This window comes from Vigna unguiculata, chromosome 3 (assembly GCF_037176805.1).
Source record: "Vigna unguiculata cultivar grain cowpea cultivar isolate G323 ecotype 2 chromosome 3, ASM3717680v1, whole genome shotgun sequence".
Classification (NCBI taxonomy): domain Eukaryota; kingdom Viridiplantae; phylum Streptophyta; class Magnoliopsida; order Fabales; family Fabaceae; genus Vigna; species Vigna unguiculata.
This window is the reverse complement of record NC_140794.1, coordinates 54,559,982-54,632,070: the sequence shown is the minus strand read 5'-3', so window position 1 is coordinate 54,632,070 and position 72,089 is coordinate 54,559,982. Positions and strand designations below refer to the sequence as shown.

The window sequence follows — 72,089 nt, the reverse complement described above, 5'->3', positions numbered from 1 at the left end:
ACGACTATTTTCGATTCATTCACTCGATTGACCATTTTATAAAATCTCACAAAGGGTAAAGACCCTTAATTTGATTTAATTGGTGATAAATAAGAAGAATCTTTCAACTCATGTTTATAAAATCTCACGAAGGGTAAAGACCCTTAATTTGATTTAATTGGTGATAAATAAGAAGAATCTTTCAACTCACTCATTGACATTAAGATAGATAACACTATTTAATGATTTGAAGATAACATCGCGTTGGTCAACTCCAACTTCGTCCAGACCAATTACTTATATTTTATATTTTTTATATATAGAAATAGTATATGAATAAAATAAAATAAAATAGTAAGTTCGTCTGGTAACATATCGTTTATATCTATCATATTTCTCATCTTTTCACAATCCCTACAAATTTCCAACATCCAAAATATTCCATATCATAAGTATATGACCTGTAATATTTCATATTATAATATGACTCTTAAAATTTCATAAGTTCACATCTTAATTAAATCTGCATCAAATTTTTAAGATCAAAATACAGAGTTAAACGAATGTTTATTGTAATATTCACTACTCTCTCTAACTAAATTGATATAAGTTTGGATAATATCTATTTTATATTAATTTAGATGATTTGAATGTACTCATAGGAATAAGTTTTTTTGTCATTTTTACTTAAGATATACTTTAAAAACAATTCTTTTTAAATCTATAAAATTAAAGAATATAGTATATGTAAGATAAAGGAATTTTAATTAAAATAATTCTAAAAAATTAATTTAATCACATAAAATTATTTGAATTCAAATTATTATTGATTTAATTGTAATTTTGGTCCTTACATTTTATAAAGTTCACATTTTTTATTTTTGATTTTTATTTCTACAATTTTGAATCATTACTTTTTAATTATTTGTAATTTTGATTCCTAAATTTGTAAGGACTTATAGTTTTATGTGATAACGTAGGTGAATGAAATAATTTAGAAACATAATAATTAAATTTAACTACATGTTTACAATTTGATGAAATTGGGATAGTAGTTGTAGATTTTACTGAAGGGTGAGAATAGTATCATGGAAAGTGTAAATATTAAATAGAATTGGGCTTTAATTGTATTGGACTTTGAGCTTCAGCTACGACAAGTTAATAGACTTGAAGCAAATACCATGAGACTGAACTTAATCCATTTTTGCATGCATATCCTTCTATTCCAACCTCTTTTTTTTTCTTCTCCTAGACACAACACAATGTAAAGTTTCAATTTAAAGACTAATTATGAAGGAATTTATAGTATCAAAGTGAGAGTATTATCTTAAATAAGTCTCTTCTTCTAAACACAATGTAAAGTTTCCTTCTTTTCCTTGAAATTTTCAATCAAGAGACTACTTAGGAAGAATTTTACAACTTCAAGGTAAGAGTATTATCTTAGATAAGTTCTCCTCCTCTTCACTTCCATCAAAGTAATTTCTTTTTATTATAGTAGGCCTCAATTTTGTTAACATTTGAGTTTGATGGTTTTATGAAATGTACTAACTTAAAGAAAAGAAAGTAAAATTATGTAATGGTCACCGACGGAAATTATATATTCAAAATTTATATATTTATTATTGTCACTCACAATAAAAATAAATATGTATTTTAATATAATTATAACTATAAAAAGTTAACATATATCTAATTAATATATAAACTTTTAGTTTTTAAAAAATTAATATTAAATTTTATGCAAATATTACTTATGATTTATATACTTATCCGGTCTAATAGGTGTATCTTATTATACTTATTTCAGATAATATATCGTATTATAGTTATTATATTTATTTTATATAAGTTGTTATATTGTTAATATTACTCTTTTATTATATGAGTTAAAAGTGCAGAAAGACTTTATAAATATACATAGTATTTTTATTTTTTGTGGAATACTCATTTTAAAAACAATCACTTAAACTAATCATCTCTAAAAAAATTCTTACTCTACTTAAATATCAAAAAGTTTGAAACGATTCAATTTTAACTATCAGAAATATTTTAAATCACGACTAAAATCTTATCACCTATACAAATGTTCACGCTTCAGATCGGATAAGAACAATCGGAGACTATGATTTGATTATGGATTCCTCTTATGATCCCTTGTATTTACTTATAAATGATATATTGAAAAGGAAAGGCATAGAATGTTTGGAGGAATGAGAAAGCATATATGTAATTTCACCGACTTTACAGAAACTTGTTGAAGTTAGAAACAGCTGGCCACAAAGACCACGTGATTGTCGGCTTCAATAATCAGTGACATTCTGGATTTCTGATACGAAACTTCATCATCTCAGTGCCAATTCCAATGTAAGATAAGTTCGTAATGAAAATGTTTGATAAAGATAACAAACAAACAAAACAACAATGGACCTTCAACTACATTGGAACATGTACACATCAACGTGTTCCACAAACTACAACCTTCTCTAAGTCAACATGGGTTGGGCCACACCTAACAATTGGACCTGTAGTGGCCTTTCTCAAATGAATTTGAGTTCAGAAAATCTTAAAAATGTTTGAAGAAAAACTGTAGAAACAAAACAACCACATTTGCGTGGAACACAAATTACATTCCACCAACTAAATTAAACCACCATTTTCATATTGATTTGTTTTACATTTATAAAGTTTACTAATTCAATAGAAAAAAAAATTGGTTTGTTTTGTTGTTTTGAGAGTAAATGAAGATATGGTGCATTTATCATTGAAAGTTTGGGGAAGAGTGCATAGTAGAATACCAGAAATAGTTGGAATCCTCTCCATTAGAAGGACATTTTTATTCCTTATTCAAACAGACTACCCCTGCCATCTTCTGGTCAACTCTGCTATTTGGGATAAATAATGTGAATGATGAATAAAAATAAGATTTTTTAAAGTATTTATTTAATAAATAAATAAACATATAAAAGTTAAAGTAAGAAATTGGATAGAATTTACTTTTTTTAATTGTCAATTAATGTGAAGACTAGTTAAGAATAGAAGTAGTTTAACTAAAATCAACTATTAATATTTTATTATTTAAATAGAAGAGTTTATAAATACAAAAATATAATTATTTAAATTTCATCTTACAAAAAAAATTCTTTGATCTATTTCTAGAATTTTGAATAATTTATTCTTTCCTCTTATATTAAAACACACCATAGTGATATTGATGGAGGTAGAACACTATTCTATTATCAAAAGTAGTTTTTTGAGTAAGTTTCTCTTAGAGTGTGTTGCTTTGGAGGGATGGATATAGGGGAGAGTGTGAAGATGAATTTGTATAGATTTGGGTGGATGAATTTTTGTGTTTTTTTTAGTTGATTTAGAGGGTAAAGTGAGTGGATCTGGAGATAAGTTTTATGAAAGTTAGTGAAAGATTTGATTGATGTGATAGATAAAATAAATTATAAAAATGGATAGAATTAGAAAGTTACCAAAATACCATTGATGAAAAAAGAGAATGATTTTGTAATTTGATGTTATAAAAATAATTATAATTAATTATTACAAATAAAAAAAATATTAAAATTATATAAAATTTTAAAATAAAAAAAAAATTATGAATGTAAAAAAAAGTATACAATTAAATTTTAAAAGAAATTTAAACAATTAAATTTTAAACAAAATTTATATAAAATTTAAAAAAAAAAGTTAAAAAAAAAATTAAAACCATCGACACCGGTGTGGTAACCGGTGTCGTCCTTCACAAAACAAGGCACCGGTTACGTAACCGGTGCCATCCCCCTCTCATAACACCATAGCACACCGGTGTCATCCCGCAACATGGTTTGGGAAACAGAAACAAAAATCGAAGAGTAATTTGGTAAAGAACTGATTATACTTGCTTATCCTCTCATTTTTTAGGGGATGAAATAATACATTCATCCCTCAAATCTTCGCTCCCATATCCCTTCGAATGACTGAAACCGAACACGCTCCAAAACCAAATACGCGCTCTCAAATTGACTGAAACAGTGAAACACCCTCAAACGAACAAGACGTTAGTCTTCTTTTCTTGTATTAGAATTAGTTACATGTGTAAGTTGTAATGCTTCCATGTGTTGCTTTTGTATTAAGATGAATTTTTCTTAATTAGAGCACATGATAGTATATTTAGATTGTTTATTGAATATATATATATATATATATATATATATATATATATATATATATATATATATTTGCAATCGAAATCATTACGAGACGATTATCCAAAAGAAAAAAACAGAGTTTGAAATCGTCATCATAGTTTATTCTGATGAAAAAAACAGAAAGATAAAACAAGGTCCGTAAAAAAACAAATTTTGGGTCCCTACAACACCTGAATGTTGTAAGACAGTACATTTAATTAGATGTGCAAAAATCATGTGGTTTTCAAAATGTTTATTTTTCCCAAAAATATTGAGGAAAGATGGTATAAAAGAAACAAAAATAATTTTTTGATTTATTGGACCTAACAAAGATTAATCATTGCTCATTCATATCTCCATCTGAACACACAATCAAATATAGAATTTTAAATTTGAATAATCAAGAATTTTTCTTCTAATATTAAACTAACTTTGATCCTATTTTTTAAACCAATTTTAACCCTATTTTGTAGGTTTAGCAAAAATCAAACATAAATCTAGTAATTATATTATAATAATATAGTTAGAGTTGATTTAAAAATAATTTCAAAAATATTTAATAAAAATGTAAATTTTAATAAAATATCAGTATAATATTTATATACAAATTAAATTTGATCTTAATTTGAAACGATACAAAATTATTCCATTTAAAAAAAATGGGATAAGATCGAATCAAAATAACAAAAAATAAAAACTTAATTCAATATAAGATAATAACACATGACATTGTTACTCTAATATTATTGTCACACACTAACTTAAAACCTGAACTTTTTTTTTTAAATTAAAGAAATAAAAATAAAAATAAAAATAAATCACAAATTAAGACATAGCATACGTGTTCATATGTTATTTAAATGGCATTATTAAAAATGTTAAATTGATAAAAAAATATTTAAGCCTAAATAAATAAAGAGGAATATATTTCGATAAGTTTCTTAATTTAGGTCTTCTAAATATCTTTGACCTCGTTCTAACACAATACATAATTGAACGGATTATAGAAATTTTTTCATGATAACAATTTATTAGATCATATAATAATAATTAACAATTTATTGGATAGTTGTTTGATAAATCACCACATCATTGAGGAGTTTCATCACGGACTTTTAACTTAAATGCCTACATTTATACCAGCATATTCCTCACTTAATTTCCATTTTTTTAGAATGTATAGTGTCACATTCAACTCATTACTGCTGCAATGAATGATAATAGACAAGAAAAGTAATCACGTTCAACTGATTAGTACTACATAGACTTTATAGATCAGTCATGATAAAGTTCAAATATGTAAACTGTTTTTTGCCTCCTAACTTAATCCTGCTCTTAAAATATTGTTTTGACAATTAACAAGTGTCAATCCAAACATGTTAGGCCAGTCCCAAAACCAAATGTTGCATATATCGTGTGCATTATTGCACCAGTGAACCCCACTGAACTGTATTCAACCGGAAGCAACCCCACTGAACTTGTATCCATCAGCAAGCAACCAAACCAAGGGTTGCACATCAGTTTATGAACTACATGTGGGCATTTACTTCAAGCTCATAAACCGAACTTCCAAACATTATTATAATTTTTCAATTACATCCCGTCAGAGGAAGCCTATTTCATATTTCTGAATTTACAACTCATTGGCGAAGGAACATTCTGAAGGACATGAACCAAAACCAAAATGTTTGAATTCCAGAACATGACAATAGAATAAATTCCTCCAGCGGCCGATTTCTAACACAATCACAAATCGTAAAACTCCATTCTACTAAACTTCAACCTAAAGCTAACCAAAGACATCTATTTTACCACCACGAGATTTATGTCTGCAGGTGTTTTGGTGGTTCCAAAGAGTCAACAAAACATTCTGAAACCACCTAGAGGAAACTTCGGTCTCTTTCAGTCAGATTTACTCTGCTGTGTCTTGTATGATCCTCCGTTCTGTTGCTCACCATATGCCAAATCTTCCTTCAACTAAGTCAAAGCAACAGAGGAAGAAAAAAAGAGTTGATCATTGCAATATTGTACACCCAACAAAACTAGGCCCAAAACAAAAAGGTTAAGTGTCCACACAGTAAAACAAAAAATTCGTAGTAGTAACTAAAGTTTCAGGATGCAATCACATTTTTTCAACCACAAAGCCTTATAAATTTACCTTCTGAAGTATTTTCTTCTGATACCTATATCCCTGTGACAAACAAAGTATAGCAAATCAATATGACATTTGGAAAGACCATTCATGTATTTATGCAGCAAAAAGTAATTCCAGAGTGATGATATAACCTTGTCAGTTCCATAGATGTAATCACAGTATGTGAAAACTGAAGCAAAATTGCTATTACTTTGTCTTCCAACATAATGATGGTAATCATGATATTCAGCGCCACCGTAAAACGGAATATATTTTGTGATACTCCAGGGAAAGTCATACCTGAGACATGATAAAAGTAGGCAATATGATATAAAACCCCACATCTAAAAATTACAATACAGGAACTAAAGAATGAAGCGTTAACTTCTCATAAAGTGGGCAAAGGAAAAGGAAGGGAGGGGAGTATGCTAGTGTTTATCAATGACAAAGAAGGAGTGGCTACTGGTAAATTCTTAAAGACAATAATTAGAAAATTCAAGTTCGGCACCCCACAAGGATATTCCATCTCAACAAAATTAACCATAATCCTAACTTTATTGGATGTTTATCAGAGCAAAAGTTGGCAAATGTTTGTCCTAAACAAATAACTTGATCAGCAAATTGTTGAGACAGCAAACACCAGAAAGATCCACTTGTCACCATGATTAAGAACATTAAAAAGTACTTGCACAATTTCAAATCCAACTTCTGGTCGTCAGATTAATGACAACAAACTAAAGCTTCCCAACAACAGTAACCTTCAATAAAATTTTGCTTACTGTTAAACTGCAGAGGTCCCACAAGTTAATGACCAAGTTTCTTCTTCAGCAGTGAAGTGTCAGCCAACGTAATAATTTCACATTATTAAATTATTACCAACAAATATAATGCTCATCAACCTTCTCCCAGACTGCTCGTATATCACTATGTTTAATCCATATTATTATTCATGTTTGCTTTATCATCCATGATGCACATCCAGTACAAACTCAACTCCATACCAAAAACAACTGATAGTGCATGTTTGGAAACACATTCTGAGGTCAAAATACATGTCTACACGGTGAAAAATGCAAAAACTAGAACTGGTGGCATTCACTTTGATGCTAAAAAACCACATATGAACTGTTTCCAAACAAACTAAGTTGTATTTGCATATTCCCACCCACCACAAATTCACATCCGAGCCAACCCAAAACCAAGTAATAGACTAACCCAAAAACAACTAATGGTCCGTGTTTGGAAACACGTTCTGAGACAAAAAAAAAAAAAGAAAAAAAAATCCATTTCTAAAATGTGAAAAGTGCAAAAGTTAGAAAACTAGTAACATTCACTTCTATGTGAAAGACCACATCCATGATCCATTTCTAAACATACTTGGTCATTGGTACAGACGTGCATGATAATAAGACAAGGTCTGCCAGACACACATCTGTGATCCGTTTCTAAACACGCACAAAGACGCATTTGCATATCCACGTCCAAATGGAACAAAATGTGTTACCAAACATGTAGATTATAGGATATAGTTGGATTAGCATATCCACATCCAATGGTACAAAATGAGTTACTAAACAAGTGTGTTATAAGATAGGGTGTGGTAGATACAAATCCACAATCCGTTTCTAAATACACATTTATAGCGTGTTTGTTTTTCTCATCAAATCAATTATTATTCAGGTCCAATTTTCACATCCGCATAGAAACTACTCTGTTCAGTTTCATGTTTTCACGTACCTCTTTTGGTTTCATATAAGGTTTAAAAAAATAAACAAAACATTTTTTTTAACCAAGGAGAAAATATCAGATTGTCTTTCAGCAGAAAGACAAGATTCTCTCCATTTCTTCAATTACTAAGGCATCCGGAAAATAAATGAAATGGACAGGATCTTTTATTGTGTGGAAAATGCTGCCTAAACAAAATCTCTTCTCCACGTAATTACTGTCTTTTAGGGACACCCTAAAATGCAGCACGAGCAACATATATAAATGTGGTAAGTGCAACGAAATTGAAAGAGAAAAAGAAAAAACTATCCTCCTGAAACTTTTGTAATCTTCTTAGAGAAAGAAATAAAGTGAGACGGGTTAAAATAAAGCAAAAAAAAAAAAAAAAACGAAGGATGCGAAACAGATGCTAGGATCCATATAGGATAACAATCAAAGGAAAAGCAAGACTCTATCAGTGAGCGAAAATAAATTAAGGTGAGTGAGGGGGCGGTACCCGCTGTGCGTATCAATGGCCTCAATCTGGCGCAAGGCTATCCACAACCAAAAGGTAATAATGTGGCCAGGAACCATGGCAGGACCGAGAAAAGAGGGAATCCCGAGGATCAAGATCTCAGCCCAGTGGGCATAGGGCGCCGCGAATCCAATGGGAGCAGCGTATTCATGGTGAACGCGGTGAATCTTCTCGTAACCCCAACCGTTGTGCAGAAATCTGTGGATCCAGTAATTGGTGTAATCCTCCACTAGAAAGTACACCAGCAGCTGAGCCAGGATCTCCCACCCCGACGGCAATGGCAACCCAGTCCTGATCCCAATCATCTGAAAAAGTAAATTAAAAAAACAATAAATTAAGTAATAGATAAGTAAACAAATCAGGTGATTTAACTGGTGAGGGGTGAGGATGAGTGAAACCTTGATGGAAGGATAAGAGACGAGCTGGAGGGGACCGACAACGAGGAAGAACATGCGCATGACGTCCTTGTAACATCTGAACATTTCGTCGAGGGACAAGCGAACCTTGGGCTGGATCTTGTAGGAGTCGAAAAAGGAGAGACGCTTGAGTTCAAGAAAGACGAGGGGGAGGGGGACGAGGGAGAAGATGAGGAAGAGGAAGAGAATGTTGTGGCAGTAGAGGAAGTAATCGGACTTGGTGGCGGAGTAGTTGAACCAGAGGGTCTCGGCGAAGGTGAGGTTGCGCCCCAGCGCCGCCTCGACCTCCGGAACGGAAGCGTAGGGAAGCATTGTGACGGGAACCCTAGGGCTGCCGGCGGCGGTGGTATGTTTGTGTTTGTGATAGGGATTGGGAAGGTGAGTGGAAGAGGTGAGAGGAGGTGAGAAAGGGCAGAGTGGCGTGATTTGGTTTGGGGACGTGGTGGATGCTGCGCTGGACGTTTGTCTGTTGCAGATATTTGCGGGAATTTTCAAAATGCAGACCACCCCTATTTATACACTCCAACTCTCTTCTTCTCTATGTCGTATCCTTGTATATATATATATATATACATCAATGAATCACACACACACACACACCATGATGCCACCGTTTTCTCTCCCAGCATTGTTTATCTACTACAACATTATAACCTAAAAATTATATATATTTTAATAATCAAATCAATTATTTTTTTATCTATAAACACCATAATCTTCAATTCGGTCCAGCTTACACTTTTTTTCCTTCCATTGCTTTTGTTAAACCTGTGTCATTCCATGAAATCTGAAAATTTTATAATGAGGTTAATTTCCTGCAATTTTTTTATATTCAACATTTTCTTGTGGTGACCGTTCGAATATTCATTTTGACTAATAATAATATATAGACAATTTACTTCGTCATCTACACAAAGATTTAGTCCTACCACTCGTTTTCTTAATATCTTCTCCTTTTGTTTTTCTTTTTTCCTTTGAACAAAAACATTTTTTTCCTATTTGGCATTATTGTTTTGTTCTCTTTTCTGTGGGCCTGTAGCCATATGTATGTAATAAACTAATTATTATGGGTCTTAAAATATATGTTCTGTCCTAATTGGATTATTTGGTGCATGTCTACAAAAAAATATTGTAACTTTGTACCATCCAATTAATTAGCTGCATTGGAGAAGATATATATTATATATCAATGTATTTTTTATTTAAGAAAATAATGAAATATTTATGATTATTGCTAGGATTTTTTTCTTGAATATTTACAGAAGTATATATTTTTTTAAATTATGAAGAAAATGATTACGAGCTTAAAAATTAAACCTTTTAATAAAACACAAACTCATGAAAATATAATTACTGTAAAAGAACTTGCATGGAACAGCTAGTATGGACCAAAAAGTATAATTATAACAGTAGGGATTTTTTCTTGTTGTTACTAACAATGTAATAGGACAAATGATACGCTTTGATAAGAAAAAATGAAAAGTGTATTATTTAATGTGTTTGAAATTTATCTTTTGAATCTTTAATACTATTAAATGATTATAATTAATTTCATTCAATGTTTTTTTACAGTCTCTTGATAAGTTTTTATCACAAAAAGAAATTAAAAAAAATGTAAAAATTTTACTATGAGATAGTAATATTAAAAGATATGGCATTAATAAATGTAAATATTGATATAATAAATTAAAATGGAAAGAAAGCAAAAGTCATAATGAGAAGACAAAATGTTGCTTTAAACTAATATTAACAAATTAATTGTGTGTGCATGTATACGTATCTGTATGTGTGAATGAGTGGATATGCATATGTATATGTATGTGGTTGGGTGTGTCTGCACGCGTATGTGTGTGTGAAATGTGGGTGTGAGTGTGTGTAAATATGACCTCTCATCAAAAATTACACTTCATCTGTTATAAATATTTATTCAAAAATTAATTTCAAATAGATTTGTAGCATGATGTGCAAATCTCCTTTTTTTCACTTATCTTGATTTACATGATCTAAATTATCAATGAAACTAATAATTTTTTTAAAAAAGTTTTTGTTCTTTATATTATGATCATCGAGCGTTCGATTATGGTCTAAAAACTATTATGCTCTCTTATTGATGAAGTGTTGTATAAATGTTTGAGTGATCATATAATCCAACAAATTATATAGATTATATTCACTTGGATGCTTAATATCCACTTGTTTGATTAAGGATGTTTATTCTACCATCATCATTAAGTGATCACTTACCATTTGACCAATAAGATTCTAAAAGAGAGAATAGTTTTGACTATCATTCAAGCTTTAAGTCATAACTTAAGTTGTATATTATGTTTCCTGTGCATTCATGTTGACACTCGAGTGACATTGCTTAAATAATAATGTACAACTTAAACAATATACCTTCAAAATCACATAACTCTGTGATTTATCATATTTATAATATTATTACTATAAATGTATACCTCCTTTTAAATATTCATAACAATTATTATAGTTCCTTTTCAAACTTTATATTAATTTTCAATTTCCCACAACAACTTTCAATAAATATATACAATTATACTATAATTTTTTTTTTCACCATATCCAAGTGTATACAATATTTTTCAAACAACCACATTACTTCATGAACATTATATTTTATCCATATGATTTAACACAATGATCAATAGAATAGACGTACTCAAGCACTATAAGAATTTTATTTATTTATGGTGTAATATTACCAAATGACTTGGACAGGTGGTGATGACGTAGTGACTGGATGCCAACAAAAAGGTAGAAGAGGAAAAAAGAGGAAGGACACCTTATCACACATTTTATCGACATATTTAAGGTCGTTGGTAATTACTAAAGATGGCAAATAAACCTGGTCCCGTGGGTATTATCCGAACCTGTCCCCATTTTGACAGAGAATCCCCGCATCGACTGGGTATGACTATGAGTATGGAGAATCCTCGACTTTTTCAATTAGGTATGAGGATGTACATATCCTCGCCATAATACTCGTTCCCACCATATCTCCATTCTCGTTTAAATTATTACAATATTCACAATTAAGTAACCCTATATATATATATATATATATAAATACTTTCTATTTTTTATTGCTCTTAATTATTTGGTTTGTCATGAAACTCATTTGCATCTCCAATATATTTTCCATCTTATCATAACATTTATGTAATTATGTTAAAATGATGTATATCAATTAAAAAAATTATATCACGCATTTCAATATTTCTATTATTTTTTAATATTTTTTTTATTGTATATTTTCCTTTCACATGAAAATGTTTAATACTCTCAATTTAAGTGTTTAATAGCATAAACCTTTCATCTACTAGGTAATATAAAAAAAATCTTTACTTATTATTATTATTATTATTATTATTATTTGTTTCATTTCAAAAACTCTTTTGTGTTGCTAAAATAATTTTTGTTATTTCTCAACCATTGAGTATATGTGTTGATATTAGAAAAGTTTTCTTAGATCTTTAAGGTATTTTTCATCTTATCATACTCTTAATTATACATTTGTTTTTCTTTGTGCGATTTCTTTCAATAGTCTATCAAATTGTTTATAAGACCCACATTTGTTAATTTTTTAATTTTTTTATTTGTTGTTTATTTTCATCATGTAGAATACTATTTTGATATATTTCATCTAATTGTTTGTTATTTTGTAACTCATTATCAACCATACTGTAATTTTTTCACTATAATTGTATAAATAACTTTTATTTACTACAATATAAAAATTTAATGTAATTTTCATGAATATTTTTCTATCACCATCCAACATACATTGAGTTCAAAAGATACAAGATCTATTTTAACATTTTATTATTATGTTTATTATTTGTTCTTTGCGTCATTTTGATCAAGCGATATGTTATAACTTTTATTAGTGTATAAAAAAGAAATTCATTAGAATTTTAAAAATTGAAGTAAACAAATATTAAAAATATATTTTAATTTGAATATTTGTTTTCCTTTTATATTTTTTTAAAAATATTTTTAAATTTCGCCAACTAGGTTTCATTAATATTTGCAAATTTAATAAATGTTTTGGTTCTCATGAAATTTTATTTGGTATTCTAATCTAAAATGTAAACAATTATAATTTATTTCAAAGTATTTGATATCGAATAAACAACCATCATCCTAATATTGAATATTTGATAATATTATGTTTCTTTTACCGTAATTTTTTATTATTTTATAAAGATTAATTAAAATTAATATTGAAAACGGGTACGGGTGGGTACGAGATTATACTTGTTACCCGATAGGATGAGGATGGGACAAAAGTTTGATATCCGTTGGGTTTGGGTATGGAGATGAGGATGAATTTTTTCTACGGGAATGAGTATGGAATAGCGAAACTCGTCTCCACTTCGCCCCGTTGCCATCCTTAGTAATTACCAACGTATTTGAGAATGTTAGCAATTACCGATGGATGTTTATATCCATTGGTAAACTTTACTGACGAATTTCTGTCCATCGATAATCAGTCAGTAAACACGATTTATCGACAAATATATGTTATTACCAACTAGTAATGATTCTCAATAATATACAATTTTCATGTAGTAAAGAAAATTCCTCTTTTACTTATACATAGTTTGCCTACAAGCAAAATCATTAATGCACACCTTCAAAATCAAAATTGCACTAATGAAATGTTTAACTTTATATCATCAATCGTTTTCCTTGATAAGAATAAAAAGGAAAAAAAAAACAATAACAAGTGTTTACTCCGATCAATAATTTGATAGAACCATGTTGATTTACCATTTACTATATCTTCAAAAGATATAATTTAGAGCTGTTAAAACGGGTAACCCGACCTGACCTGCCTCGACCCACCACGGGTTGATGATTTAGTGAGCCAACCCAATCCGGCTCACTTTTTAGCGAGCTAAAAAAATTTGAACCCGGCCTGGCCCACCACAGGTTGGCGGGTTAAACGGGTTGGCTCACAAGTTCACTTAATTAAGAAAATATTATTTTTTTTTATTTTTTTTTCAATCAAAACTAAATTGTGATTCTAATTAAAATCTAAATAAACTTTAATAAATTCCAAATACAAACAAAAATAAAAAAATACAAATTATTTATATGTTGGATAAAAAAAAAACCTAACATGACCCAAATGTAAAGTCTAACTTAATAAAAAATAAATAAAAAATACTTGTGTGACCCTTTTATCTGCGGATTGGTGAGCCAACCCGGCTCACCACGGGTTCAACCCGGATGAGTCAGGTTCTAAGTGAGTCGGGTCAAAAATCAACCCATATTGAAATTTGTAAAAAAATTTTAACCCAACCCGGCCCGAACCCGTGGTGAGCTGAGTTGGCTCGCGGATTTCAACCCATTTTGACAGTTCTAATATAATTTATATAAAGAAGATATAACTTTTGAATTTAGAAATAAATATAATTTTAGAAATATTAAGTTCTAATGAAATAACGAATGAAATTGTTGTAATATTTATAAACCATTCTTATCTTTATTCTACTAAAAATAATATTTCTAAAAAGTTAATTTCCTACAAAGATAAGAATTTTACTTTTTTTATTAAATATTAAAATTGTTTGATATTTCACCAAAAAATTTAATATCATATAATACGTTTGTTTATATATGTTAATTAAGGGTGACAATGCAAATCTCGTTGGTGGACTAGCACGCAATGAAAAGTACGAGGCAAGTTGAGATCCCGAGCCTGTTGGCCCACACAAGTTTGACTCGTGCAGACTTATGATGGACCGGATCGGACATGCCCATTTGCCCATAATAAATTTTCCCTAAATGAAAACCTAATTTTCAAAATGTGTAAGCCATTTAAATAGGGTTTTTTTTTTCGCTCCAATTTCTAAAGTTGTATTTTAAAAACACATTGTCATTTGATTCATGGTAGAGTAGATAGAAAAGGTTTTAAATTGAGCCATTTGATTCATGTTGCAGTAAATAAAAAAATTGTTGAGCCACAGTTAAATGCATGGTGCAGTAGAAATTTTTTTAAATTCATGATACAACAGAAACATAATTGTGAGCCAGCTCGCGAGCTTGCGAGCCCACAGACCATAACGAATGTGGGGAAACCCACAATTTTTGGCCAATTTTTGTACAACAAGGCGAGCTAGCCTGACTTGTATTTTGTAGACCTAATTTAGGATGTTGCCTAAACAGACTATATTGTCTCACATTATCACCCCTAATGTAAATATTGATTATAAGATTGCTTAATTTAGAGATTACATAAATATTTAGTAAGCTTAATATTGAATTAATATCAAAGTATTTCTTAGGTAAAATAATAAAATGTAATATCTATATAAATAGTTGCAAATACATATTTAATAAGAAATACGTTTAAATAATTTGATTTTTTCTTTTAAGTTATCAGTAGAATAAAATAAAATAATTTCAATTCATGTAATTAAATGATTGTATATAATAAAATTTATGAGAAGCTATTTCAATGGAAAAAAGACGATGACTTAGGACCTTTTCGTTTTTGAGGATTTTCTGTTTCAATGGAAATCAAAGGATGGATTAGCAAGAAAGTAAGGTGTTCATTTTGGATGATATATGGACGAGTGTTTACAATGATTTTGAGGATGAATGTTTTTTTTTATCTTGCGTGTGCAGAACGGATTTGAAGGATTGCTTCAGCAAATAACCCTTTTACCCATTGTGTGGACATTGGAATGAAGTTGAATCCCAATAATGTTGGATCCAATCCAATGCAACTGGATCGATCCCAATGATGTTGGATCCAAACCAATGCAACTAGATCGATCCCAATGATGTTGGATCCAATCCCATGATGTTTAGATTCGATTCCAAGTTTATATATGTATACATATATATATATATATATATATATATATATAATATTAATAACAATATTAAATAATAATGATAAAAATAATATTAATAGTTATTGTTATATTAATAATAATAATAATAATATATTAATTTTAACTTTAAGGGCAAAATTATGATCTTACATTTTAATACATTAAAACTTTATTTTTTATCTATCACATCATTCAATCACTCACAAAATTTCATAAACTTTACTTCTAAATCTACTCACTTTCACCTTCAAATTCATTAAAAAAAAAAAATACACGTTTCACCTTTTAATCCCTCAATTTCATCCTCTCACTCTCCCTCAAATTCATCTTTTGAAGTGAATACCTTAGGGTGTGTTTGCTTCCAATGATAGATTTGAGAGGAGTGAGTAGATGAATTTGAGAGGATGGAGAGAGGAAAGTGAAGTTGTTTGTTTCAAGGGATGGAGAGATGAAAGTGAAGATATTTGAAAATAAAATTTGTGAAAGTTTATGAATGATTTGATGAATGTGATAAATATAAATTAATGTTTTAATAGATAAAATTGTTAAATTACAGTTTTACCACTATAGTTAAAATGAGTATAAATAAAATATAATAATTATTGGTTTAAATATTATTATTATAATAATAATAATTAATATTACTATTATTATTATTATTATTATTATTAATTATCCACAAGGTTTAATAATAAATGAAAATAGAAGAGTTAAGGGTTTAACGAAACACTTATTTAAATTTTTCTCAATTTGTGTATTTAATAAATTGTAAAATTTTAATTTAAGTTCTACAACAAGTATTTATTTAGTTTCTAGCTTTATTTGAATATTACTTTGTTAGTCGGTGTTTGACATATTATTAATTTTTCAACTTGGTTTTTATCATAATAATTAATATATCTTTTATTATTATAAAAAATTATATATTACTCTTCAATAATTTCAATTATAAAAAAATGTTATTATATATGTTATATTGTATTTTATCTTTTTATTAATAAAAAAATATTTTGCAATTATATGTAAATGTTATAAATAAAAATGTCAAAGTTCATGTGATAATATGTCTTTCTTTTCTCATCTCTTCAACATGAAATGATTGGAATCTCGAGATTTACTTCAATTTTATTTCTCAAGTCAGCTCAAATTTCTTAAAATAAATATTAAGATCATTTTCATATTCATCCTTACAAACAAATCTGCAGAAGAAAACACAACTTTAAAATTAAACTTTATCTGTTTATCATAAACGATTTAATAAATGAAGTTATTAATTCATAATTCATTAACAGGATAAATTTACTTAAAACAAAAGCCAGTGAATAAGAAAGTGGGGATGTTTAATTACAATTTAATTAATATTGTCTACTGTCCTTTGGTAACGGCACTTCTTTTCTTGGACATGTACACACAATTTAATTTATCAAAGAAGTTATAGAGTTGCAATGTTATGATGCCGACAAAATGCCCCAAGTTAGATGCTTTAATGCACTATTATAATAAAATATCCAAGTGTTTTCACTGCATTGTGTCAATGTCATTGAGATGTGCAATATATTATTATTATTATTATTATTATTATTATTATTATTATTATTATTATTATTCAATATAAGCACGTAAACTTCAGCCAAACATTGTTAATAAAATAAAATGCCATAACTAGTAGAGGAAAATGAGAATGAAATTTTGACAATATAATTTTACCTGCAAATAGAAATAGATGGATAAAATAAATTAAATTTGATTAACAAAATATCTTAAACTCATTTTGAAGCTTTTGTTTTGGAATAGTAAAAATGTCTACTCAGTGCTCGAATATCACATTTCTAGTTTGGTTTCTAATTTTGGTTATAATTTCATAAATTGAATTGGATAAGCCGTTAAAACTAGATAAGGACTAACACAGCAGAATTAGTTTGAAGTACATTTTTATACGATTTTTTCGTTTATATTCAACAAAATTATTTTATTATTATTTACTTATTAATGAATTTGATATATAAATATGTAATATGATCTTTTTATATTTAAGTTATTCTTAACTTCATTATTAAATATGGTTGTAGTCGTTAAATTTAAATACGAAATTGAAATTTATTTATATTTTAAATTTTGATATATTTTAATTTTTAAACATTAAAAATAAATAGGTATAATATTTTTAACTTGATAATATTAATTTAATTTTATTTGTTAAATGATATTTAAGATATATTCGAGTGGAACATATCAAATATTTTAAACAATTTAAATATTAATATGTAAAAGAAGTAGGAATTTTGTGTTGGGTTTAACTTTTTTTATCATTAATAAAAACAATTTGTATAAGGGTTGAGACTCATGTATATATTATATATATTGAACCTATCAAAAAGAAAAATGTGAATTGTTTGATAAAAAAAAATTAACACAGTTAGCTTATAAAAAATATATTTATTTATTTTTAAGTTTAAAACCAAATTATATTAAAATTTGATATATAAACGAATTTCAATTTTATTTTAAAATTTAGAAAATAAAATCATATTTAACCTTTTAATATATTATATAACGTAGAAAAGATATATCAATATTGTTTGTTCGAATCTTATTTAACTAAATTGAATGTGAACTAAAATTCAGGTTGATTGATGGATTAAATTTTAAAAATAATAAAATAAATTGATTGATTAAACGTTAAAAAAATATGTTTTTAAATTGGATAATAAGTAATTAAATATGTATAAGTTTGAACGCTCAACCTATGCTTTAATAGTTTGTATTATCTCATATGTTGTGCTCCATTCCATTTTTATACAGTTGTTCTTCCTTCCTTTCTTTGGACCAATCCCGTCTTCCCTTGCGACAATAAATATATAGTATACATTTTGTAAATTTTTAATTCAATATATACATGCGAGTTATTTTAATCCAATTTTATGCATATAATATACTCTTAATTTTTACAAGAACCAAAATAAGAATTCAAAATTTGAGTTTTGTGATATGTGGCAAATGTACACCAACACATATATAAAAAGATTACATCAAATAAGTTTTATATAAAGTAGAAAGAAAACTTGTGAAATATATAAAATTAAACCCAAACGTGGATTTGTCTTATCTCCTGTACTCTCACAGGATTATTTCACATGGAAATGTACTTTTTTTAATGTATCATACAAGTTTAAACAATGAAAAACAACGGCGATCTGGTAAAAGTGAATTGCAACAATTGAGGTCACCGGTGCTCCATGATGGCCATTGGTAAAGTACAATTCCTGTGCCTCTTTTTGACTCCTACCTATTGGTCATATAGGATCGATACATAGCAAGATGAGAGTGTGAAAAGCTGGTTCCTGTTGCTGCTCACACTTTCGAAAGGTGAAAACTAATGTTTCTCATGCCAATCCAAAATGCTGGGACTCGTCAATTATATATTTTTGGCTCCTTCTTACAGTTAAGAATCTAAACGATATTCTCTAAGTTTCAATTAGTTAGAAATGAAAAAATAGAACATTATATAATTATATAAAAATAAATATTCATTTATTATCTTAAGATTTTTAGTTAAAAGTAGTGTCAAATCCTTATATAATTGAACTGAGGTCTCATTGATATTATATCTTTAAACTTTCAAATTATGTTAGACAATTAACCGCACAACAGAGTTGTGAGATTACCTTTTGTCATGAGAGAGGAGGTACCTCTAGTCCTTCCCAAACCCAACCGGGAGCATGACTTAACATCCATCATTATCTTCCATCTTCTCTTTGCAAACCCTATCTTTTAATCATTTGCTCCCTTCACGCTCTTACTTCCTGTTCTTCCTATAATTTTCACTCTCATTTTTTCATCTCATCATATCCTTCTGATTATCACTCTGATATATACACTTTCACACTTAACTTCATCATAATCTATATGCCTATGCCGTAGATATCATATATACTTAATTAGTCATCAAACAAATTCACTCTTATTATTATTATTATTATTATTATTATTTCTCAATCATATGTATTAACATCTACATAATAACTCATGAAGCATTATTAATAAAAATACCACTACACCAAATTTCTTTTTCTTCTACACTTCTTTGTTTGACTGTAATTACTTACAATCAATTCCTTCCTCCTTTTCTGTAACTTTTGGCAAACTCCAAAGTGAAAGCAGGTCGTCTTCCTTGAACTGATAACTCCCCAGCTACTGCATGCTATCAATATTTCAACCCCACTTTTATTACGCGACCCTAAGTGCCATAATTGTAATATCAGAGCTGCAATTAATATATTTCATCATCAAATACAATGATAGATATAGATATTGGTATGCGTATTTCCAACCTTTAATTTCCCAGATCAAGCCAACTATACTTTAACCTAATATTAGATGTCTGAGTAGTTTCTTTGTAGCAGAAAATTAAAGATTAATATCTGAAAATAACTGGTGCATGAGAAAGACGCAATTAGAGAGAATTTTGAATAGTAGGGCTAATAAGTGTGAAAAAAAATGATGGGGTGGGACAGGGAAAGGATACTTTGAGAGTGAGATGATGATTGGATGCGGTGATGAGTCCCCACAAAAGAATTGGATGAGTGGTGTTTGCAGTGGCGATGATGTGATGGGTGCAAATGATTTGGTGGGTGGACTAAAATGACCACTGCAAAAGATTCTCCAACTGTTGCTGTAAAATGTTGACAAAATATATGTTACATCACAAAGGATATATGTAGAGAACTGATTTGCATGCGGAGTTTAAGCATTCATCGAGTACCATGTAATGGTGACTGTTGATGGCCATGCTGGCTTTCTCAAAAAGGAGCTTTAAACAATGGCGGACCCATTCATTGCAAACTACAATGTGGGTCTTCTTGCTCAAAAATTTCCATCGCCGTGAAATCAATTGAATTGAATTGAATGCAGATGGAGCTTTTGGTTTATTCACCAAGTTGATCAAACTCGCACTATGACATCTACTCATTGTTTTTTTGAAGCTGGTCAACATTTCCAATCGATTTGCTTTGCCAGTTACCTGAGCAAAAGAGCACGCAGAGTTAGAATTGTAAGTGCGTTCAAATCTAGAGGGATTATGTGTCCTTGACTACAACGCATCAATCATATGAATTAGCCCCTGAAAGAGAGGACAAAGCCATGGAAATGTGTGCTACATGCATCCACTTATTTACACAATTTTATTCTTTCCATTAAGGATACACTATCATACAAATTAAACTTTTCAAGTATAAAGGTAAAAACTGAAAAAAAAAATACAAGGATATAAAAACCTTAATTCATAAAAGTTTCTAAGAACAAAAAGCAACCTTTTAAAATACATAGTGAAAACTAGAAGGGAAAATTAAATACTTATTCAACCTTTTCAATTTTTATATCTATCTACTTTTTCTTTTATTTTGTTATGTCAAGTAAATGTCAGAAAAGGAAATATAAATAAATAGTGGATAAAATTTCAAAATAACACGTGAACATGAAAAGAAATATAAATAAATAGTTCAAATATAAACAAATGGTGATAAAATTTCAATGAAAAATGACTGCATGAAACATTCGTTTAAGTCCATATATTGATTTGGGAAGTTTGATGTGGATTTAATTAGGATGCAGACTTGTGAAATTTTAAAGTCATATAGTTATAATATGAAATATTAAGGGCCATATAATAAAATATGAAATTATATATCTGGGTGTTGTAAACTTTTAGAGGTTATGAAAATATGATATATATGGTAGATAAAAGATAGATCTTATATGGATGAACTTATAATTTTATTTTATTCATATACTATATTGAGCAAACTATGAATGAGGTCTCTTTACAGTAGTTTGATATTGAATCTGATGATAGTGAATTTGAAACTTGTATAGACGAAGTTGAAGTTGAAGTTGACTAACGCAATGTTATCTTCAAATCATTAGAAAGCGTTATCATCCTTTATGTCAATATGAGAGTTATGAATATCCCTCATTTATCCTCAGATCAATTAACTCAAGTTCAAGGTGCGCTCTTTACCCTTCATCACATTTTACAAAATGGTCAATTAGCAATCACACATGAAAGAATAAAAAATAGTCGTCTGATGACTTTACATGATTTTTTGTGAAAATAAAGTTACAAAATTATTGATCCGAAGATTTTTCCTTTCCAAATGCGGATTTAGGAAGGGACGCAAACATAAGCGAATGTTTACTATAATCGAGTCTTGATTGTAGCAATTTGAGTCACTATTTTCGTTGTATTTACTTTATAAGTTCTTGCTACCCTTAGTAATTTCTTTTAGCCTTAATTATATGCTTTGCATCCATAATAATTTGGAAACTTTCAGTTGAGTTCCTATTAAATTTTTGTGATCTATGGAGTCCTTAAAATTTAAAATTTATTCAATTGAGTCCCTCCATTAGATTTTTCTTTTAATTAGTTATATGACGTGACAATTATCATGCACCGTCACCTTGCTTAAACATTAGGGATGGCAACGGGGCGGGGCGGGGACGAGTTTCACTATCCCATATCCATCCCCGTAAAAAAAGTTCATCCACATCCCCATACCCAAATCCAACGGGTATCAAACTTTTATCTCATCCCCACCGGGTAACGGGTGTAATCTTGTACTCATACCCGTACCCGTTTTCTTACTACTTTAATATTAATTTTAATTAATTTTTATAAAATAATAAAAAATTACAGTAAAGGAAACATAATATTATCAAGTATTCAATATTAGGAGTATGGTTATTTTTTCGATATCAAATACTTTGAAATAAATTATAATTGTTTACATTTTATATTAGAATACCAAATAAAATTTAATGAGAACCAAAACATTTATTAAATTTGCAAACATTAATGAAACCTAGTTGATAAATTTTAAAAATATTTTTAAAAAAATATAAAAGGAAAAAAAATTCTTAAAAAAATATAAAAGGAAAAAAATATTTAAATTAAAATATATTTTAAATGTTTGTTTACTTCAGTTTTTTAAATTATAATGAATCTATTTTTTATACACTAATAAAAGTTATAATACATCACTTGATTAAAATAACGCAAAGAACAAATAATAAATATAATAATAAAATTTTAACATAAATCTTGTATCTTTTAAACCACAATATATGTTGGATGGTGGTAAAAAAATATTCATGGCAATTACATTAAATTTTTATATTGTAGTAAATAAAAATTATTTATACAATTATAGTGAAAAAATTAAAGTATGATTGTAATGAGTTAGAAAATAAAAAATAATTAGATAAAATTTATCGAAATAGTATTCTACATGATGATAAATAAACAAAAAATAAAAATATAAAAAATTAACAAATGTGTGTCTTATAAACAATTTGGAAACTATTGGAAGGAATCACACAAATGAAAACAAATATATAATTAAAGGTATGATAAGATGAAAAATATCTTAGAGATCTAAGAAAACTTTTCAAATATCAACATATATACTCAATGTTTGATAAAAAATGACGCAAAAAACAAATAATAAACATAATAAAATTTTATCATAGATCTGGTATTTTTTAAACTCCAATATATGTTGGATGGTGATAAAAAAATATTCATGACAATTACATTAAATTTTTATATTGTAATAAATAAAAATTATTTATACAATTATATTGAAAATATTAAAGTATGATTGTAATGAGTTAGAAAATAAAAAACAATTAGATAAAATTTATCGAAATAGTATTCTATATGATGAAAATAAACAAAAATAAAAATATTAAAAAATTAACAAATGTGTGTCTTATAAATAATTTGGAGATTATTGGAAGGAATTGCACAAAGAAAAACAAATGTATAATTAAGGGTATGATAAGACGAAAAACATCTTAGAGATCTAATAAAACTTTTCAAATATCAACATATATACTCAATGGTCGAGAAATAACAAAAATTATTTTAGTGAAACAAAAGAGTTCTTCAAATGAAACAAAAATTAATAATAATAAGTAAAGAATTTTTTTTTTATATTACCTAGTAAATGAAATGTTTATGCTATTAAACGCTTAAATTGAGAGTATTAAATATTCTCATGTGAAAGGAAAATATACAATAAAAAAATATTAAAAAATAATAGAAATATTCAAATGTTAGACATAATTTTTTTTTTAATTGACATACATCATTTTAACATAATTACATAAATGTTGTGATAAAATAAAAAATATATTGGAGATCCGAAATGAGTTTCATGACAAACCAAATATTTAGAAGAAATAAAAAATAAAAATCATCCTCAATTAAATTATTAAAATATTTACAATTAATTAAGTAACCATATATATATATATATGGTTACTTAATTAATTGTAAATATTTTAATAATTTAAATGAGGATGAGGATATGGCGGGGACGGGTATTATGGCGGGGATATATTCATCCCCATCCTCATCCTCATACCCAATTGAAAAAATCGGGGATTCCCCATACCCATACCCACACCCAGTCAATGCGGGGATTCTCCGTCAAAACGGGGACGGGTTCGGATAATACCCACGGGGACGAGTTTGTTTGCCATCTCTATTAAACATCCACCGCCACATAATATTTTGTTGCAAAAGACTATAATGACAGACCTTTCTTAAGGATTTGCTACTCTCTTTACCTAAAATTATTCTTAAAGCTAATAAAAATAATAAATTTATAAAACAAAAAATAAAAATTATAAATTTATAAAATTATAAAATTATGAAATTATGAAATATAAAACAAAAATATATACTGTCATAATAATAAAAATTTATAATTTTTTAATTTTTTAATTTTATAAAATTTATGATTTTATAATTTTATAATTTTATATATTTTTAATTTTTAAATTTATAATTTTATAATTTGATGATTTTATAATTTATATTTTTGTAATTTTTGTAATTTTAATTTTATAAATTTATAAGTTTTATTAGCTTTAAGAATAATTCTAAAATTCTAAAATGATATAAATTTAGAAAATTATAAAATTATAAAATTACTAGATTATAAATAATAAAATTAGAAATTTATTAAATTGTAAAATTATAAAATTATAAAATTACATATTTTTATTTTATATTTAAGAATTTTATAAATTCTTAATTTATATTTTTATTTTGTATTACTATATATTTTTATTTTTAAAATTTAAAATTTTATAAATTTAAAATTTTTATTATTTTTAAGAATAATTTTAAGTAAATATAACAGGAAACCCTTGACAGAGATTCTTGAGGACTCAAAATACCGCAAAAATCTAATAAAAAGTCAAATAAAACTTCCTAAATTTATCCCAATCCAAAACATAATTAATCATTTATTTTATTTCAATTTACAATTTTGCAAAACTTTCATCTCCCATGTCTTCTTTATCTATCATTCTTCATCTTATTTTTATTTGATTCATCCACCATCCCACCTCTTTAGACAAAAATACAAAAAAAAAAATATATATATATATATATATATAATTGTGGAAAAAAAAGGTGTACCAATTGTTGATTGAAATATATATTAAGAGAAAATTCTATCATTTGAAGATATTTTTAATTTTTTCATTAATTTATTTTGACAATGAATGCATAAACATTCAAACACAAGTCAGACTAAAAAACATAAAAATTTGCTAATAACTACAAAATGTCTACTTCAAGTAGATTTGGTTCATCAATTAACATTAAAAGTTACATCAAACCAAAATCCTCTAATAACAATAATATACAAGTAATAATAAGAACAAAATATATACTATGAGTGGATTGATGGTGAATTTCTTACTTCCGAATCAATTAACAAACATGAGGATCGATATATGTAATCATGTAACGTGTTCATTAAACAAAATAAGTGATTTAAAATTTGTTACAGATTAGAGCAAATAAGCAAATGGTTTTTTAATCATGGAATACGATCCTTGACCTATAGTGACAATCTAAAATATCATTGCGAAACATGATTTTAATAATCATTATAACAATTGTTATCCTTAAAAAATACAACTTCTTTTAGTAATTAATTAACTTACACGTGTTGACATTGGATTTTAATTAAAATTAATTATATTGGAAATGCAAAAGTTTCGTATTATTACCCAATCGTGGATTTGTTTAGAAAAAAAAAAGAAAAAAGCGAGATTGTATAGTATAAAGTTATGGATTTTTAAACAACGATTCCAAAAGAATATATTTAGGGTTATTAAAGTCGATTTTTTTTTCAAATTAATATTATATCATAGTTAAACTTTAATACATTGTTAACGTTACTTTGCATAATTATATTTAAAATTTTCTTAAGTTATCAAATTCAAGTTTTTTTAGTTGAAATGAGAAACTCCACAAAATGATAAATCTGATTTTTCGTTGAAGAATAGTATTTAATAAAGTTTTTTTTTAATATAATTATACAAAAATTACGTTTGTTATATATATATATATATATATATATATATATATATATATAACAAACGTTTCTCGAAATTTCTACGACCTAAAAATACAAGAGTGTTTTGTACATTTTATATAGAAAATAATTTTCTTTAAATTCTGAAATGAACATTGGAAGATGTATTTTTGTTGGGAAAGATCCAAGTGAGTTAAAATTTTACATTGAATAAAAAAAAACAAAATTAAAATTAAACACTATAAGATGAAAAAGATCCATAATCCATTAATTTTGCATTAAAAAATATATTAAATGTCTTATATATATAATTACAATTTCTCGATTACTAAAATTTATATTATTAAACCTTCAAATTTATCATTCATTAGTAAACTATTGGTATTTTTGGCGAACTTATGAATAGAATAAAAGGCCATAAAGAAGTGGCCCAGTAGGGGCAGGTCAAGACAAAGCCAACCCTCACCAAACAACACTCACGTTCTTGTTCTATTTAAATCATTCAGTTTTCTATAAAAAAAATCTTTAACATGTTGATGTTTATTTAAAATTTAAGAAAATAATAGAATAAAGGAAATAACTATAACTTTCTTCAAATATGTATCGGTATAAAACAAGGAAATTCTGAGGGTAGGAAGGAAACCTACTGAGCCTAACAAGACGGGCTAAGCCCAATAAGTATCCAATAATTCATGTACTAAAACAAAAGCTCAAGAAAATTACAATATTAAATTTAGGGTTATATATATAATGATTTTTATCTTGTTTCTAAATTGAATATATATTTATTTTTTATTATACTTTTTGAAAATAATGTAAAATATTTTCTTTAGCAATTAATTATAGTATAATGTATTATAATGAAATGAATATATATTTAATTTAAGAATGAAACATTTTTTTTTTAAATAGATCGAAATCGAAACCTATATTTAATCATTATATTTATGTTTTTTTTTGTATAAATAATTGTTTATATAAATAATGAAATATGAAAAGTTCACATTCAATAATGTGAAATGCTTTCATTTCAATATTTTCATACAAATAAAGTATTTATGCGTATTAAACTATTAATTTATTATTTTGAATTTAACTTTCGTAGTTTTATTTGTTTTGAAATTTGATTTTCTGAACATTTTTTTAAATTCTAAAGAGGTTATTTTCTAAAAACAAATTGCGAAACATTCATTTTGTTTTACATAGAAAACAAATTCATTACCAACATAACCAAATTTTAATATATTTATAGTATATAATTTAAATAAAAATAATCGTGTTTATCTTATTAAATCCTTGTTTAAAAAGCATTATCTTTTGACAATTCAATTTCTAAGTCACCACCACACACGTGAACTCCTTAGTAATAATAAGTAACTAGTAACCATCATGTAACAGAACTATATATAAAAATAGTTAATGTTTTGGCCTCTTCAATTACTACTTCGATCTATTTAACCCAATTTATAATTCCGAAAAAATAATCCAAAAACAAAGGCTTTCGTCTATTTCCAAGAACTTTCCCTCAGCAATGATTTAAACCCACTGGCTCACCTTTAAATCATCATTTCTCATTTTGAAAATAATAATTCTGTTTTTTCTTAATATATTCTCTTACTAATATGTCTACTTCTTTTACTGGATGAAAAATTAAAATGAAGATTAAATGTATTTATATTTTTTTAACATCCCAATTTTTAGCGGCTTAAGACTAATAAAAATATGGAGTTTTATCATAGTTTCAAAACAAGTAATTCAGTGTACACAATATATTAATACAATCTTACAAAAGATATGACTATAAAAATATATCACTTATACATTTACACTAAACTGATAAAAATATACCTAAACTGACCACCACTAAAATTCCCACCTAAAATGATGGTTCCTCATCCTCTAGGAGTGCCTCTGACATAGCAACCATATCTGCTCCCACCATTAAGGTGATCATCACAAAAAGAAACATACAACACGAGACAGAAACACAAAAAGCAAGGGTAAGCTAATAATGATTTAAAGAATGTTACATTAGAGTAAGAGCATAATAACAATCAATTATCACAAATTCACACAGGAACATTCCAATACTCACACGCCATTCAACTCTAGACTCAATTATCCGTATATATGCAATTAACATCGGACCTCTTGGTGGCTTGTATCGTGTATGATTCCCAAACTCTGTAGAGTTTGGCCTAAGGGGTTATCACCCAATCATCACACCAGGTAAGTCTCCTTCGCGCCAAAGACTTGATCGAGTCCAATGGCTAAGACCTCCTGCTACTCCTCACGACATAACCCATTATACTCTATATGAGCCTTAATGGTTATTGGAGTTTCAGGATACCAACCAAAACTGAGTCATTATGTCTTTGCATACCCTACCTCATCCACACTTAGAACAAATCCATATTCACCCGATCTTACTCAAAGCATACCAAGACAGTCAAAATAATCCATTTCAGATCAGTTAATGCAATGAAACACATCAAAACACCAAACACATGAAATCTGGCAGTCAGCGCTCAGCCTCAGATTCCAACGCTTAGCCTCAGCATTAAAATTTTGTTCCAGACCTGCAGGGGTCCCAGCGCTGGGGTACCGCTCGGCTGGCGCTCAACCTCATTCTTCTCGCATTTTTCAACGCTAGGCACCGCTGGGTTGGCGCTCAGCGCTGATCCTCTCGCATTTTTCAAGACTCGGCCTTGAATTCTGAGGCTCAACCTTGCACCAGAAAACAGTACATATTATAGTTTTCGTTGGGAGATGTTTAACTTGATTTCATGACCCAAATTAGTACCTCCTTGGCAGTGTTGTCTATTTTTCAAAATGGTTTTCAAGCAAAGTAAGATGATACTAATTAGAGCCATGATTCAAGTATTCATTTTCCAATTCAACCTCAATTCACACAATGCAATCACAATTTCACTTATACTAAACCCTAAACCCTAAACCCTAAACCCTAAACCCTAAACCCTAAACCCTAAACCCTTACAATTTTCATTTTATATCTCCTTATAAAATACTAGTATAAGAGATTTATAGAAAAATATAATATTACTTTTTTAAAATTATTACATGCGTTTGGTTCCCTAATCTTATTCACGCTATTAAAAATATTTAATTTATGTAAATTTAGAGTAAAGTACACTCTTTTATAACTTTTTATCTTATATTCAGTTATTCTATTTATAATTTACGATAATAATAATAATAATTGATATTTTTTATTTAATTTTAGAATAAATATTATCAAGCACATGCTCCGGATTATTATAATCTGAGTAAAAAAAATGTTTTGTTCATATAACTCCTCCAAAATATTAACTGATGGAATAATAGTTTTTTTAATGAAAGTATCACTAAAAGATAGAACTAATATTTCACTAAAAATATCCAAATAAATTAAAAATACTATTTTTTTTCTTAGTTACTTTACATGTACGTAAGAATTAATATAACTTTTTTAAAAAATGGCATTTATTTTAAAGTTATAAAACAAACAAAAACAAACAGTTAAAGCCAATAATAATTTAATAACTATACTCATATATCTCCACTTTATTTTTCATTTTACTCGATCATATACTTATTTCTCTTGTTTTTCTCAAATCAGTTATTATGCGCGGTATATTTTTTTTCTGAGAAGGATATTTTGACTCTTTTTTATCATTTTTATGTTATCACTCATCATATCACAAATTAAAAAAATCAAAATAAATAATTAAAAAATATTAAAAAAATAAAAAATGTCAAAGTATTATTATTTTTCCGGCCTCAAATTGTTAGAAGTGTACATGATTTATTTTCTTAAACTCATACAAGTTTTACAAAAATCCCTAAAATTAAATATTTTTTATATTCATTCGAATTACAATTTTAAAGATTAATTTATAGAAAATTATTTTTTAATAATTAAATTTTAATAAGTTATCATATGAGATAATATCTTTTAAGTAATTTTTTTTTATTTTTTTATTTTTTTATATTTCAAAACTGATAAAAGTATATCATATATAGATTATAAAAAACATATCTAATTATTTATTTTAATTTTTTAACAATATGGTATAATAATTAAAAAATGATTAAAATGATGAAGTAAGAGTTCTTAAAAAAAATAAATCAAAATATTATTATTTGTGTCAAAATATCATTTTGTACATTTATTGAACACAATGAGAGAAGTTAGAGCTGAAGTAATTTCACAGAAGTTTCACTCATCAACCACCGTCCTTACTTACGAGTTTTGTTCTCTCCTTAAGCGTCACTTATGCTTCTCAAACACCTCACACCAACATCTCTATCTCATGTGATGTGATCCATAAACAAAATTATCAAGGAGAAAAGAGGGAAAGCCAAAATACTTATCCTCATAAGCATGACTTCAGTGTCACCGGGTCATCGGAGAAAATTCTCCGGTAAGGACCCGCCGAGTTCGCTGCGGGCGGAGAAACATTGGAGCGGCGTTCGCAGGTTCGCACTGACGCTGAAGGTTCCGTTGGATAACAGCGAGTCTTTTCTCCGGCCATCTAAGGTGTTGGTGAACGTGAGCATCGAGAAGGGCGTGGGAGCGGTACAGGTGGTTATATCGCCTGAGGACACCGTCGCCGATCTGATAAAGGCGGCGTTGGCTTCTTACAAGAAGGAGAAGAGGAGACCGTTCTTGAAGAACAATGATCCCAACTTCTACGATCTTCATTACTCTTCTTTCACCCTTCAAAGTAAATAATAACATTGGATCTTATCTTTCTCTTCTTACAATTCGTTTTAGAGATTGATGACAAAGGTTATTTTGATGTGCAGGTTTGAAGGTGGATGAAAAGTTAATGAACTTGGGATCAAGGAATTTTTTTCTATGCTCAAAGCCCACCTCTTCTTCTTGCTCTGAGAAAGAGAATACGGCAATTGATTCTGCATTTCCTTGGATGGTGTTCGTTCCTCTCCTGCTTTAGATTGGGATCATGCATCATCGATGAACAACACGCCCATATCTCAACAACGCCTTGTGTTTTTTTTTTTTTTTTCAAATACCTTTTTTCAACAACTCTCTCAAATTCTGAAACATGCATAAGAAAATTCTAGGACACACTCTACCGCATGAATTGGATAATTGGATTGATGTGTTTGAAATGTCATTGATATTTTCTGATTTGCTCCCAATACAAATAAAATTTTCATAATAATTAAGATCATATTATAATTTATAGACATGATAACTTGTTTTTGAGTGTGAAAATGAGTCGATTCAACTCATAGTTGTAAGTACTTGAGTTACAATAAAAATAAATTGACTTAATTTTTGTTATAAGTGTGAAGTATTGTTGTAATTATCTAAGTATTGTTGTAAAAATAATAGTTAGAAATTAAATATTAACATATATAATTTGATAAACAAATAAATTAAATATTCAATTATTTAAATATTATTATTGAACATCGTTCTAGTAATTAAAAAGTCAAATTATGAACCTATATCATCAAAGTACTAAATAATTATCATAAAAACTTATAAAAAATGGTAAAAAGAAACTAATAATATGTTGTTCATGTTAAATTATGAGTTAACATCTTCAATTTGATTTAAACTTTTTTAACTCAAGTTAAGTGGGTCCGGTTTAATTCAACACATATTTTTAAAAGAATTGAAATGACACAAATCCATAATGAATTGGGTTAATTCATGGATTGGAATTCATTTAAACATATATATTTTGTACCATATCATTAAGGTATTTTGAAAATGATATTTTGACATGCTTACCATGGATAAACGTGTAACATGTAAGATAATATGTGCCTTTGGGCCTAATAATTTGGGAGGAAGAAAACTTGGATGAGTAATGATACTTTGACATATAAATTTCTTTTTACACTCATTTAACATATTCTTCACTACCTTCCACTCTTTACTTTCCTTTACAAATACAAAAGTTCATTTTTTGTGTGACTATTTTAGCTCTATAATATGTTGTCATGAAAATGCATGTAAGTGTGTCAAAGTATTGCTCAAATGGAATATAATGAGTGAGGGATGTACATAAAATAAACATGTAAAAAGTAAAATCACCATTATTGTTTTTAAATTATTAAAGTATATAATATAAGATATATTATTTTCTAAGATCCATACAAATAAAATTTACCACTTACATGTCTTTCGCGAGTTTATTAACAATTGTTATTTTTGTCAATATTTATTTTTTCAAAAATTTATATTAAATGTACTCATAAAATCAAATACATAATAATAATATTTTAAAAATAGAATGAATTATATTTTCAACGTCACATTTAATTCAATATACTAGTCTATATAGTAATATTACAATACATACATCCACTATTATAATCATATAAAGTGTATTATATCCATCAATGGAACAGTTCTAAATAGAGTATGTATAATACAATCTGTAACATCATTTGTTTAGTATCAAGCAGGATCATAATAATACACCCAAACATACATGATAATGAGCTAATATGAAAAGAAATATAATAGTAAAATATATGTATTGAGGGAATTTCTTTGATAAACTAGAGAGATTGACTAAGTCTGAAATTTGAATTGTTGAAATGAAAGACTTAACACCATTCAACTTTTTTTTTTACTGTGAAATTTTTAATTCATACTTAAATTTCTAACCTTCACATGTTTTTGTCACAATAGAATATATTTGTCTCACTAACTTTGGTCTCCACTTGATTTGACACAAAAACAAATCATTAGCTATTAAATCACGGTTAAATTTTTTATTTTACTAGGATAAACTAGATATACTGACCACATTTGAAGTATGAATTGTCCATATAAGAGATCTGACATCACTTTCAACGTAAAACCTCAAAGTTCAATGTTCATGGATCTTACTTTTCTTATATATATCACTCAAATTTTTTATTTTTTATTTAACGTGGAACTTTCAACTCATACTTAAATTCCTAAGAGACTCCTCCATAATTATGAATTGGGTTTTACCACATGTTTCTACCACAATAAGACATATTTTTACTCATTTATCTCAACACAAATTGAATCTTACCACAACGGGAGATACTTATTTTTGTCTGAATCGGTACCGAAACAAACTATCAATTCTGATATCACTGGTATAAAATTTACTTTATTTTTCTAGATTATATTTCATTGAGAATGATATAGCCTCTTAAATAGGCATATTACAAAACTAAAAATATTCCAATAAACCAATAAATATGTTTATTATAAATAATTGAAAAATAAATATAGGCAACACAAAAGACTCCCACATGCATTATAGAACCTTATAGTAACCTTTTAATCATTAGGCGTATGGTAACTTGGTAACTGACACAATGGGTGAAAAACGTTGTTAAAGTAGTACACCGCCAAAGAGAAGTGCCAAACCATTAATGCTAGCAAGAACAACGACAATGGCGAGAGAATTGCGACAATGGGAAGATAACGACAACAATGGAAGGTAAACAAGTTTGAGACATAAATAAGGGAAGATTTACTCATATTAAATTATTTAATATAGGTTAAATCTATGGCGGGATTTGGAAAAAAAAAATTAAGGATGTTAAATTAGATTTTTTGAAGTTTGTTTTATATAATTTTAGGAATTTTTGAGAGTTGATTTTTATTGTTTTTAATTCTTGGATTCTCATGAAATTTTTCAAGTTTAATTGACATAGATATATTTTTTCATCTTCATCACGAACTTTTCAATTGAAAAAAAATAATAATTATTTTACTCTTTATCATAATTTTCTAATGTAAATTTATTACTTTTCACCAATTTAGAAAAGAAAAAAAACGACAAATCAGTGGTACACAATAAACAATTTTATCACATGCAAGAGAAAAACATATTGCTTAAAAGAAAGGTAAAAGAATAAACTTATTCAAAAGAAGTAATTCATCGGTCTAAAATATTCTTTAACCCCTCAATTTGACCGTAGTACAATTTTTATCTTGAAAATATGAGAGATTGAAGGTGAAAATTGAAATAAAAAAAGAGAAATAAACAAAAGAAAAAATAAAAAGAGGAGCAACTATGCATCACATTTTAAGAAAAATAAAAAAAATATAAAAAATATAAAAAATATAATTAAAATTATAAAAAATATAAAAAATAAATAAATGAAATTTTTTGCAGAGTTGTGACTCTCTTGGGTCATGAAGAATGTCCGTCATTGGTTAAATATGTTCTTAGTCATTAAATTTTAACGCAAAATTGTAATTTATCTCTATCCAAAAGTTTGATGCATTTTGACCTTCAAACTTTCACTAATTTTCAAAGTGAGTGGATATAGTCATTTTAACATAATTATATTAATTTTTTTACGTGTCAAACATGTTTCATGCGAGTATTTGAGTTATTTGCATCGTTTGATAAGTTAACGCTTCAAAATCTATAGGAAAATGTATTTTGTCATGTAAAAAAGAATTAACGTATAATTGTGTTAAAATGACTATATTCATTCATTTTTTAAGTTTAGGGATCAAAATATATAAAAATTTTGAATAATAAAGAATTTTAGTTTCACTTAAAAAATCAGGAACTAAAAATATATTTATCTTTTTAAATGTATCGTTAGAGGGACAAAATGAAAAGGAGATAAAATTTTGGAAGTGCAAAAAGAAAACTATGGGAATCAGGAAGAAGCCCCTTTATGAAAGACAAGTTATACTATTTGCTATACTATTTTCTTAAAATGTTTTGTGCTTCTCTGGAGTCCATACAATGCACCCATAAAGGGCCAAACATCCACGAGGGGCAATACATACATAACCGAACCCAAAGATACATATCATGCATATCTCAAATACATCATACCAACCAACTTTCATCGAAGAGAGGAATTAATGAATTTGTTAAGATACTTGTTAAAATTTAATATTTTTCCTGTTCTTCTGGTGTTTGGAGAAGTTGTCTCCATCGATTACCTTCTTATTTTATAACTATGTTATGATTGAACAATAACATGTATGAATTATTAACTAAAATTCAATGAAATAAAACTATAATAAATTTAAAAAATAAACATTTATAGCTTATTAGCAAATTTTTTACTCTTTCGTTGTCCATTTAAAATTTATATCCATAATAATAGTTCAGTGTTTTTTTTATTACATATCTTAATTTGTTTTCCATAATTTTAAATTTTGATGACATAATATTATATAGAGTATACCGTATATTGAGATAAACTACCTATCTTAACAAAATTTATTTGAAGACAGGTTATGGGATTCACGAATACGATATATGTATAGGATAAGACACGTATTCGATATGCCAATATAATTATTTTAAAATTAATAGGTATGATATGTGATATATGTTATTGAAAACAATGATAGAACTTGGATAAAAAATTCAAGAATGCTGAATTAAACATTTTATACATAAATTAGTTTTTTTAATTAAAAAATATTATTTCGTCTACTAAAAACAAACACACATAATACTAAAATCTGAAAAAAAAATAATAATAATTATTCATTGTCATATCATAAAATAACAATAAAAAAATTATCACTAAATGTAAAAAAATTACCTAATATGAAATAAATTGAAATAGTTTAAGTAATATCCAAAATTAGTAATAGATAATATATAAATATAAATATAAATTTAATGTATAATATATAAATATAATATTAAAATATATAAAAAATAAAATGAAAAAAAATTGGGGAGTTGTGGCTCCCCTTTGTCCTAACCAAGGACCGTACCTAATTGAAAAACATACAATAATTTTAAAAAACTTGATAAATATATGGTTGTTATCGTGTGAATGCAAATTAAAATTATATATATTAAAGTTATCAACATAAAAAATTATAAATTATTGTTATTATAAAATTAGTAATACTTTATACATGAGATACTTCATTGATAGGTATCTCTAAAGTATCATAAAGTATCAAACATTAATATATGACACAAATTGAAATATCAATGTTTCATAAAGATATGAAATACCAAATTTTAGAAACTTATCAAAATATAATATATATTTTTGTTCTTAGGCTACTTTGTGAGGTTGCCTTTCATTAATGGCGGATAATCTTAGGATAGAGTGGGATCACGGCTCCCCAAATATTTTTGAATTTTTTTAAAAAATTATAAATGTATTTCTGAACTTTTATTTTCTTTTTGAATATTTTTAAATTAGTAGTATGCTTTAGAAATTGATGAAAATTAAATTGTATATCTTTCAATTTCTTATATAAAGAACAACATTTAACATTAATAGATAATAATACATTAAATTAAATATGATAAATAATACAAATATTTAGGTTTAATTACTCTTTTGATTATTGTTTTTGTACAAAAATGTTAAATTGGTCATCTAGTTTTTGTTAGTCTCAATTTGGTTTCAACTGTTGAAAAATTGATACAATTTAAATCATTTTTGTTAAATTGATTGAAGGGGATTAATGATTTTTCTCAAGATTGACACTGAGATTATGTTAATTAGACTAACAAAGCAAACCATCCTTATTAACATCTTCAATTTTAATGAAAAAGTCATTGATCTATTTAAAGAAATTTAATAAAAAAAAGATTAAATTGCATATTTTTTAAAAATTGGTATTTAATTGAGACTAAAAAAAACTGGATGACCATTTAATTTTTTTTATATGAAAATAGGAACCAAAAAAGGAATTAAACCAATATTTATTAAGATATTTTTATTTTCTTTTTCACTGTCTTTTTAGTTTTTTACAATTTGTACTCTTCTCTCACTCTTACATGTTTGATATTTTTGAATAAAGAAGGAAGTTACATACAAACTCATTACTTTTACTCTCATTTTTTATTTATTTTTTTCTTATTTCGTGAAGAAAAGAAGATAAATTTCTCTTGTCTCACTTGATAATGAAATATTTATTTAATAGTTAACATTATTTTTTTATCTCATGAACCTTTATATATTATTTTATATGAATATAAAGAAAAATAATATATTATGTATTTTTTCATAATCAATTTTTTTGTTATGATTTGACTATAATGTATTTTTCTTTTAAAAGAGGATATAAAAGATAATTTTATTTTTTCACATATTTTAAAACATTATATTAATTATTTAATCTAATAATCAAAGAATTATTATATTATTTTGATCATTTAAAACTTTTGATCAAAATCCGTTATATAGATAATAATTTTCTTATTAGCTTATAATATATAGTGACTAAAAAAATATGAATGATTAACAAAAACTCAATAAAATAAATTATAATAAATTTAAAAACAAATATCTATGACTTATTTGTAATTATTTTTCTTTTTCTCTGTTTAAAATTTATCTTTATTATACATCAGTTTTGTATTTCTGTTTTATCACATATCTCTTTGTATTTTTTTTATTTTGTTATTATTTTGAATCTTTGGTTACATAATATTGTATAGCATTGGAATTAAATTCTTTAACTTCTTTATATTGAGATAAAATATTTATATATACAAATTTGACTATTTTAAAGAAAAAATAAAATTCCTTTAATTATATTTTTTAAGGAATTTTCATTGAGAAGAGGGATTAATGAATCTCTTAAGAAACTCTTGAAATTTAATATATATATATATATATATATATATATATATATATATATATATATATTTTCCATTGTTTGGAGAAGTTGTCTTCCTAAATTACCTTCTTATCTTGTAACTATGTTATGATAGAACAACAAAATACAAATTATTTATTACGATTCAATGAAATAAAATTATAATAAATTTAAAAAATAAACATTTATAACTTATTTATAAACTTGTTATTCTTTATCTATTTTAAAGTTTATTTTTATTATAGTTCAATATATTTGTATTTTATCACGTATGTTAAGTTATTTTTTTCGTAACTTTGATGTTATAATACTGTATAATATTAGATAGAGTTAGATTTTTTAAAATAATTTATTTGGAGATAAAATATTTATATTTAAAAAAATTGACTAATTATTTTTAAAGTAAATTTTCTTTAATTATATTTTCTCCTTCAAAAAACTTTTTTTGATGAGAGAAATTAGGGAATTTGTTAGCAAGCTTTTGAAAATTTAATGGGTTTTTCGTTTGTTTTTCTGATGCATGAATAAGTTGTTATCATCATCAATTGTCCTCTTATCTTATAACCATTAACTAAGTTAATGTTTGTATCTGTTTGTATATGATCTAATAGTCTCAAATCAAACCGTTTAGAAATTAAGGGGTGAGATAATTTAAATATTTTTTTTCTTCCACCTTCTGCAGTCTTAATAAAATAAAATTACAATAAATTTAAAAACAAACACTTATAATTTATTTATAATTTTCTATTTTTTAACTATTTCAAATTTATCTATTGAAATATTATTTTTATCATTGCTCTGTACTATATTTTTATTTTATCACATATCTTAATTTAGCTTTTATAATTTTGAATATTTGATTACGTAATATTGTATAAAGTTTGATTCTCTAAATACTTTATATTCAAATAGGTAAAAACATATGCGTAGATGCATTCAAATTTTTGTGATAAAATAAAAAACTATCACATAATTTTGATAATTAATCAATTTAAAAAAGTATTTGCAAAAATTTATAAAATAAAATAACAAAATAAAATATATTGATAAGGATAAAATTAATAGAGAACAATATATATCATTAAAAAATGATTATAACAGTGAATTAAAGAAAATACTTACAAAAAAATAAAATAATAAATGAAATATTTTAATAAAAGATAAAATTATCTACGTCAAACTCGCGGTTACTTAAAAAGAATATATAATTTTAGATAAAATATATATATTTTTTAAAAAAATACTACTTACTTTAAAGATTTTTTTAATTATAATTTTGACCACAATTTAAATTAAGGACTTTATGCAAAATATTCATGTCGAATGTCATTATAATAAAAAAAATAAAAAAAAATAGAAGTAACAAATTGTTAACTAACCAATCCTTTCACCAATTTTATCATTTTACACGATTAAAGATGAAGAGCATTTAATCTTTTTATTTTCTGTTTTTATTTTTTCTAAAAGGGTTTACTATTTAGTATTTCCTTTCTTTTCTCGGTTGGACTGGCAAGGACCCTTGAATGGTTAAGTTGGCACACGATTCTTAGCTTCTCCGAGTGTTTGTCTGTCTGCTGAATCCAAACCCTCCGAGGTTTCTTTCCTGTGTTCCTTCTTGTGTCGTGCACTCTGCGTCCGAGCTCTTTGTACTGCCATCGTGTCAATTAACATCGCATGTTTCGAACGCCGTTGTGCTGCAACTGAAATCGAAAACCAGAGAAAGAGGAGAAGAGAGGGAGAATGGCTGATATCTTTGCGTGGCTCATCTCCTTCTTTATCCTTATTGCCTTAATTGTACTCGTCATTTATCAGGTCAATCCCAAAAGCCCTAATCTCATGCTTTTTGCTTGTGTGTATGTTTCTTTTTTTCTTTTCTTTTCAATATCTTGTTAAAGTCAACTTCAGAGCAATTTAAAGCGCCCCATCATCAGAAAATTGGTTCTTTGGTTCAAACATTCAACAGGGTGTATGCTTGATTGTTCCACGTGTAACTTTGATTGCTGTGGGTAAAAAGAATATGAAGTCAATTCGTATTTTAAAAAAGTCGAGGAAAAAAATACTTACCAATTTCAAGCGAATACACTTGAGATGAAAATTATGTGCATACGGGTTCTTATGCGGTGTAAAAAAGTTTCGCAACATTTTCATATGTAAGGGTCTATTTTTATAGGTAAGGGTCTAGGTAGAGTATTTCCTCAGAAGATGTACTTCAACAAACAGAATGAATGTGTCAGAGTCTTTATGATACTCAATTAACAAATTTATGACATTCAATTTTAATAAAACTCTGGGGGGTCAAAGATTGATGCTGGTATGGTTAGGTTACATTACATATGTGCTTATTATAATTTTGAAAAGAGGTCTATCTACTGGAGAGGACCTAGTTTTCTTATGTTTTATGTGTTCATGTCTTTACTTGATCAATTGTATATTCCAGAAGTTAGGAGCCTCATCCAGCTTTATGTCCATGTTTTGTTACTTTTATGTTTCTGCGTCTGAAGATTGTTAAGTGTTATTTATTACTACCAAAATGTGTTTTGTCATTGATATGTTCTCCAAGAATCTAATGAATTTGGTTGCGGTTTGGTGTGCTTTCATCTTTTTTATTGTTGGTATAATCTGACTGCTGATGTTTAACATTTGTTGCAGTTAATGTGCCTGGCAGACCTTGAATTTGATTATATAAATCCATATGATTCCGCATCTCGAATAAACAAAGTGGTATTGCCTGAATACATTATAGTAGGTGTTCTATGCAGCTTCTACCTCGTCACAGGGCATTGGATCATGGCACTGTTCTGCGCTCCGTACATCTACTACAACGTGAGACTGTAAGTTTTCTATCAAATTTAGAAGTAATCCAAGTTTATTGTTTATGAAATATACTGGTTAATGAATATTATGGTTTTAAGAAAACATCTAAGTGAAAACAATCCATGTCTGTACACTAAGAGTGGATGGCAGATTGAGTTAGAAGTTATAATCTTTGCATTGGCTTTGAAGTAATGTGACTGACCAGGAAAAGAGTCACTTGTTCATGGCATGATAGAAGGCAATTTGATTGATATAATGTAAGTTTCAGTTTACACTTCATGGAGTTGCTAAGCAGCCTAGATGTTACGAAGTGTAATATTCTGTTCAAGAGTAGTTTGGGTGAGGGTTTGGATTTGATTTTGGGTTCTTTGCATTATTCTGCTCTTTCATTCGAGAGTATAGGAGTGTTAAGAGAATAAAACCATACTAGTTAACCAAATTTTTTACCATATGGAAAGTTTGTTCATTCTTTTTCGTAGTATTGGTTCACTGGAAAAAAGGGCTGGGGGGTGATTGGCAATTTCTCTTGTATGATGAAGTCAATAGGCCTCGTATTGTTTTTTTCTTCAGTGAATCCCACTCTGTATCCTCCATCTTCTACTATCTATCTAGGTTTAGAACTATGAACTTTATGTTATTATATTCTTTAATCCATGTATTGTAAAAGGTCATTATAGTTGGTTTAGTTTTTGTTGGAATTCAAAAATCCAAATGAAATGGGACAAGCAGTTCAGTTTGGTTTCTAATTTTTAAGGATTAGTGAAGGCTAATTTAATGGAGTTTGATTCTCAAACTGCACCAAACTCGGAAATAGCCCTTAACATCCCTATTATTGTAATCAGCCAAAGGAGTGATGTACGCATGATTCACCACACAAAAATGAACTAAGTAGGTGAAACTTGCTCTATCCCTTTATATAATTGATAATCAGGCTACATTCTCAGATTTGTTTGCTACTTAAGGGAATGATTTAGTATTCAAAATTAGTAACTCAAGTTAAAAGTTACTCTTTAGCCGAGTTCTTTAGGACAGTCTATGCACCTTGCCTGTTAAATAAAGGAGTTTCCTATTTTAGAGTTCAGCATCAGTTTCTGATCGAAATCACCTAGTAGCATTTGTGTGTTGTTTCATGCTTTAATCATTTGTATTATCTTAGTATGCTCTGGAATGTGCTTAGTATGATGTTCCTAATTACATATTTTGTTCCCTTTGAACAGGTATAGACAAGGAACTCATCTGATTGATGTTACAGAGATATTCAACTTGCTCCCTAAGGAAAAGAAGCAACGGCTTGTCAAACTCTTCTATCTTGTTTTTATCCTTTTCCTATCCTTATTTTGGTATGGTGATTAGCAGAGAAAGTGTCAATGTTCTTTAAAAGGCATTGCTGTTAAGTTATTATTCTTACTAATGGTTTTTGGTGCAGGATGATCTACACATCTTTGGAAGATCATGATGATTGATGTCTTGTTCTGTGGAGGAGTCTGAATCCACAGCTTGAGGGCACTAATTATGACTCATATAAGATGGTGGCTTGTTTCATTGTTGATTCATCTGGTTCTGTATAACACACTTCAAAGAAGTTTTATTTTTCTGTTCAATTCATGCTTGTTGTAGTAAATTCAAATTACAAAATCTTGCCTTATAACCTTTGCTATACGCTTAATTTTTAAAGTTATTTAGAAACTCACATTCATTAGTTACTTTTTATTAGGTTACTTGGCGTTGGTGAGAGACAAAATATCAATAATTACTATTACAGTTTTAGGGATTTAAGTGGCGTTTTATCTTTTTATATTGATCTAACCGCTAAAATCTGTGATGCTTTTAGGAACCTTTAGATAAGAAAAATGACGAGTCAACTGGTTGAATATGAAGCATGAGTAGTTGTAAGTTTTTAATATTATTTAGTTTTAAGAATAAAAACAGGTAAAAACAAAATTGAGACTCAAATAAAAAATCATTATTTTAAGATTATTCTTAAAATAACTTAAGCGTTATTTATATATACTATGAAAAATCGTTTAATTATCCTAACTTTTACACTACAAGCTATACAGTAACATGTAATTGTAATTTACATTTTCCTCTCTTTCTGTGTGGGTGGGTGGAATGCTTGATCTTATATACATGAATTTTAATATTATTGAGAACAAGTTTAATTGTTGAATAATATCATATCATATTGTCTTGATCACCATTAAAATTAAATTTAAGATAACTTTTATAAAAGACATTTACTCTATATTCTCGTAACTATTCGTTTTGTTTGATCGGAAAATATATGACGTTTTATTTTGTAGTTTGTACTATCAAATGAGATATTAGTTAAAAAATGAAAATTTCTCTTATATACTTATGTTATTATTATTATATTAACAATATATAATTATACACATTTTTCAAAATTACTCTTAAATATAAGTACTTTCTCTACGTATACATATGTATAATTTTCCTGCTCTTTCACTTTTTCTTTTTATTATATCTCATACAATGAATAGAAAAAGTAATTTATAATATGTTCTAAAATGGTAAGTTTTATTATTAATTATAATGTTTAATTACAACTCAAATTATTTTATTAAATTTTTAAAGTGTGAACACAAGTCATAACCTTATGTTTTTGTTAACAAGTTATATAATATTAGTGTAATGTTCTAAATTTTATTTCGATATATTAGCTGGCATCATTATCTAATAATTATATAATATTAGTGTAATGTTCAATTTTCTGTGAAGGAAATAATGAATTTTTTATTATCTAATAGCACCGAAAACTTGGACTTTTTTAATATGCTGTGTTATAATATTATAAGGGGAAGGTCCGCAGGGGGCTATGCCCCAAGATTTTTTAATTTTTTAAAAAAGTATTTTTAAATTTTTTGTCAATTAATTTTTATTTTTTTATAAAATATAATATTTAATATTAATAAATAGTAAAATAAAAAATTAACATAATAATGAATAATTAAATTTATTAAGATATTTTTATTTTATTTTTTTTATTTTAAGTTTTTCATATATTGTATTTATTTATTGTTTTTTTTTTGTTTTAAAAAAAAATAAAAAATCATATATAAATTTATTCTTTCGTTCTTAATTCTCATCTGTTATTTTTTCAGATAAAAGAAAAGGTAGCTCTTTCCGTTCTTTTGATAGAAAAATATTAATTTGATATTTAGTTTTTTCTTTCATCTTAGGTATATTTTGTATATTTATTTTTTTATGAATATAAAAAGAAAAGTTATGCATTATATGATTTTTCATAACCATTTGTAACTTGATTATCATATTTTTTATATTAATTACGCCTCTCAATTTTTTATTAGATTTTGATAAATTATTTTTTAGTCTTAATTTTTGTTTAAATAGGTATATTAATGAAAAATAAAATAATAGATTCAATTTTTGTGAAGTGATAAAAGGGAATATACCCTTGAAGTTCCAAACATGATACTAGAAATTTAATTGTTAATTGTTGAATTAGAAAACAATTTTCTAAAATTCAAAGAATTATAAGTGAGAAGTTTCATATTAATTTTTTTGAATTATAGGCGAAATATTTCATATTAATTCTTTAAAACTTATTATAAGAAAACGTGCTCAAATATGGAAATATCCAGGAAAAGATATGAAATTAGAAAAAAATAATTTAAAATGAGTTTCATATCAAATACAATTTTTTGATAGGAATCTAAGTGTGAGTTTAAGTCTCACAATAGCTAGAAATGAGAAAGTAGAGCACTATATAAGAATAAAAACCCATAAACTCATTGCTTTAAGATTTTGGGTTGAGAGTGGTGTTAATGCCTTATGTGGTTGGACTCAGGTCTCATTGGTGTTGTATCTTCCCAGTAAAACCTCACCTGTAAACCTAACAAGTGGTATCCTTCCGTTGGAGGAGGAGTGTACCAATATCGTTGAAGGAACTCACACTTGAGAGAGAGATTGTTAGGAATCCAAGTGTGAGTCTAAGTCCCACATTAGAAATGACCCATAAACCTAGGCTCAGGCCCCCTTTGTAGACCTAACAATTTCAAAACTATAATTTTTGTAAGAAAAAACATATAAGAATTTCAATACAATATATTAGTAATAATAATTAAATATATAAAATTTGATTATATTATTTTAGTCTCTTCAAATATTTTGACTAGAATCCACTACGGATTATTTATATATATATATATATATATATATATAAAATTTTTATTTTATTTTATGTGATTTTAGATATTATTTATTATTGATTAATCTTGAAATTTGAATTTCTAGTCCAAAAGTTTTTTCTTGTATTTGTTGTAGTACAAACATCTATATATATATATGTACATATTATTGACGATAAAGTTTATAACATGATTAATTTTTCTATCAAGTCTAATATAGAGAATACCTTGCTACAATTTTTCTTTTAAAAGTAATTTCATAAAAAAAATGTTAATTCATCTGGATAATTTATGAAATCCACATACTTTATTTAAATATTCTATAAATCATTCTTCAAATTTTATTAACATGCTTTTGATTATATGTTAGTTACATTTATTTCCACATCAATTAATAATAAACACAACTTTAATATAAATTTTAGTCTTGTGGTTTTGCTCTTTAAATGTAAACGTTAATCCGAAAAGATCATCTACTACAACGTGATCCAAAATGTGAGATAAAAATTATTGCTGAAAATTTTAATAAGTATTTAGTTAAAGAAAATATTATTAACAAATATTTATTTAATTATAAAAAATACTATATATTCTAAGAAAAAAATTTCAAAGCCTGACGGAATATTCAGTAGTTTAGCATAAGGAGGATCCAAACGACATCGTCTCTGATATCCATTCATCTCCATTCCTCTTGCAAGAAGCTCCTTTCTCTTCTGGTTCTTGGAGCACAAAAGTGCGTTCCCTATCCGCTCATAATCGCTCCAACATGGCGGTGGCACCCTACACCACTGGTTCTGCACCTCGGCTTTCTTCCTCTTCCAATTTTAGGTCACAGTCTCTCTCCCCTTCTCCTCCAAAATTATATATTTTACTGTATAGTGTAACTAATGCGTCTTGTGTTCTCTCTTTTTGCGGTTTCAGCGTTGCCACGAAACTCTACTCCGGGTTGAAACTTCAATCTCCGAGTGTGTCTCATTTCATCTTTTTCTTGTTATCTTTCAATCTTTATATTTCTCTGTTTGCCCGCTCATCGTTTTCCATTGCAGTTTCTTTTGGAGCGGTAAAACCTAATGTAACCGCTGAATTTTATGGGAAAGTACACAAGACTCTTCAGTGTCGGTAATTCTTCACTCTCCTTTTCCAATTCATCTTTGTTTCTTCCGTGCTATATAACAAACAAGGAATCAATTCTATTTCCTTTTTATCCTCTTCGCAGCTCATTATTTTATGAGAAATAAATAATGTATATGTAATGTTTCTTGCAGCTGATGTGCTTGATTTCTGCTATATTGTTTTTCTACTGTACATGGTAGATTTATAGACTCTGTTTCCCTAAATATGCAAACGCGGCACTTCGATTCCCATGTAGTTATTCTTGCTGCAGGAAGGAAATCCTGCTTATTTATTGTTAATATTATTGGTTAGTAAGTAATTTTAAACAGCAACCGAGTTCACGGTGTCCATAACACGAGATATCATGTATGATTGCAACAGAGTTAAGAGCAGGTATAAAGTTTTTGGCAGAAAGTTAGGAGCAGTTACATACTTACATATCGTTAAATATGTTTTTCATAGGGGGATAGATGTGTTTTTTGGCAATTTGTTTGGATAGAGAACTCTTTTCTGAAAGAGTCTTTATGGACAGCAAATTTTGTTGTATTCTATTTATTTTGTGCGATTTAATTATACTGTTCTTTAATTTGACAATTGGCATTCTATTGCTTTGGTTTCTTGCCGGACTTAAAAGTGTTTGTTATGCAGAAATTGAATTCATCATTTCAGTGACTAATGTGACTGAGCAATTGGGTTCGTTAGAGGTCAAAATCGATGCTTCCTTCAAAAGAAAAGATGGGATCTATGGAATTTTTCATGACTAAAAAGCTGTTAACGAAGGTGTTGGTCAATCATCTAGAGGAGCAGAATGAAAGTTTTAACTGCAACGATGGAGATTCTGCAGGAAATGAGTCTAATTTGGATTATCATCACAGTTTGATGAATATAGTATGGCAGAAAAAAAGGGTTTAACTGCCTATTTTATTGAAAAAGACCCCATTGGATGGATCACAAAGGCTAAAGCAGAGAGTGCAAGTGAGGGTGTAAAAAGTAAATTTGAAAAACTAAGTACGGAAGGCTCAAGCATTCATTGGTTGAATTTATTAAGAGACTTTGTGGAACATTTAACTTTTGGGAAAATTTATTGCAGCCTTGGTTTCAGGGTTAGAGAAGCGGAGGCTCACGCCATTTAACAAACCACAAATTGATAGGAAGGAAAAGCAAGGGTTTATGCTCCAGGTTTGGAGAGAAATTTCAACCCTTGTATTTTATGTGCAGAGAAGCAATTAAGATTGTTAATTTTGTGATATAATAAGAGCTAAGTGAAGATGGCAAAGTAATTGGTATTTGAAGTGGACAAAGATAATGTGGAAGAGCCAGTTTCCTACTTTCGGCCTTGGAGACATTTAGGATGGTTATTAGCAGTAAGGAAAAACAGTTGTTATATATTAAAATATATTCAATATAATTATCATTAGGAGTTTATGTATAATTAGAATTTGTTGAATAGTCGCTGCCATGTTGACAGTTAAGGAAAGAATTTCTGGAGCAATTATGTCATAGGTATATAGGGTGATTGGTGAGTTGCTTTTTTGGTTATTTGGATAGAGAACCCATCTATGTCGGAGTCTTTGACTCTGAGACCGCAGTTTCTGTTGTATTTTATATGTATTCTGTGATTTAATAATCATGTTCTTCAATATATCAATAGATATTCTATCAATATTTCTTAATTAATTTCAAGATACGAATGTGAATTGTGAAGGGCGTTCTTAATAATCTTTGAACTAGCAAAAGTATGGAACAGCATGGTTTACTCTAATTGGGGGTGCATTGTTTGAAACAGACTGATGCAAACTATAGATTTTTCATGTTTTCAGGTATGCCAAACACAATCCATCAAGGGCGAGTATTCGAATGATGCCCATAGGCACTCCCAAAGTGCCCTATAGGACACCTGGTGAAGGAACTTGGCAATGGGTTGATATATGGAATGCCCTAGTAAGTCATTAGTCCTTGGTGTATATTACTAATTTTACGCTTCACACATACAAAAGATGCTGGTTTTCTTTTGTATAACTTAGGTATAGTGAACCTCAAGTTTCCTTTAGTTATTCATCTCTTTTTTAAAGTAGTACAAACACTAGTTCATTATTGATGCAGTATCGAGAACGTATTATCTTCATTGGACAAGAGATAGATGAAGAATTTAGTAACCAAATATTGGCGACTATGCTGTATCTTGACAGTATAGAGAACTCCAAGAAGCTCTATATGTACATAAATGGTCCTGGTGGTGATGTAAGTCCTCTGACTAAGTGTTCTATGATCAATCAATTAAATCCTTCTATTTCTTTCTTCATCTTGTTAATTAGTCATGTTTTTTAACTTGCCTAAGCTTGCCAATTTTGCAGCTTACACCAAGCATGGCTATCTATGACACAATGCAGAGCTTGCAAAGTTCTGTAGCCACCCACTGTGTTGGTTTTGCTTATAATCTTGCAACATTTCTCCTTGCTGCTGGTGAAAAGGTACTCTATAATCAGTGTCTGTTGATAAAACTCATAAAAGTCAAGTCTATCCTGCTGACTTTATGTGATTAGAAATTTCTACTCCCAATATAAAACAAATTATCCAATGTTGCATGGACTTTAGGCCTCTGTAAGGGAGATTTGTCTCTACATCATACATGATACATTTGTGTATCCTCCCATCATTAATATGAGTAAAATTAGTCTTGACTTCATATACATTTGAAACAACACAAGAAAAGAAAAAGATAACAGTAGCGAGTACTTGACATGTACTACTGTTTATATTTATAGCATATCATTATTTTTCATGAATGTCCATTTTTTTAGTAATAACACTTGTGGTACTCTATTACGATTGAAAACCTGACAAGTCTTGTAGTTTGAAAATAGAACGAGGATATATCCCATACAGAACTGGGATCACATCACACAATTAGATAATAAATGGAAAAAAAAATAGTAATGATCATTGAATTACTCTTTCAGTCATTAATACTATCAGAATTTTGACTCGGGAGCTCCCTCTTTCAGCTCCATTCTGCTGTGTTGTTTGTGGCATTCACGTCTATTTGATTTCATACAATTGCGCCTTTAGCTCATTGTATCGAGTAGACCTCACTGGTTCATTGAAATGGGTCTGACGATCTATTAATCTCTTCATGATATTCTGTTGTATCTAGGGTCATCGTTCTACAATGCCTCTATCTAGAATTGCCCTTCAATCTCCAGCTGGAGCTGCTCGTGGACAGGTATGTCTTGTCGTCATAGATATCACCTCTCAGATGATGAATGGGATTGTTTTTACTTTGGATGCTAACATCATGAAAATTGTCAGGCTGATGACATTCAGAATGAAGCAAATGAACTACTCAGAATCAGAGATTACCTTTTCAATGAGCTGGCTAAGAAAACAGGTCAGCCTGTTGAGAAGGTTAGTTCATCCAACAATGAAATTCATGGAGTTAAATGAGTTTGTGATTATGACGTCTGTGCTGGTTTATATAACATGACTATCCAACTTACTGCAAGACAAGAATAAGTCTTGAATTGAAAAATCAGTAGCTTTTCTTTGCTGATATTCAACTCTGGGTTTGTGTGGTCAAATTTATCCACAAGCATTTTTTTGAGAAAAAAAAAGAAACTTAATTTTTCCGGAAGCTAAAATTAACTTTGGCAAAAGTTAAAAATAAGAACTTAGATAAGTTATACTGGAGAGTTTCTAAAGATTAGTTTATAAATTCGAGCTTATTGAAAATCTTATATCTTTTATTTATTTATTATTTTTCTCTTCTAGAAGTGCTCAAACAAAAAATTGTCCCAAGAGAGACTCTTTGACATACTCCTTTAAACAAGGATGGGATGTGCTTGTGCTTTTCCAACAATTGTTCTTTGCCCTCCTTGAGTTTTCTATTTGAAATCCATTTTTTGGATTGTGCGTATTTTAGTTCCTGCCTTCATGAGTTTGTTGGCATAGAAACTAACATGTTGTGAATGCATCTCTTCAGATTACCCTTGACCTGAGCAGGATGAAACGCTTCAACGCACAGGAAGCGGTTGAATATGGACTCGTTGATCGAATTGTCAGGCCGCCACGCATTAAAGCTGACGCTCCTCGACAGGATGCAGGAACAGGCCTTGGTTAAGAACACATTTGTAATCCACATTACTGAATAATATCACTAAATCAAAAATGTTTCCGGTGTAATATTTTTTTCCTAAATCTTTGGAGATTTTATACTAATGTTTCCGGTGTATCTAGATATTGATTGCTTGTTACTTGTTTAGAAGTGAATAAATTCGAATCTAATTGAAAGCAGTAAGGTAAGGTGGCTCATACGTAGTTGCTCTGGCCCTCGTCACTTGCAGTCCCATCTCTGTACATAAAGATAACCATTGTCATCTACACCCTTATTAGATTGTGAGCAATTACAGCAGAGTGTCTAAAATTCCATATCAAACAGATCTTTTTATGAAGAAGTTCTTGCGTGTTCCAAGAATAAGGAACAAACTGTTTTGTATCATCGAATAATAAACGTGTATCGTATTAGCTATGGCAATAACAATGAAATATTTACCTATACTTAATGTTGTTGTACACATTTATTACGGACTGGAATTTATTCGAATTAATGGATTCATCTTTGATTTAAGTACATAGCACGAATAATTATTTTGCAAGTCTTAATAAATTCAAGTTAATAAAAATAATGTACTAAAAAATACGTGGTAGGGATGGTTGCTGTAATCGCTGTCAATAATCAGAAGTTGGGTTAATTTGATGAACTCGATCCAATCCAAGCAAATAAAATTAGATTAGATTTATGGGTTTAATTGGTTTGATATGTTTTTAACTAATTGTTTTGGTTTAAATCTAACTATTCTACACTTATCACAACTCAATTATGTATACGCATAATGTTTCATGATTTCTTTGTTCTTTCATATTTTGCATTTTTCGTTTTACTCATTTTTTTAACTTTAATAATAAATATAATGATTTATTAACATAATGTAGTTATTGAAAAAAGTTGAACTAATTCAAATTGGATCAAAATTGTCCGAAATGATAAAGATCTGTTACTTGTATATGCGCAAGATGGTAGGATATAAAATCTCTCTTGTCGAACTACTAATAAGATGGTAAGTTCTAAAGGCGAAGTAACGAAATGTGAAAATTTTATCTTAGATTACAATTTTGTGTGTTAAAGGGATTGTAGATATTTTTTGAGATTTTACAATTTTTTCAAATTTAAATTACTGTTATTACGGGTGTGTACGTTGTTATTTTAAATAAAATCGTATTTAACTATCTAATCATTAAATACGATTTGCAATTATTTCAAATATGTATTAGATTGTTTGATTAGGATTACGATGCTATTCGATTTAAAATTCAATCGTATTTTTTTTTAAGTTCTAAAAGATATTAATTATCTTAAAACCATTATTGCTGTAACGATACTAGTATATTTAAATTAAAATAGAATCAAATATTATTTTTGTATGAATTTAATTCGATAAAAATAATAAGTCATTATTAGGGATGACAACATGGGAGGAGAACGAATTTCGTTATCTCATACCCATTCCTATTCCTATTCTCATAGAAAAAATGCATCCCGTCTTCATATCCAAATTTAACGAGTATCAAACTTTTGTTCTATTCCCATCCCATGGGTAACAGATATAATCACGTATCCGTATCCGTACCCATTTTCTTACTACTTCAATATTAATTTTAATTAATTTTTATAAAATGATAAAAAATTACGGTAAAAAAAATAACATTATCAAATATCCAATATTAGGAGGATGGTTGGTTCTTCGATTTCAAATACTTTGAAATAAATTATAACTGTTTACATTTTAGATTAGAATACAAAATAAAATTTCATGAGAATGAAAACATTTAGTTAAATTTGCAAACATTAATGAAACCTAGTTGATAAAATTTAAAAATATTTTTGAAAAAATATAAAAGGAAAACAAATATTCAAATTAAAATATTTTAAATGTTTTTTTACTTCAATTTTTTAAATTCTAATGAATATTTTTTTATATACTAATAAAAGTTACAATACATCACTTGATAATAATGATGCAAATAACAAATAATAAATAAAATAATAAAATTTTAACATAGATCTTGTATCTTTTGAGCTTCAATATATGTTGGATGGTGATAAAAATATATTCATGGCAATTACATTAAATTTTTATATTGTAGTAAATAAAAGTTATTTATAAAATTATAGTGAAAAAATTACAGTATGATTAATAATGAGTTAGAAAATAAAAAAAATAATTAGATAAAATATATTGAAATAGTATTCTACATGATGAAAATAAACAACAAATAAAAATACTAAAAAAATTAACAAATGTGTGTCTTATAAACAATTTGAGAGATTATTGAAAGAAACCGCGTAAAGGAAAACAAATTGATGAATGATACCTTAGAGATCTAAGAAAACTTTTCAAATATCAACATATATACTCAATGGTCGAGAAATAACAAAAAATATTTTAGCGAAACAAAAAAGTTCTTCAAATTAAACAAAAATTAATAATAATAAGTAAAGAGTTTATATATATATATATATATATTACTTAGTAAATGAATGGTCTATGCTATTAAACACTTAAATTGAGAGTATTCAACATTCTCATGTTAAAGTAAAATATACAATAAATAAAAATATAAAAATAATAGAAATATTCAAATGAGAGACATAATTTTTTTTAATTGACATACATAATTTTAACATAACTACATACATGTTATGACAACATAAAAAATATATTGGGGATGCAAATGAGTTTCATGACAGACCAAATAATTAAAAGAAATAAAAAATAGAAAGTATATATATATATATATATATGTTTACTTAATTAATTATGAATATTTTAATAAATTAAACGGGAACGGTATGACGGGAATATGTATATCCTCGTATCCATATCCGATCAATGTGGAGATTTTCTATCAAAACAGAAACGAGTTTGGACAATATTCATAGAAATAGGTTTATTTGTTATCTCTACTCACTGTGATGCAAGTAAACATTGTGTATAAAAACATTTATTTTGTACACTTGCAGAAGTTAAAATACAATTTCTCTCAAATAATGTCTCTTTGGAATTTTGTGTATGAAAAAGTCCCCAAAGAAAACAACACGTTGGAAGCCGCATGGCGCTGTAGCTTGTAGCGAAGTATCCGCTTCAATGCCTACTAATTTCTTATCATTAATGCTTCGAGGCTTTCATTAGTTGCAACACAAATACACACTTTCCATCAATCTTTCCAAGAAATAATCCCCTACCCACTTCACTAAGAAAACAATCAAATATTGAACAAAAATTCCATATATATATATATATATACATTAGGACATTCGTACACAATCACATCAAAACATTATCACTAAATACTTTCTCTAGACATGGATGTGAATCTAGATAGGATACTAATACCTTTAATTTTGTGCGTGGGAATATTCATTCACAATTTAAGGTCATCAACCTCTTTTCAAGCGTATTTTGTGATTCACACGATAATTTTCGGCATTCTTGTTGGAACTCGCAAGCTATTTATCAGTTGAAAAGGTTTCAACTTTATTTTCTTCATTTTTTCTTATCTCTTAATTTTCAGTAAATTTTAAAATTAGTCCATTTCATTTAGTTTTTTTAATCATATTTTATCAGGTTTATTTGATATTTCGTACGCATTTCAAGATTGTATTTGAGTTATTTATATTGTTTGACACATTTTTATTTTAATGTCGAGAGTTCTTAGGAGAACTTTTTCCGAAATCTACTTCAATGGCTTCCATTCACTATGAAAAAGGAGGGAGAAGGATAATTTTCCTAGGAGACGAAGATGAAGAAGAAAGGATTCACACTAAAGGAAAAAAAGGAATGAATTTTAAACGTGCACACCACTTTGCTTTGATTATTGGATTTTAAAAACTTTCGCTTATATTTTCTCTATAAATAAGTTATTTAAAAAAATGAGAATAAGAGTTTTCACATAATAAGTTATTATGAATTATTTTTATCATAAATTGTGTGGAGCTCACAATGTATTAAGGACCGAAAGAAAAGTTAGTAAAGTAAATACTTAAATTTATAATGGAAAACATAAAATTATATTTAGTTTAACTTTTATAAAATTTATAATGAACTGAAAGTTTATGTCCATTAAAAATCTAATTTTTTTTCATAGAATTGGTATATCAAAGTTCAGCAAACATTTTAATTTAGTTTTGATTATCTCTTTAAGCAATAAATTATAAAATAATTCTTAATGTACGTTGAAGAATTGTAAATTTTTATCTATGTACACAAAATGTTTTTTCTTAATTTCTCTCAACAATATCTGCTAATGAAACATTCACATCAAGATCTTTTTAAAGAATGTACTTAAAATTGTTTTATGCAAACAACTTTATTTTAGAAAGATGGAGTGATAGTCTTTGTTTTGCAAAGTCTGCATCTTGTATCAGCCTATGATATACATGATAAAGAAAAGAAGTAATCATGCATGTCTTGTATTTGAGTAAATGCATAAATCACACACATCTAATGTTGGATGGACAACATTCAATGTGTCTATATTCTTGAACATGGTCAGAAAGACAAAGAAGATGTAAGAAATACAACCTCACAACTTCCAAAAATATTTGTAACGGATATTTTCATTTCAATTCTATATATAGTAGACTCTTGTGAACAAGGACAAACCTTAGCATGGTGTGACGACGATCATGCCCCTCCAAAAATTTTCAAATAAATAAACTAATATATAAATAAAAATAAAATTTTATAGATTTAATTTATTTAATATGGTTAAATATACTCTGAATCCCTAAAGGGAAATTGTAATTCTTTTATGTTCCAAACTTTGATACATTTTGATTTTTAACATTTAAAAATGAATGGACATAGTTGTGTTAATTTAATGACATTAAATTTATTTAACGTGTTAAACGAAATTCTTGATAAACATTTGAGCCTGAAAAAAATGTTAAATAGTGTAAGTAGTTTAAACATCAATCTAAAACATCATTTGACACGTTAACAAAATTCAACACAATTAGGTTAAAGTGACTATATTTATTCATTTTTTAAATTTGATGAACAAATTGTATCAATGTTTGGAGTAGAAAATAATTCCAATTTCGTGTAAGTTACCAGACAAAAACATTTTAACCCCATTTAGGATGTTTCATACCTTAAAAAAATTATATCTATTTTGGCATTCCCAAAATAATTTATGAAGATCTGTCACTGCTTTTGAAGAAAGATTAACAAAACTTTTATTAATCTTTAGCAATCCTTAACCCTAATGTGTGAGTCAAAGCACTATTTGTGTTCATAGCAACCTAAAAAAGTATTTATCATCTTGTATTCATATTAGAATTAGAAGGTTGTTCTCTTTCTATGAACAAAATATGTTATCGGTTAAATCAAACCTATCAAACCTATGTTTATCAAAGTGTTTTAATAGAAGTTGTTGGATAAAAATAATTCTCATACTTTGTCAAAAGTGATTGTATCCAAACAATTCTTATTACTTGGTCAAGAGTGATTATTGAATGTATAATTATTGTTTAGTAAGGAACTCTGGTCTAAGTTCTTAACTAAAAATTAAATTATTAATTCAATTTTAGAATTAGTACATATAAAGCTTTTAAAATAAAAATTGACAAAAGTAATCACATTTAATTATTGATAAAAAAGTTAAACAATAGATATTAAAAAGATTAAAATGAATACATAATGAGGAAAATTACTTAACAATGAGATTAAGAAGCTTACATAATAACAAATTGCAACATGAGACATAAAATTAATTTTTATTGTTCTCTTGACCAAATCTTTCTTTTCTTTTATGAGAATAAGCTTTGTATGGTTGACATATTTTTCTATCGTAGTTTTTATATCAAACAAATCAATATTATTATAAGTGGTTATGCTCTAGTCCTCTTCCCTTGTTCTTGAACTATGTTGTTTTTTTATCCTATTAGGTAATGCCCTAATAAACTTGTGTCGGGTGACGTCTCTAAATATGAAGACAATAAGTATCCATAGCAAAATCCATGCTTCTTTCGTGAAGAGTTATCCATAAAATATGCATACCATTTTGGTTTATCTCCCAAGAATATAATACAACTTTAAATATTTTAATTGTATCATACTTATAAATCTGCAACGTTCTTTAAACTTTCACTTTTCTTTTTCTATAGGTATCTTATTTATAATTAACATCCATCAAACTTTTGAGCTCGACTCCATCAAGATTTCAAAAATGTCTCGAACCTCTTCACAAACTGGTCGTGTTTTTCATCATAATCTCTTTTAAACTATTCTAACTCTTCTCCTTACCCTTTGATAAATCTTAAATGGCTTTGATAATATATATATAATTCTGTATATGAATAGGAGGCATCGCATCGCATGCATATCAATATAATTACACGAACTATAGTGGGAGAGGCCAAGTGGGTGACAAATTCAGATAGAGACATGGACCGAACAAGTTACTTATTTGTACAATTAAACTAATCCAACTAGTGGGTTTGGCTCAAAACATCACTCTCAAACAACTTCCCTTCCTTTCAAATTTTATATTATACCCACAAAAACAATAAAACAAAAACTAGTGTAAACCAACCTGAGAGTAGAGTTGAGATGTCAAACCAAGGTTCAACAAACATTTATATATCCATATACAATACAAGACAATAGATTTACGTTACGTGCACCAAGGTATGGCCTTTGACAAAATTTAAAGTAGTCTAAATCAAATGCCAAACCCAGCTTCACGGCACATTATGTACATATATAAGACAATATGGCCGTTGACGACAGAACACCCTAGATTCTCGGAAGAGAGATAAATCATAGAAAGAAAAAACTAAGCTGTCCGAGAATTTATTCAGACACACGCACACAGCGTGTTTATAGTAAGATTGAAAGGTAGAAGAAAACAACGTCCTATACGTTACTATTATTGGTTAACATGGAGACTAAAATTTAAATTATTAACTGATAAGGTGTAGTGTAAATTAATTAGGACTGATATCATACTCAAATTCGGAATATTAATTGTCTTAATAGCAAGCAATAGCATGGATTGCACAATCTATCACTCGAAAGGAAGATGGATTGTGAGGAATAACTATGAAAGTGTTATTCATGACACAATGTCTGCATTAAAAGCATACCTAATCAGCCAACTGAACTCAAATTCTACAAGAACATGAACCTGGTAAACCTCTGAAAACAATGCTGGTACCGATACACAGTGAAGAAGATTACAGACACAACAAACAAGGATAGAAGAGCAACAACTAGGAATCCTCCCATTACAATGTTGTCAGCAGCAAATGCATGTGAAAGTGCAGATAGAATGAACTCTAGGAATTAGTTACCCTGCTGGAAGCGACACGTTAATGTCAGCTGGCTTATTCTTGGCCTCTGCTGCTGGCATAGCAGACCAAGTTTCTCCGCGGATGGAAGTTGCTGATGATAGAATTGGTATTGGATCAAGAGTGGAGATGGGAACAACTGCTGCTGCTGTCACACTTGATATAACTTCATGTTTCTGTTTTCTTGGCTTCTGTTCATGTTGGTTTCCTGCCAGAAAACTTCCTACCACTACCTGATACATATCAGTTAATTGGAAAATAAGAATGGTCAGAATGGTATAAAACTTGTCATTGAATACTAAATTATCATCTAGTACATGAAACTTGAAACTAAATTGTTGTTACAATTCATCCAAACAAATTCTATGCATACTTCATTGTTAAAAAGAAAGAGGAATAAATCTGTGAATTGAAAACGTACCTGCACAGGACTTGCAGCTACTAATAAACCAGCTACTCCTCCACCTACAACACGTCCATCAGGGCTTGCCAAAGATACACTCATGCCACCGGATCTGCTTCGTGTTCCTCCACTTTCACTGGGCATGAATGAGCCAGATAAAGACAGAATTTCAAACCGTCCCTGTGGAAACAGCAGCAAGAGAGATTGGATTTCTTCGTGTTAGGAACGCTAATTAAGTGCTATGTGATACTTCAAATATGAATGCAGAATGAAAAGAAGTCATCCGGTGGAGCTAGAGTTTTGACTTTGTTTGATGAAACTATTGACAGTAATCAGTAGCAGTAACCAAGAGTAACCAACTCAACAACGTACCCAAAGGCAAAAACAAAGAAAATAAAGGACATGCTAGAAATCAAATGCAAAAAACAAAGTTCAGATAGGCAGGAGTGGTAGCATTATTTAACAGTGCAGAGTCAATAAAACTGCTCAGAGACCCTCAAACATATTGTTTTTTACCGGTTAATCATCAAGTTGATATAGTGTGCTAACGTAGCAACGGATCCGAAAATTTCAAACAGGGAAAAAAAAAACACAGCAAAGTTTACATTCTAATCACACAACAACAGGTATATTTTAACATATATCACAAAACATAACTTGGGACAGCAAATAATACGAAAGAGGGAGATATCAGCATTAGAAACATCCAGATCCATCCTTTTAATAGTTACACTTCTAATCATAAAAAAAATGAAACATCACCATTAAGTATAAACTACACAGCTAAAATTTAGAGCATTATAATAATAAGAGGAAGGAACAACATAGAAATAGGTTATCAGCAAATATTTGTAGTATGTATTTTTCTGAAAAAGAGTAAATGCAAATTCAATAATCGGGCGGATAACAGTAGCTGACATATAAAGTTTCCTCAACGAATGTTACTAAGAAATAAAAAAAAATAACTAAAAATAAATTAAATATTTTGTTCATGGAATAAAATGATACTATCAAATTACAGAAATGTTTCACCTCATATGTCAATGTGCCCCCAGAAGAATCGGGCTGACGAAGTGTGACACTTGATATGACACCATTAGCTGAAAGAATGCATATAGCTCGAGGCCCTTGCTGAGAAAATGATATTACCTTCATAGTCACATCCTAAGATAACAAAAACAAACCAATTCTTTCTTGTCAACCATCATAACAAATATTTTTCACTTATCACAGTAAACAACAAAATGAACATAATCATTCCTGGAAACTAACAAGCTGAAGTATGCTCTCTCTCTCTCTCTATTCTCTTTCTCATTCTTTTGATAATTAATGGTTCATCTTTCATACAATTATCACTTTGTATGGCAAAAGGCATGCAACATATGTTAAAGTCAGAGAGAATGAGGCCAAAGAAAAAGTGAAAAACGGACCACAGGGGAAACATTTGAAGGAGGGAGGAGAAATAAAAGTAATAGATACAATGATTATTTTCGGTGGAATTTTTGTTTCAAACCAAGAAAATGACAGATATATTATTCCAGCAATAATTTTGGCTACTCCCTGACCATGAATGCGAGAAATGTTATTTTGCATTGCATAAGATGAGCAAAACAAGTAACAGATATTTCTGACGCTTACCTCCCCAGAATTAACAGTGATGATATGGGGAGTGAAATTAGCACCAACTGAGCATGCAACCCATTCACCTGAATAAGGGTAGAAAAAAAATTATCAATAAAATTGGAAATGAGAAAGTCTCGGTTTCTATTAAAAGGCGTTTTAAATATAGGCCAAATAAAGAATGACAAATATTTATATCAGATTTTCCATCTAAAAAGTTGAAACATTATATTGTCATAGATTGAGGAATAATGTTGATAGCGCATGTTATGAACTACTTATAAATTTCATTTTAAAACTCAGCATAATGTTGGTTAAATAAATGATACAAGTCTTCAGACATTTATCGTGTATCCAATACATATGAAATATCATATTATTACCATCTTATACACAGAAACTACCTTCACGAAGCCTAGACTATTGAAATTTATACCTCTTTACTTTTTTAGAGATGGAACAGAAAAATAGAGGTCCTGATTAATACGTTTACAGTGTGAGCAAAGAGTTTGTTTCCCATTTAAATCTGAGAATAATATTAGGTGGGTGTGCATGAGTGTGTACATATATATATCCCAAGAAGCAAACAAAGCTGGTGATCGAGAAAGAAGGACCACGTAATAGCATTGCATCATGTATGAACTAAGAAGTAGTAAATAGCGTTGGTTGATGTGAGAAGACCAAAAGGAGGACCTGATGTCAACTTGGACTTTGGACCTCACCTCTTGCCAAACAACACACACTCACTCAATGCACAACAATATTAAAGTCCTTCCATCACTCTACCCCTAGAAAGCAACACCCACAACACACACACATAACCACAAAAACCAAATAACTAAAAAAAATAAAAAATCAGCATTTTTACTTTTCCTCCTATAAGTCCAGATGGTAGTACCTAACATAGTACCTAGAAAGATTTGGTTTGGTTTGGTTTGGGTTCCTACGATCATGTTTGAACTGCAAAAACGACAGGCATAACGAGATTCCACCGTCCCATACCGACCCACAAAGCTAACTCACTTTTCAGGACAACAATTACCCTAACTTAGGTCATCCAATCAATCAAAGGTCCCACACTGTCAATGTGACTCTGCCTCACTCTCATTCCACTTCTCCCTATAACCCAATTTTTCATTTTTCATTTTCCATTTTCCAACACCAAAATCCTACTCACAACAAAATATACCACCACCTCAACTCAAACTACTTTTTTCCTTTCAAAATAAACTCAAACCAAAAAGATTTGTTTATTACCTAAATTCTCCAACTCAAATTTGGCTTTGCTCACGGAACTCGTTGGTTTTATCTTTCCACGCTTCTCCGACGAGAAATCGATCACCGGCGGCAACGGAGCGGAGGAAGATATCGGCTTCGGAGACAGCGCCATGGTCACCGAGCCGTCCGGTGCGTACTTTCTCGGACGCCCTCTCTTCTTTTTAGCTGGCATCGTCGTCGCCGGCAACGCTTCCATCGCCACCGTGTGCGGTAGTTGTGGTTGTGCCGGAGGAGCACTCCCCGCCGTCGCCGGAATTTGCGTCGTGGATCCGCTTGCGGGAGCTGGGTTGTCGGTCCTCGGAGCTACATGGTAATCCGACGGAGCATCCGATCCCACCACCGTAACGCCGCCGCTGCTAACACCGCCACTTGACTCCATGTTCAAACACTTGTGAAGTAGCAGTCACACATAACATAAACTAAAATCACGCATCAGTATCTCATTTTTTTTCCTCAACAATTCGATCACCCCAACTCCTCCTCTCTACTATGCTGGGAAAAAAATATTTTAGAAAATACGAAGATTTATGCAAGAAAAATGAGAAAATCAAATTAAAAGTCTGAGGAGCTGAGCATAAAACAAGATGTGAAAAATCTGCAGCTTTGCACCCTTTGCATAAATTTTGTGGTTAAAATAAATTAGTAGGATTGGATGAAACTGGAAAAATAAAAATGATGAGCTGAAATTTTGTTGAGAAAATAATGAGTTTTGATAAATATAGATGGGGGAAATATTGTGCAGAAAGAAAGAGTGAAATTTGAAATATTTTGAGTTTCCAAGGGAAATGAAAATGGGCAGATAAAATGAATCTTTGTTTTTGTGATCAGGTAATTGGGTTCCTAACTTTCCTAAGACTGTCCAAATTGAGATTAAAAAATTATAGGGAAGGAAAAGGAGATATACTGAACAGGAGCATTAAAAATGATTTTAGTGAATTAATATTTAATTGGGAAATAATATTTTAAGGGAAATAATTATTTGGTTTTGGTTGGAATCTGGTGGAGAAATGTATAAAATAGTATTAAAGTTGTTGGGAGGGGCTTTCTTTTTCTTTCCCCCATTTAAAAATATATAATAATGTGTGAATATGGACAAAGGAGAAAAAAAAAATAAAGAAAAAATAAAGAAAAGAATCACCACACGTTACCATATGATTTTATTAGGTGAATGAAAAAGTAAAATAGGTTGCCATGAACCAAAGAAACTACCCTCCAAAGGAAAGGGAAGGCATGCTAGAGAGTCTCTCAAGGCAACCCATGAATGACAATATCATAATACCTATTACCCAATTACTCTCACTCCATCTTATTTCATTTTAAAACATAAATCATATCCACCTGTAACAATTCAAATTATACAAACAAATAAATTAATCATTACTTCATCAATTTTCTTTATTGAGTTTGTATGCATTCAGTGTTGTTATATTTTAAATAATTTGATTAGAAGAAGAGAAACGTACGTTTTAAACTAAACCGAAATTTTCATTTTAAAATATTCTAATTTTTGTTTCTGAAATAAATAAAAAATTAAAGTGCAACTTGTTCTAATCTTAATTGAGATGAGTTTTAAAATATGTTACCTAAATACAGAGGTAAGTTTAGGAATGTAATATCAAGAAATGAGTAGTAAAAAAAGAAAAGAGAAAATAAAACGAAAAGGAACCGTGACCCGCACTTCCGCTTTTTTCACGCTTAAACAAAACTTTATTTATGAGTGGAATAAATTGTAAAGCAAGACATTCATAAATTCCCCCTCCACTTAGAAAGGAAAGTTAATTTGAGAAAGATATACATGACACCATGAAACCAATAAATTAAAAAAATTAAAATAAAAATAAAAACAGTACAATAAACAGTGACTCTGCTTCTTTGCTTCTTCCAAGTTCCAGTATTTGCCTATCACAAACTGCTGCTTTTCCACTTTCAAATCTAACTATTGACCAAATCCACCACTTTTTCTAAATATTTCTATAATACTTTTTTAGGATAAGAACATAACTTAATTCACATAGAAGTTGTGGATTTTTATCATCTAAAAACTATTAAATGATTTATTGGTTTGGTATCAATAGTCACGCGTTGACAATTAGCTCTTATATATATTTTTAGTTTACTCACATATATAAAATAACATATTTTCCATACATTAAATTAAAATTGTAAAAAACAAAATCATTAGTCATAAAATAAAATTTAGAGTTAAATATGTTTTTTTTTTCTTGAAGTTTTAGTGAATTTTGGAATTAGTTCTTTTTCGAATATTTATACCAATTTAGTCATTCATCTTTAGAAATGCGTAAATTTAGTCTTTCTTACCAAATTTTATTAAGTTTATTTAACATTTTAAACGCATTATATGATAATATTTGAGTTAACATTGAAGCGAAAATGTGTTAAATGTGTTAAATGGTATAAATAATTCAAATATTATCGTGAAATACACTTGAAACATCAGATAAACTTAACAAAATTTGATTAAAATGACTAAATTCACGTATTTTTAAATATAAATGACTAAATTGATCAAAATTTTTTAAGATAAACTAATTTCAAATTTCACTAAAACTTGAGAACCAAAACCATATTTAACCCTAAAATTTATTATATCTACCGTATAAAAATTGGGTTAACAAACTTTTAAGTGTAGGAACCAATTTGAATAACAAACACGAATTTTTATATCATAAGATAGTTTTAAGTAGACCGTATTTTTTTTTTTTCGAAGGTTAGAAATACAACTTTTATTTTCTCAAACTGTATTCAATATGATTTTGCCTCAAAAGTATACATATACAAAACAATGATGATCTATGATAATTAAATACACTTCCCTAATTTTGAGTACAGTTTACTCCTAAAACTTTCTTTAATAAATATATTATAGTACTAGTGATTAATCTTAAAATAAAATAAATAGATAGATAGGTGTTGTGTTGAGTCTAAACTAAGTAGATCATGTGCTTAAACAACCACTGGTTGTTAGTGGTCGCACATGGTGGACTATAAAATTGAGTGTCACTTCTCTTTAATGCTGTTAATTATCTTTTCCCAACAAAATGCATATTTTAAGAGTATAGTGGAATCGTGCCTGTTTGAAACTAGGAGATTAGAACAAAAAAAAAATTATTGTGTACAGGGAAATAACTTATCAATCCACAGTTTTTTTTTTCTTCATAATTAAGGCTGATTATTCATTAAATCTATACACATTATTATTATTATTATTTTCATATTTTTTTCCAATCTTATCATTTAGCTATACTTTTGTATATAAAATTATTTATATATAATTTTTTTAATTATAACAATAACAATACTATTGATGTATAAAAAGATTTTTTGGTATTCATATTTATTTTTAATTTTATTTTTATGTACACAATAAATAAAATTTATTTACAATAATAATTGTAATAATAATTTTATTATTTTTTGTTATTGAACACATACACGTAATTCATATATTTTTATAGCAGCGTTTATTATAATGATTGTTTCAAGTAGATTGTAGGAGTAACTAACGAAAGTATAAAAAATCAAGAACTGTATTTAAATTTTATGTATTTCCAAATTTCATAAATCAGAATCTACAAAAGTTAAAACATGGCAGAATCTACAATACGTCAGACTCATTTCTGCTAATTTAATATGGAGTATCAAAATTTGAAATTTAATAAAGATTGTATAAGATTACAAAATTTAGAATATATTTCATGGAATGAAATATGTTTCATTGAATACGTTATGTTAATTTAAATTTAAATATGGTAATTAATTAAATTCAAACAATAATTAGGGAGGAAAAATATTTAATACGAAAAAATCACATAACTTAAGAGAAAAAAGGTATTTTTCAAGAAGGAAAAAAACTTTGATTTCAATCATGAGTATTTAGATAATTGATGGCGGTTTACTATAGGAGAACGAATAAAATGATTGAGAAGTAGTGTCTTCGTTCTCATGTGTAATAAAATAATCCAATTTCACATGCTCTAAGAACTCCAATAAATTATCCTTTATAGAGTGCAAGACGTCAATACATTTTAACAATAAGTTTTAAAATATATAAAAATTATAACAAAAATTAATTATTAAAAATTTAGTTTTTTAAAATATTTTCTTTATGTATTCTTTCAAGGTTGAAATAAATTATAGAAATTTTATATATTAAATTGCAAAAACGTGTGTAGATCGTATTATTTAAGGTTCTGGATTTAGATTTAATTTATTTTTTGGGTATAATTAATTGTAAATTAACTGTTATTATTATATTATTATTATTGAATGGATAATTAAGAAAAAACGCTATTATATAATTAAACCTTTAAGAACTTATCTCAATAGTTTGAAATAGTGAAAAAGGACTATCAAGATATTGTTAACAAAATATGTTCCAATTTAGGTAAGAGAAACTAAGAGTCATTTTATGTGATCATGTTTGTTTTGGAATACATGGTTTGTGGAGAAACTATAGTTATAAAACTATGTTTTTTAACGAAAAAAAGAAAAAAAGTTAAATCATTTTATTGGTTCCTATATTTTAGGAAGATCTCAATAAGATCTTTTTTGTCTATTAAATTAGGTTCTTATTTTGAAAAATTTGTTATAATGAGGTTTTTTCTATTAGTAGTTTACTAAGTGTGTTAACTATGTGTCATGTGTCAGCACGTAATTTTTTTTTTAATTTTTTTATATTTCTTTTAAAAATAATAAAAATTGTCACGTATCAAGCTGACGTTATGTCACATGATAGAGGCAGTATAATGTAGCAACGACAATGTTACGTGTCACTATCGGATGCGCAGTGTGTCACTATTGAATGTGAAAGTTCTCAATGTAGTCTTTGTATTTATTATTTTGTCTTAATTTGGTCCAAATTTTGCATTGTCACTGTCATATCACACTATCTTTTCCACGTGACACAAAAGTATATCCATTGTAAATCAATTAGTAATTTCATTGGAAAGTTTGTCCCTAAAATGACGTCAATTTTTCCACCAAATCTAACAAGGAGTGTGTTATAAATTAGATGAATATGGTTAAAAAGAAGAAAAATGAGTACAAAGAATAAAAGGAGGAGGAGGAAGGAGGAAGGAGAAGAAGGAAGAGAATGAAAAAAAAATGTCGGTAACTATTAATAAATAATTACCGATGAAACATGTTTGTGATTGTCGATAATTACCGACCGATAATTACATATGGATTTAAATTGTCATTAATTACAAAAATATAATTATCAACATATTTTTACATAAATACCAAAAGATAATTGACAACAAATTTTATGATTCGTCGGTAAAAATTTATTAACAAACATTTTACTAACATATTTTTAGTCATTAATAATGTATTTTATCAGTGAATTTTTGTGTTTAACAACCAGTTTTATCCATCCATAAATTCTATTTTTCTTATGATGTTTAGTACAATTATTATTTTAATACCACATTTAATATTCTATATAATATATATATATATATATATATATATATTGTAAAAAACCTAGAAAAAAAATCGTATGTAATCTCCTTCTCACTATCACCTCTTCATTATTACATGTAACATTACTGTAATAAATAAGTCCTTCTATCTTTCAAAACATACTTATTAGTGTGAGATAATAATTTAAATAATCATCACTTTCGATTAGGGATGTCAACGGGGCAGATAGAGTACAGGTAGTAGTTCTCCCATACCTTACCCGTTGGATAAATGTTCGTCTCGTACCGGTACGCATATCCGTCAGATATCCGTTATGCGGGTACGCGCCTATTTTTTTTTCATATTCGCAGGTATCCACGGGTACCCGCGGGTATTTACAAAATTATTTTAAAAAATATTTAATCATAAATTCAAATAAAATAAAATAAAATACATCACTGTCATAAATTTTAAATAAAGTTCAAATAAACTCAAGTTCATACAAGTCCAAATAATTATAAAAGTAAATATAAAATGATGTCCAACACAATGAAAATTCTTTAATTAGTGTTTTGATCAATAAGCCCACTTTCTCCGATTGATTCCTAAAAAATAAGGGCAATGATAATTTTGACTACTAAATTTTGACAACTTTCTCTTACGACATTATGTGTCATCTTTTAAGTGGTTTTGGAAGATTGAGAATGAGAAAAATAAAAAATGAAAAACTACTTAAAAGATGACACTTTAGGTTGTAAGAGAAAATTGTCAAAATTTAGTAGTAAAAAAATCATTTTCCAAAAAATAAACAAAATAAACCAATAATAAACCTCAATTGCCACGTGCCAAATATTCTTATTTTGATTCCACCATTTGACAACAAGCATACCATAAACGTCATTGTCTATATAGGATTTGATGTATATGCCTAATTTTAGAAAAAGGAAAGAGGAGAATGTTAAGGGGTGTAACTGGAAGAAGACAACGTATCAATACTTAAAGCTGAAAGAGTGAAGATAGAAGACAAGATATGCAGCTTAGAAAAAATTAGGTCAGAATATTTTTTACTAATATATGTATGTATGTGTATATATATATATATATATATATATATATATATATATATATATATATATATATATATATGAGGGTATTTTTGTGAATTAAAATTTAGCAGGTACGGATATCCACAAATACAGATATTATGATATCCGTATCCGCAGCTAGCGGGTATTCATTTTTAATATTTATTTTTTATTCATTGCAGGTTTTATTCGTGATACCCACGAGTGTATGGATATTTTTTACATCCCAACTCTCAATATAGTATATTGTAAAGACATATGTTTATGTATCGATTCATGAACAAATGTAACATTCGAAAAAATATGTTATATATAAATCAAATATTATAACATGCATTAGTATCTAAAATTAAATTGTTCTTAACATTAATATTTGGACAACAGTCAATCATTTTTAATATTTTTTATTAATGTGAATAGTGACTTCAATAAACTTAATAGTGATTTCTTTCTTTCTTTTATATATATATATATATATGTATATATATATATATATATATATGTATATATGTATATATATATATACATATATACATATATATATATATATATACATATATATATATATATATATATATATATATAAACCTTTCGGTTTGATTTTTTATATACTATTGAACTATTCCTCTCTTCTTTTCACACATAATACAATATACTCTTAAAATTTTGGATCTTGTTATTCGAGTCATCTTTCAATTGTTTTAAAAAAGTCATCTTTCAATTTAATTTAAACTAATAGGTGATTTAACCTATTATCGAAGTTTTCACACGTAGGGATCATTATCAAACCTAGATTTAAAGTATATATAATTATCATCAATTGGTAAGGTATTTAATTATCAAATAAGTTTGAGGAGAATTACACACAAAATTTTGCCATGTATAAATTAGAGTACGACGACTATGTATGTTACCCAATCTTATTCAAACACGGATGTTATATTAAATTGTTTTATAACTGGAATTTGAGTGTTTTAAAATAGTTTTTAGTTAAGTTCGAAAATTCATTTTACAATTAATAATTTAATAATATTTTAAATTTTCTATAATTTATATTATATTTTACATTAAATGATGTTTTTTACTGATTTTTCATAATTATAATAACATTCATGACGTATTAGCTTGCAAAATAAATTTATAATAAAATATAAATTCAAATCAACTGAATTACGACTATAATAAGTTTATACACATGGATACCAAATAAAAAAAAATACAAATATTAGAGTAACTATCAAACATATTGTAATATTTATGCCTTTTATTTTATTACGATGTACACAATTCTATAAATGATTAAAAAAGTTGCAATAAAGTTGAAAATGTTTTTAAACAATTTTTAGTGAAGTCACCAAAAAAGAAATATATTAAAGTAATTAGGATGCGATAAGAACGAACTAGATTTTTGTGCTTTTATTAAAACCATAAAAATATTATATTAGGTGACGAGTATTGATTGCACACTAGCTTTCCGCAACTATACGTTTTTTAATTGAATTGCTTTCTTGTTTTCATTGGTTATGTATTATTCTGCGTTTGCCCTCAAACTTTCAACCTCTTTTTATTTATTTATTTATATTACAAGATGATAATAATAATTATTATATTTTAGTTGATAAAGGACCTAACTTATAAAAGCGAAAGATGATTAAAAAATTATATAAGTTGGCAGGTGTGACATGGGAAAAATTACCCTTCCAATTTACAGGCAATGAATGAGGATTAAGGACACCTTAGTCAGTGGAGGTCTTTGTCACACCAAATATGGCCTTTTAATACTTTCAAAAATAATTTACTATTTTCTATACGCATTCTTACATTAATATATATATTGTGGATAATAAATAGAAACATTTTAAAGATGTTACAATATAAATTATTTATCATAAATTTAAAAATAATTTATATGGTGAAAAATATCTATTTATTTATTGTAAAGTGTAAGTATGAGATAATTATATAGTTAAAATACACTTGAAAAAACAAATTATGAAGCATATGTAAATAATTAATAGGAGTTAAATTTATTAATGATTTGTTGATAAACAAGGAGAGGGGTAGCGAGAATTGAAAATGCGAGGATCTTGTGATCTAAATCTGCATCTAATTAGAGTAGGTGGATTTGGCAAATACATCTGTGAGTGTATTTCTTCGTACTAATTAATTAATTTAGAGTAATTGTTTTCTATTTTGACTGTGATTGGTGTCAAAATCATTTTCACATCACATTCGTAGCTAAATTCCAACTAGATCCAGAATCTCCAATTGTTTCGAATATCACCTAAAGAGGGTGTTCAGATTCCAATGTTGTTCACTTCCACTTAAGCTTATTTGTTATGTTTTTCTACTCCCTTAACTTTTTTAAATATGTTTTTAGTACGTAATTTTAGTTTTTATTTAAATTTAGAAATTAGTAATGGTTGTCTCTCGAACTATATGGTACTAATTAATTATATTAATGTGTTAAACAAAATGATTAAGTGACACATAATATTGTTGCAATGTAATGTCAAAACAGGTTATGCTTCAAAAACTTCTTAAAATGTACAAGTTTATTTTAAAACAAATATTAAAAGCTGAAAATGTAATTTGAAATTTTTTAAGATAGAAAAATCAGAAAATAAAATCAAAATTCAATAAATAGTATGAGAAAAGAAAAATATAAGAATCACATTAAAAAAAATCGCTACCTTTTAAGACAGTTTTTTAGTTACTATAATAAAGTGACAATTTTCAAATAAACAGTTTTGTATGTTTCACGTTTTCATAAGTTAAATCATTTTTGCAGTTTCAAAACTGTTGGACTTTAATTTAAAATTAAGAGGTTAATTCAACTTCTTAAAAATATTCTTGTTTAAAAAAAATCCTATAAGAACCGGAAAAATAGTCGATAAAAAGTGATTATTTAAAAATTGAGCTTGAATATTTTAGTACTAAAATACAAAATATAAAATGGAAAAATTAATTGATAACATTTTATTTTATAAACTATTTCCTTTCCTTATTTTTTTTAAAATTTATCTTTTCGTTCACCAAATTCATATATACCATAAACCGTTATAAATATCCTGATTTAAATATATTGATATTTCTTGTATGTAAGTTCATTGTTATCCATTCTCTATAATCAATTTTAAAAGTTTTACCTATGATATTGTTGGGAATTCAAGTGTGAATCTAAGTCCCACATTAAATAAAAATGAGAAAGTTAAATATTATATAAACATCAAGGCTCATAAACTCATCATTTTAAGATTTTTGGTTAAGAGTGGTGTCAATCCTTTGTGTGTGGATTAGGCTCATGCTCATTAGTGTTGTATCTCCCCAGTCTTGAAAGACCCAAGACCCAACAATGGTATCAAAGGCTCAAACAAGATCTTTTATTGAAAGTCTTCCTATGAATATAACATCTTTGGAGTTTCACTTAAGTCAAAAATTCAGCTTAGGTAAATTAGTCTATTTTTATTGTTATCGTAAATTGAATGATTTGATTAATTGGATATTGTAATTAAAATATTAAATTTACCCTTGTGATGGATATTAAGACATAATGATTTATGAATATTGCATTAGTTGTTGTTTGAGATGTTAAGGATTGACATGATACATGATATGCTTTGCTAATTTTTGCGAGTTCTAAGCAATAGCAATATATCATTTTAGTCAATTTGGTAAAAGTAGGAGAAATTGTCTGGTATGGCCAAATAACTAATCTAATATATTAGTAAAGATTTATGAAATTATGCAAATTCATTAAATGAACCCATCATTCATTGAGCAAATTTTGAGATTTTAAAATTCAGAGTGATCAAACCATTTTACATGATTGAAAGCCAATACTCGCTGAACAAATGTTGATTGATGTGAAATTTTAATTGATGTATATGTGATGTGAAGGTATTTATTCTTAAGAAAGAAATATTATATTGTATGGTTTTAGGATGTGTATTGAACGAAAATTTCTTAACGAGATTATCCTGATTATACTAATTATCAAACTCGTAGAAAAAGATATTTAGGAGTTGAAAGTTAATGAATGTTCGTAATTTGAAGTGTGATATGAAAAAAATATCTCAAAATTAAAAGAAATGTACCTCTATTATATGATAAGGACTTAATTATTAAAATGTACACATATGATTTTATATGAGTGAAATGTGATATGACATGTAAAAAATTTATATGTCCAGTTCAATAAAAGTCTTTCAAAACTGTAATAAATTGTCTATAGTGATAAATGTTTAATTTGAATGATATTGTGTATAGTTGTCGGATAAGATATGAAAATATGTCATTTTTGGAATATTTAAATTATAAATGTATATGTTTAACAAAAATTTGCTAGCATACCTTGCTTTGTTGTTTATGTGACTTTCAATTATAATGGTATGTATTACACAAAAACATAAAATCTTACACATAAAATATTCAACGATGAAATGCTAAAAGTTGTTTAATTATATATATATATATATATATATATATATATATATATATATATATATATATATATATATATGTAGAGAGAGAGAGTTTGTATTTTGAAAATTTTATTTAAAGAAGTTGGAAAACATAATTATTATTTAAGTTAGAAACGATACAATTATATAAAACGCAATGGTTTATTAGGAACGATACAATTCTTATTAAATAAAATTTCTTAAAATCTCTCTTCCCATATAATTATCATAATTATATAAAAGCTATAAAATTATTTTAAAGTTATAACCAATAAACTAAAATTCATCCGTAGCTTATAAATTATATTTAAAGTTAAAAAATGTTTTTAATTCTTAATCTTGATATAAAATTTAAATTCATCTTTGTCTTAAACTTTGATATATTTTTATTTATAAACTTTAAAATTGAATAGATATAATCATTTTAAGCTAATAACATTGACTTTACTAGACTTATTAAATGGTGTTCCAAAATAATATTTGAGTTGAAACTTAAGGATGTAAGTCACTAAAATAATATTTT

The 72,089-nt window shown here is 27.7% G+C and overlaps 5 protein-coding genes and 1 pseudogene across 6 annotated transcripts; 4 read left to right on the top strand and 2 right to left on the bottom strand.

The window, feature by feature from the left end:
• Nucleotides 1–5,369: 5,369 nt before the first annotated feature.
• Nucleotides 5,370–9,473, bottom strand: LOC114179939 (methylsterol monooxygenase 1-1-like). The gene is made up of 5 exons (XM_028066453.2): nt 8,923–9,473; nt 8,507–8,829; nt 6,438–6,585; nt 6,310–6,342; nt 5,370–6,128 (listed from the first exon to the last, which is right to left on the bottom strand). Exons 1-5 carry the CDS (start codon nt 9,250–9,252, stop codon nt 6,054–6,056), a joined length of 909 nt encoding a protein of 302 aa, XP_027922254.2. The 5' UTR covers nt 9,253–9,473; the 3' UTR covers nt 5,370–6,053.
• Nucleotides 9,474–30,478: 21,005 nt separating this feature from the next.
• On the top strand, nt 30,479–31,517 carry LOC114179526 (uncharacterized protein At4g22758-like). Its single transcript, XM_028065896.2, has 2 exons — nt 30,479–30,930; nt 31,013–31,517. The coding sequence occupies exons 1-2, from the start codon at nt 30,588–30,590 to the stop codon at nt 31,159–31,161; spliced, it is 492 nt and encodes a 163-aa protein (XP_027921697.1). The 5' UTR covers nt 30,479–30,587; the 3' UTR covers nt 31,162–31,517.
• Nucleotides 31,518–39,290: 7,773 nt separating this feature from the next.
• On the top strand, nt 39,291–42,288 carry LOC114176702 (protein cornichon homolog 4-like). The gene is made up of 4 exons (XM_028061823.2): nt 39,291–39,596; nt 40,434–40,615; nt 41,816–41,938; nt 42,025–42,288. The coding sequence occupies exons 1-4, from the start codon at nt 39,525–39,527 to the stop codon at nt 42,059–42,061; spliced, it is 414 nt and encodes a 137-aa protein (XP_027917624.2). The 5' UTR covers nt 39,291–39,524; the 3' UTR covers nt 42,062–42,288.
• Nucleotides 42,289–45,385: 3,097 nt separating this feature from the next.
• CLP2 (CLP protease proteolytic subunit 2) lies at nt 45,386–50,177 on the top strand. 2 transcript variants are annotated; one of them, XM_028060254.1, is made up of 9 exons: nt 45,386–45,598; nt 45,692–45,735; nt 45,817–45,889; nt 47,704–47,824; nt 47,987–48,124; nt 48,238–48,354; nt 49,038–49,106; nt 49,193–49,288; nt 49,863–50,177. In XM_028060254.1, the coding sequence occupies exons 1-9, from the start codon at nt 45,537–45,539 to the stop codon at nt 49,998–50,000; spliced, it is 858 nt and encodes a 285-aa protein (XP_027916055.1). In that variant the 5' UTR covers nt 45,386–45,536; the 3' UTR covers nt 50,001–50,177. The 2 variants fall into 2 exon arrangements, with proteins under 2 accessions (XP_027916055.1, XP_027916054.1); XM_028060253.2 differs by having other exon boundaries at nt 45,395–45,598; nt 45,692–45,889.
• LOC146887953 (uncharacterized) lies at nt 46,174–47,294 on the top strand (annotated as a pseudogene).
• A 6,747-nt stretch (nt 50,178–56,924) lies between the features above and the next one.
• LOC114178684 (AT-hook motif nuclear-localized protein 1-like) lies at nt 56,925–61,445 on the bottom strand. The gene is made up of 5 exons (XM_028064732.2): nt 60,574–61,445; nt 59,335–59,402; nt 58,729–58,860; nt 57,715–57,876; nt 56,925–57,526 (listed from the first exon to the last, which is right to left on the bottom strand). The coding sequence occupies exons 1-5, from the start codon at nt 60,971–60,973 to the stop codon at nt 57,293–57,295; spliced, it is 996 nt and encodes a 331-aa protein (XP_027920533.1). The 5' UTR covers nt 60,974–61,445; the 3' UTR covers nt 56,925–57,292.
• Nucleotides 61,446–72,089: the final 10,644 nt, after the last annotated feature.

What these genes read in the sequence shown, in the direction of transcription:
- LOC114176702 (XM_028061823.2), top strand. Translation starts at nt 39,525, where the DNA reads ATGGCTGATATCTTTGCGTGGCTCATCTCCTTCTTTATCCTTATTGCC. An exon ending in ATCTACTACAACGTGAGACT is followed by an intron (nt 40,616 to 41,815) that starts GTAAGTTTTCTA and finishes CCCTTTGAACAG; the next exon opens with GTATAGACAAGGAACTCATC. An exon ending in CTTTTCCTATCCTTATTTTG is followed by an intron (nt 41,939 to 42,024) that starts GTATGGTGATTA and finishes TTTTTGGTGCAG; the next exon opens with GATGATCTACACATCTTTGG.
- LOC114178684 (XM_028064732.2), bottom strand. Translation starts at nt 60,973, where the DNA reads ATGGAGTCAAGTGGCGGTGTTAGCAGCGGCGGCGTTACGGTGGTGGGA. An exon ending in TCACTGTTAATTCTGGGGAG is followed by an intron (nt 58,861 to 59,334) that starts GTAAGCGTCAGA and finishes TTGTTATCTTAG; the next exon opens with GATGTGACTATGAAGGTAAT. An exon ending in TAGCTGCAAGTCCTGTGCAG is followed by an intron (nt 57,527 to 57,714) that starts GTACGTTTTCAA and finishes GATATGTATCAG; the next exon opens with GTAGTGGTAGGAAGTTTTCT.
- CLP2 (XM_028060253.2), top strand. Translation starts at nt 45,537, where the DNA reads ATGGCGGTGGCACCCTACACCACTGGTTCTGCACCTCGGCTTTCTTCC. An exon ending in TCTTCCTCTTCCAATTTTAG is followed by an intron (nt 45,599 to 45,691) that starts GTCACAGTCTCT and finishes TTGCGGTTTCAG; the next exon opens with CGTTGCCACGAAACTCTACT. An exon ending in TCCTTGCTGCTGGTGAAAAG is followed by an intron (nt 48,355 to 49,037) that starts GTACTCTATAAT and finishes TGTTGTATCTAG; the next exon opens with GGTCATCGTTCTACAATGCC.
- LOC114179526 (XM_028065896.2), top strand. Translation starts at nt 30,588, where the DNA reads ATGACTTCAGTGTCACCGGGTCATCGGAGAAAATTCTCCGGTAAGGAC. An exon ending in CTCTTCTTTCACCCTTCAAA is followed by an intron (nt 30,931 to 31,012) that starts GTAAATAATAAC and finishes TTTGATGTGCAG; the next exon opens with GTTTGAAGGTGGATGAAAAG.
- LOC114179939 (XM_028066453.2), bottom strand. Translation starts at nt 9,252, where the DNA reads ATGCTTCCCTACGCTTCCGTTCCGGAGGTCGAGGCGGCGCTGGGGCGC. An exon ending in TCTCTTATCCTTCCATCAAG is followed by an intron (nt 8,830 to 8,922) that starts GTTTCACTCATC and finishes TTACTTTTTCAG; the next exon opens with ATGATTGGGATCAGGACTGG. An exon ending in AGAAGAAAATACTTCAGAAG is followed by an intron (nt 6,129 to 6,309) that starts GTAAATTTATAA and finishes GCTTTGACTTAG; the next exon opens with TTGAAGGAAGATTTGGCATA.